The sequence below is a fragment of the Acomys russatus genome, chromosome 7, assembly GCF_903995435.1.
Source record: "Acomys russatus chromosome 7, mAcoRus1.1, whole genome shotgun sequence".
Taxonomy (NCBI): domain Eukaryota; kingdom Metazoa; phylum Chordata; class Mammalia; order Rodentia; family Muridae; genus Acomys; species Acomys russatus.
This window is the reverse complement of record NC_067143.1, coordinates 58,573,516-58,643,515: the sequence shown is the minus strand read 5'-3', so window position 1 is coordinate 58,643,515 and position 70,000 is coordinate 58,573,516. Positions and strand designations below refer to the sequence as shown.

The 70,000-nt window shown below is 49.8% G+C and overlaps 1 protein-coding gene across 4 annotated transcripts; it reads left to right on the top strand.

Moving 5' to 3' along the window:
- Positions 1-12,974: 12,974 nt before the first annotated feature.
- On the top strand, positions 12,975-50,317 carry Lmo1 (LIM domain only 1). Of its 4 annotated transcripts, XM_051149193.1 has the most exons (5): positions 12,999-13,136; positions 17,635-17,894; positions 45,030-45,243; positions 48,022-48,147; positions 49,910-50,317. In XM_051149193.1, exons 2-5 carry the CDS (start codon positions 17,870-17,872, stop codon positions 50,013-50,015), a joined length of 471 nt encoding a protein of 156 aa, XP_051005150.1. In that variant the 5' UTR covers positions 12,999-13,136; positions 17,635-17,869; the 3' UTR covers positions 50,016-50,317. The 4 variants fall into 4 exon arrangements, with proteins under 4 accessions (XP_051005151.1, XP_051005150.1, XP_051005149.1 ...); XM_051149194.1 differs by lacking the exon at positions 17,635-17,894 and having other exon boundaries at positions 12,975-13,136; XM_051149192.1 differs by lacking the exons at positions 12,999-13,136; positions 17,635-17,894 and adding an exon at positions 14,245-14,312.
- The last annotated feature ends 19,683 nt before the right edge of the window (positions 50,318-70,000 follow it).

The following is a 70,000-nucleotide window of genomic DNA, read 5'->3' as shown; positions in this document are numbered from 1 at the left end:
GCGGGGGACAGCGGGTATGTCAGGTTTACCCTTAGCTCCAGGCTGAGGCCAAATTCCTGTAGTCGGCAAACTTAAGGAAGTTTCACAGAACAGAACCTGAAAATTCTGAAATGAGAAGAAAATATCCAGGGGATTTTATTAATGGGATATCGGGATCAGTTTATTTGTTAAGAAAAAAAAAGGCCTTTTGATAGCGAGAGCCAAAACTACAGTAGTAGGGATTGGGGCTTTATTTTTCTCAGTTGTAATAGGTTTAAGTCCACGTTTGGGAGGGTGGTAGAAACAGGAGGATCAGGAGTTTGAGACCAGCGTCAGCATCACAGCAAGTTCCAGGCTACATGAAACTGTCTCAAAAAGAAAGAAAAAAATCCAATAGGGCTACTCCATAAGGTCACTCAAGAGCCCAGCATCCTTCCATCTTCTTTTTCTGCATCTCTTGCTGTTTAAAAAAAAAAAAAAAAAATCCAAATTGATAACGCTACCTTATAAGGTCACTCAAGAGCCCAGCGTCCTTCCATCTTCTTTCTCTGCATTCCTTACAGTGTTGCTCTGGGAGGAGGAGAGGACAGTAAGGCCTGAGTAAGCAATGTCTCATATGCAAGAGAGGTGAGGCTAGCTGATCCATTCTGCTTACACACAAGAGTTACTAACCTACCTCTGCCTTATTGAAAAGGGACTTGGGAAGTGGGGTCTCTAGCTGAGTAGCCATGTGCAGAAGAAAGGGGAAGACAGGTGTGATGTTAGCCACCGACACCAAGATGCATGCATGCCCCTTGGTTGCATTTGCTGGCTCTGACACTGAGTTAGCAGCCTGTGCCCCAGGTGGCTCAATCTGTTCAGTTTGGGCAAGTCTAGTGCAGGCTCTGAGTGATGTCTGATCATGACCTCCAGCCCTGACAGGACTCAGATATCTCGGTGACTCACCACAAGAGGTGGCCCCGATACAGGGACACAAAGCCTGACACGGAGGGGCCCAGACAAGCCCTGGGTAGCACCAACTGCAGAGAAGTGTGGGCTTCTAGAATGGTGGCTCTTTTCCCAAATTCGCATCACTTAGGACTTGGCAGGGCAAGGTAAAGAGAAATCCCTTTGGTCTGTTGGATCACAAGTCACAAATGGGACAGGAAGACCTTAGCAGAAACATAGGAAGGAAGGTATAAGTTGAGAAAGTGTGCTCTGGAGCCTCTGGCTCCACACACCACAGCCCCTGCCTGCAGCATTGGGGAGGACTGCTTCTGAGATGTGTGTGCTGTTGGGACATGTGGCTGTAGCTTGGAGGGGACCACCTGTGTGTGGGTGTGTTCACTCTGGTGAGCCTGTCGGGAAAGTGTCTTGTTCTCTGGGAGTGAGTCACAGCGCTCAGCTCCATGGACCAATCCACGGGAGTCCATGAAGTTTGTGGACCAGCACCAGCCTCGGGAGCATTTGGCAACATCTGGCCTCTCAGACTCCTGGATCGCTGAAGGGCTCCAGTCCTCAACTGGCAGGCGACAGGGGCGGCAAGAACGGGAACAGGTGACCCTTCACTGTGCAAAAGGGAGGTTCAGGGAAGGATTCTAAAGCATCAGGTCATACTGGAGCTCAGATGCTGGGTATTTATAGTCTCAGAGGGGACCGTTGGGGGCTCCAGTGACCTTTGGTGGAGAGCTCTGAAGGATAGAAGCTGCATGAATGAATCCATCCGGAGACTGAAGAGGAGTGCCCCAGCTTTTAAGAAGCCTATTAGCTCCTTCCAGCAACTTAGAGACCTTCGTTATAATCAATTCTCAGAACAAGCTAGTTGGCTAGATATATCAAAGTGCAGCGGGAAATAAGTGGAGGGCAAAGGTGGTACTGCACGGAGGGCAAGGTCGAGTTCAGAATCTCTGACATGGGTTGGACTGCAGAGACCTCACCTGACCTCATCTCTCATCTGACCCATGGCTTGCCCAAGTCAGAGCGTGGGAGAGATGCTGTGCATACCTCCAGCTTAATAGTTTTCCTTTTATCCCTGTCACACAAATAATTATACAAATAACTATGTAATTAACTAGATCATTGTGATAAGCACAGTGGGGGGGGGAGTGGGGAGGGGGGAAGGCTATAACAGGGAGAGCTAGACCAGTCTTGCAGAGACAGGCTATTCTGACATTAAATCCCAGACCTCAGGGGTGAGCAAGAGGTGGTCTGGATGAGGCGAGGAGGAACATTCTAGGTCAGAAACACAGAACTTCTGCAAGGTTGGAGCTGGGCAATGCTTTGGACAACCTGTAATAGGGGCAATACATTGCATCACTGGAGCAAGGAGGAGGTGTCAGGAATCAAGTAGAACCTGCAGAGCCCTGGGGTGGGAGCTGCTTGCTCCAAAGGGCAATGAGAAACCTCTACAAGCTTGAGGGTTGAAAAACTCTCCCTGGCTGTGTACTGAGCTATATAACCACTGCGGCTCGGAGTGGATGTGAGGTGCTAATAAGCAGAGCTTCAGTCATGTGCAAAAAGTCATGCCCTGGACTGGGGCCATAGCAGTGACCAGGAGTAAGAGTGTCACAAAGAACTGAGCACCCAGCTTAGTTGATAGAGTGCACGCGTGAAGGCCCGGCTTCAGTCTTCAGGGATGGGTAAGATGTACATAGTATTTGCAACCCAGGCACTCAGGAGGTGGAGACAGAAGCATCACAAATTTAAGGATATCCTTGTTTACATAATGAGTTTAAGGCCAGCTTGGGCCATGTCTCAAAATACCAAAACTAAACAAAGGACATCTCCTGTCTTCCATTCTTCCCCCTGCTAAGGCCTTCAGTTTTGACAATTGAGATGCGGCCCTGCCTCCCATCTCTTCTGTTTCTTCAATGGGACAGTACCACCTTTGACTCTGCAAGCAACTTCCCACTTGATTACATCCTACATGTGTTTTGTCATTTGGGAGCCACGGCTCACATCCCTGAGGGTTCTGTGGTACAAGGATAGTCTGCAATGCTTTCAGAGTTTTGTGTTTGTTGTGGGGAGTCAGGTTCTTACTTTGTAGCCAAGGCTGCCCGGAACTCCCTTTGTAGCCAAGGACGACCTTGAATTCCTGAACACCCCCCCATCCCCATCCCAAGTGTGGGATTATAGGAAGATTACACCACACCCAGACGCATTTGCTCCAGACTGTAATAGAACTTGCCAGATGCACTGTTCAGTAGCAAAGTTTTAGTAAACATGAATGTTTTACTCTTTTACATTGCTTTCAAAATTGATTAATTTGAATAATGAAAACTTATTTTAACTTGCGTTTTCCCTGTGAGTAATGAGGGTAAGCAGTTGCTGGGCCTTTGAACCCTCCTGCTGTGAGAGGCCCCTTTGTACTCTGTTTAACTTTCTTTGGGGCTTTCCTCCTTTGCAAATTGCATCAAGACTTTGTGTGGACGCCAGTGTTTTCCTTTTATTCCCACAAGTTTAACAAGTATTTTCTCAGAAAACTATGTGTGTTTTTTTCTTTGTTTATGCTGTTGTTTGGCATCCAAATCTTAAAATAACAGGTACCCATTGTGGTGGTACATACCTATAAATCCAGAAATCTGGAGGCTGGGCCACAAGGATTGGGCGTTCAAGGCCAGCCTGAGTTTCGTATCAAAACTGTCCTCAAATTAAGTATCAACCAAAAGTTTGTACAATATTCTCACCACCACCACAACCTCACGCTTTGTTATTCTCAACAAATTATTTGTGTCTTTATTTTTCAAACACATTTTTTCCTCTTAATATTTTTCTAACATTTTTGTGTTTTGTTCTTAAATTATCCATTTCACTTGAAGCATAAGATTTTTATATTTCAGGGAGTAGGAATTCCATATTTCTAAAGGTGAATGGAGCTAGGCACAACAGTGCTCACTTGGGAAAGAATCAGTAGTTTGAAGTTATTCTTGGCTACAGTAGTGAGTTCCAGGCCAGCCCAGGCTGTAAGAACTAAAAAAAAAAAAAAAAAAAAAAAAAAAAAAGAAGAAGAAGAAGACACATAGCCATTTATTAGCGTCATTTCTGAGACATTAATTGAGATGTAATTCACACCCCTCATAGTACACCCTTTTAAAGTACGCAGTTGACATATAGGTGATCATTGGAGTCTGCTTTCAGATATTCTGTGACCTCAAGATGGAACTCCACACCTGTAGCTATCGCCAGTCATTGCTGTCAGTCCCGGGCCGCCACTAACCTGCCCTCCTTCTCCACGCCCTGGAAACCCCTGGTACTTCACAGGAACAGAATTACTTGCGTGGCCCGTGTGACTACCTTTCTTCACACTGTGCTTTCGCAGTCATGCGTCTTATGGCATCCCTTTTTATGGCTAGGTGACATTCCTTTTTAGTAGATAGATATTCTCTTTCCCTCCATCTTTGGCTTTTGTGAATAATGCTGGCATAAACATTAATGAGCAGAGTTTTACCCAGACACACCATGTCAGTCTTGCGTATGTATTGGAATGAAATTGCTGGTCTGATAGTGACTCTCTGCTTCACTTTTTGAGGCACCAGCAGTCCATTCTCCAGAGTGGCTGTAGCATTTGATGTTCCCACTAGCTGTGTGGCAAGGTTGAGCTATTTCTCTGCTATTGCTGTTCTTTCCAACATCTGTTACTGAGGGGTTTTTTTGTAATATTTATTTTTATTTTCTGTGTATGGGAATTTTGCCTGCCTGTACGGTAAGTACATGCAACGCTCACAGAAGCCATAAGAAGGTGTTGGATTGCCTGGGTGGTTGTGAGCCGCTGTGTGGGTGATGGGATCATAACCCAGGTCCTCTGCCAGAGATGCAAGTGCTCTTGCCTCTTGAGCAATCTCTCTAGCTCCTGTCTGACTCTGAATGGAGCTTGAGGTAGAAGGTCCTTGGCTTTTGAGAGCATTTCCCTGATGACCAGTGAGGTTGAGAGTCTTTTTCAGGTGCTTGTTCATTTTTATTATGTATGCCTTCCTTGGAGACATCTTTGCAAATGACAATACCATTGATTGGTTTTTCTCTTCTAATTATTTGAAATAAATGTTTTGTCATATTTTATTATTTTTTTATAATTGGATCCATGCATCGGCTCTCAGTTCTCTGATTCAGTCCACTCTTCTGGCTTACACCTTTAGAGTATGGATGGCATTATAGCAAGTTTGCTACTTGATAAGACAAGCTCCTTACACAGGCCTTCCTTGGGTATGCATCCAGGCCTAACCACAGCTATGTATTATTTTTCGACCACATTGAAAATCAGGGGCTGGTGCAATGGTTTAGTGGGTACAGTGCTTGCTGCACAGATACAAGGACCTGAGTTTGGATCCTGAGAACCCATAGAGAAACATCAAGTGCTCTGCTCATGTCTGTGACCTCAGCTCTGGGGAGGTAAAGACAGCTGGATCTTTGGAGCTTGCTGGCCTGTCAGCCTGCTGTGTGGGCGAGCTTCTGGTTCAGTGAGAGACTCTGTCTCAAAAAATTAGCTGGAGAACTATTGAGAAAGGAAGACACAAGATGTCAATCTTTGCTTTTTACACCTTCTTTCTTTGTTTCTTGTGTCCTTCCTGTTGCGTGACTTTGTATATGTTTAGATATCTTGTCATATGCCTTAATATAATCTTGTCACTTTCTCCAAAGAAGACCTTTACATTTGTCCTGATTGTTCTTGTTTTTAAACAATTCCTGGGTATTTGATCGCTTTGTCACAAGTAATATATTTTAAAATTTTATATTTGTACTTGGGAAAAACTACACTTTCTTTTTACTTACATGTTTAGCTACCTTCTCAATTACTGAATTAATTATGGTAGCTTTTAAGCAAAATTTTTATTAGACCTACTTGATCTACAATGATATAACTTGTAAGTAAACATATTTTGTCTTTTTAAAAAGGCTATTTTCTCTCATTAGTTATTAGAATGAGACTGTTTACTAACATTAGTTATTAGGATGAGAATTATTAGTACTAGAATACTATTTGTTCCCATTAGTTCACTTTCAGTGGTAGAGCACATATTCAGCACATATGAGTCCCTGGGTTTGAACCCAGGCACTGCACAATAAAGTGGGGTTTTTTTTTCTATTTCAGTCGAACATTTCATTAGCAATACATGCTAAATATGGTGACTCTTGGCTTTTATTTTGGCTACTTTGTGACAAGCTGTAACATAGGCCAGGCTAGCCCCACAAACTGTCTACGTAGCTAAGGTGGACCTAGAACTCCTCCTCCTCCTCCCTTCATCTCCCGTCATGTGCCAGCATGCTGGGGCTGATTTTTTTTGACACGGGTTACTTCTGTCTCCTGTCCTTTTAGTCACTGATGTGGGTATTCACGCAGGTTGATTTTCTGGTGCTGACTCAGGTTTGTAGTGTTACAATAAACTTGCCTCTTTTATAGTATGCTTTTTTGTTGGCACTTTCCCCATCTCCAGTTGGTTAATATCTTATTTCAGACTTTATACTCCTATCAAGCTGTTCTGTAATTTTTCTCCTTTCTTTTAAAAATCAATCTTTATAAGGTTAGGGAATTAAGAAATTGCTAGCTCATAAAACAAACCAGGAAGCTCTCCAACTTTTTATATTGCCTGGGATGGCTTAAATAGCATTAAAATTGGGCTTTAAAAATGTGTGAAAATTTCCATAATATAATATAAGCTTTGAGCTTTAAAATGTTTTAATTGTGATAAGATATATATAATATCCACTGTCCCTACAGCCACTAGCTATACAGGTTGGTTGTTCATATTTATATAGTTGTGCAATCATTGTTGGTTTTTGTTTTTTTGTTTTTTTTTTTTGTTTTGTTTTGTTTTGTTTTGTTTGTTTTTTTTTTTTTCAAAAGTCAGAAGCAGTGTGCCTATCAAAGAACTCCACCCTGCTCCCTCCTGCCAGTCCCTGGCAGCAGCCATTCTGCTTTCTGTAAGTCTGAGTACACCAGACACCCCCAAGCTCTACATTCTGTAAAGTCAAACAGCACTTACCGTTTTGTAACTGGTTTGTTTCACCAACCATCACGTCATGTTGTAGCATGTTCCTTTTTTTTAAAGACTGCCTACTATTCCAGTGTATGGATGTGCCACACTTAGTTCACCCACGTGGCTGTTGGTGGTCTCTGGGATTGCTTCCACCTTTTGGCTGTTGTAAATAATGCTGCTGGGGAAAGTTGTTTTCAGTTCTTTGGGGACATATATCCAAAAGTGGGGTTGCTGAAGTGTATGGAGTCTTGCTATGTTTTGATGACAGAGTGCTGATTTCTTTTTAACTCTCTTCCACCTATTGGCTGAATGTGGATTTTGATTTCTATGCTTGGTTGTCATCCGTTGCTTCATGTCATCCATTTTAATTAACTTTTCACGTTGACTCTCACAGGTTTATACATAAGACTATTGCAAGCCTTTAAACCTGCTTGTACTAGTGCTGTTCTGCCCCTGCCTTGCTTTCTTTATTTTTCAGTCAGTTTTCTTTCTATTTTGTTGGTCTTTTTATAAAAGTATACTTGGAAGATGAGGGCTGGGGTGGGTCGGTAGGGGACTCCCCTCTTCTGAGGAATAGGGGAGGGAGAGGGGAGGGAGGGAACTGCAACCAGGATGTAAAGTGAAAAAATTAAATTAATTAATAAAAAGGAAGAAAGAATATTAAACCTCCAAAAAAAAATACTTGGTTCTAATTTTTCTTCTTAACTATTATTTTTGATATATATATATATATTTTTTACTACTTTCTAACTTTAACTTGACTGATTTCCGAGTTTTATCGACTTGTTCGTACTTTTTATTTAAAAAATTTTAATTATATCTGTTATTGGCAGTGGAAGGGCGCATGCCTCAGTTCCTGTGTAGATGTCAGAGGGTACTTGCAGGAGCCAGTTCTCTTTCTACCCAGGGGGTACCAGGGATCGAACTCAGGTCTTTGGGCTTGCAGGCTACCCACCTTGACTAGCTGAACCATCTAGAAGGCCTTTCTCTGTCCTCTTTCTAATTTCTTATATTGTGTATATAGATCTTTTATTTTAAGTTTCTCCCCTTGTTTTCTATTTTCTTTTTGATATTAGAAGCATTTAAGGGTATAGATTTCCCCTCTGACTACAGCTGTGTCTCATAGGTTCTGTATGGTATGCTGTTGTTGTCATTTCCATTATTAGATGATTTCTATTTTAGGTCTGTTCTTATTTTTGATTCAGAAGTAACTCCGGAGTGTATGCCTTCATTTTCAAGCCATTTATACTTCTAGCCTTGAAGTTTGCTTTGCTTGACATTAATATTGCTGTTTCTACTCCCTCTCTGCTTGCATTTGCTTGGTATAGTTTTCGCCCCTTGCTTTATTTTCGGTCTTTTTTGTCACCTTGTTTTGGGAGAATTTCTTGTAAACAGCATTTGGTTGTTGTTGGTTTTTTTTTTTTTTTTTTTTTTTTTTTAAACTTACTCAGACAATCTGTTTTGCAGTAGGGAACTTCACGGTCTTCCCTCCCTCTGTAAATATGAATACATGAGGCTCCATTGCCACCAGGAGCAGTGGGCAATGGCCAGTGAGCAGTGGGCAGTAGGCAGTGGGTAGTGGGCAGTGAGCAGTGGGTAGTGGGCAGTGGGCAGTGAGCAGTGAGCAGTGAGCAGTGGGCAGTGAGCAGTAGGCAGGGGACAGTGGGCAGTGAGCAGTGGGCAGTGAGCAGTGGGCAGTGAGCAGTGGGCAGTTGGCAGTGGGCAGTGGGCAGTGGGCCTGTTCTCTTGTTACTGTTCTGGCCCATTCTTACAGACAGGCCTTTCCCACCATGTCTGTTGCACGTGAAAAGCAGATTGGAACATAAAGACTATACACACGCCAAGTGCCAGGCTTACCCACTTACAGTAATTTACCCCAAATTTTGCTTCTCCAATTCTCCTTTCCAGGACAATCTTCTCCACAATACGCAAGACATTTTATAATGTCCTCTCTGGACGCCACTAGATTTCAAGTTCCAGAGAGCAATTTCCTGACAATCCAAGGGCTGAGAGGTGGCCTGGGTGGGCTGGGTGGGCTGGGAGGATGGGTGCCTCCTCACAGTCAGAGCAGCCAATGCCGCCATGTGGCTGGTCCCTACCTTCTCTTTTCTCTCAGCAAGGTAACACCTTAGCTTCTAGGAACAGCTAGGGATTTACACTAGAGTTCCCAGTGACCCCGGATTCTCATTTTCACCACTGTCTTCTCAGCCTAGCAGCACCTCTGAAGCCATTGCTTTCTCCCAGATAGGCCTTGCAGCCTAGCCCAGTGAATTGCCTTTCCTGCAGTTTGCTTACCCCATGTTATAGAAACCTCAGCACTTATGGCAGGCCTGCTCTTGTGCCAGTCCCTGCTATGAACTTAGCATTCTTCACCTAGATCTGGGGCCCTGTGCAAATGCAGGATGGGGCTGGCTATCTGCTATCATTAACATGCACTTGTAGTGGCATTCTATGGCAGTTAGCGCCCTCTCTCTCTCTCTCTCTCTCTCTCTCTCTCTCTCTCTCTCTCTCTCTCTCTCTCTCTCTCTCTCTCTGTGTGTGTGTGTGTGTGTGTGTGTCTGCTTCTCTGTCTCTCTGTCTTCCCTTTCAGCTGGTTCCTTAAGGTTCGTACAGGCTCTTGGCACAGTTAGGGTAGCTGCAAAGAGGTTAGGGCCTCATTCAAAGTGCCCCATGCTAGCCCATAGAGTACTTTGTCTAAATTATCAAAAGATGCCTTTCCTTCCTGGGGGTAGGTACAGCCTATGCCAGGCACATGGCTTAGATAGTGGAGGGTGGAGTTTCGGAACTAATTGCCCCCTTCACCAGATGTCCAGGTACAATGACTAGCTAGCTCCAACTCCAGACAGTGGCCCTGCCTGGTCACACAGGGAACTAAACAGAGAGAGCCTTAAATATTGGGCCTTTGGAAGAAATATGTTATTGCGCTCTGGTCCCAGGCTGTCTCTTTGACATTCTGGGAAAACTTGGTGTTCTGCCTCTGAGCCTCCATTTTGAAATACACAGCCCCGCCCCCCCAAACAGAATTGAGAGCTGAACTCTGACCTTAGGGTTGATCTCATCCACCACATCTCCACAGACTCATGAAAGCATCATTCAGCACCCTAACCCTTCATGTACACAGCCACTCTGGGGAGCGCAGAGAGCAGTGCCTTTGGATGACTGTGAGAAGCAGGGAGGAGCCTCTGTGGAGCGGGATATTTATGAAGAGTCACCAAGGTAGGAGTACAAGGAGAGAGGACATTATAAGTATTGTCTGAACTGAAGCAAGGGGCATGGTAGTGGCCAGGTGTTCCCCCAGAACACAGAGAGCCTAAACTGATAGACAAGCACTTCCAAGCTTATCTGTTAACTATGAGAGACATCACAGACTGTGTGTGCGGGCCCCAGGGAATAGCTCAATTGGTGAAGTCCTTGCCTCAAAAGCCTGAGGATCGGAGAGACAGAAGAATCCCTGGGGGCTTATTGGTCAGCCAGTCTAGTCTAATTGTTGAGACCTTGTGTCCAAGGAGGTGGACAGTATCTGGGGGACTGTCTTAGTTAGGGTTTTATTGCTGTGAAGAGACGCCATGACCACAGCAGCTCTTACAAAGAAAGGCATGTAATTGGGGCTGGCTTATGCTCCCTCATCATCATGGTGGGAACATGGCAGCACGCAGGCAGACTTGGCGCTGCAGAAGGAGCTGAGAGTTCTACATCTTGATGCACATTGGGCAAAACTCATCCCCACAGTGACACACTTACTCCAACGAGGCCACACCCCCTAACAGCGCCCCTCCCTATGGTCCATGCATTCAAACACATCAGTCCATAGGGGCCATTCCTATTCAAACCACCACATCACCTGAGATTGTCCTCTGGCCTCCAGATGTGTGAGCCCATCGCCATGCATGGAGGCACACAGGCACACATGCACCTGCACACGCACACACGCCTGCGGGTGCACACACAAACACACAGGAACACACACACACACACACATGCATAAGGAAAGATTGCCTCAATTTAAAAATCACATTTATTTAGTTAGTTGGTGGGGCAGAGAACTCATGCCATGGAGCACATATGGAGGTCAAAGGGCCCCCGACAAGAGTTCATTTTCTTCTTCATCCATATGGGTCCCTAGGATCCAACCCCAGTTGCCAGACTTGGCTGCAACTGTCTTTACTTGCTGAGCCAACTCTCTATGCACCCCCCCCCCACACACACACACACTCCAAATTGTCAGAGCAGGAGAGGCACAAGGTAACATTTGGCATCAGGAAGATGATAATTCTGGAACTGAGGCTGGAGAGAAAAAGGAATTGGCAAACCCACTGTGGCATGGGTACACCCAGGGCCTCAGCACTACCGGGCATCTAAGCAGCCAATTTGGAGGCACCCTCTGAGCAGCCTCCTTTTCATCATTAAATTGAACATAATTTGTGCAATAATTTCAGAAACTTTCCCAGACACTTTGAGACCATGTGCAAAGATGGAGGAAGGCAGCAGGATCAGTGTGACCCTCCCCTTCTCCCTGCCCCTCCATCAGAATGTGTTTTGATAAGTGGGGGCTTGAGTAGAGCATAAGGGCTACTAAGCCCCCCCACCAATTAAATTTTTTAAGCCTCCATGGAAGGAGTGAATATTAGTTTCCTGATTTATAAAAGCCAAATGGATTAAGCTCATTCATTGCCCGAGGAAACAAAAAGGAAATCTTCAATACCTCTGTGCACATTGAGAACTCGAACAATACCAGTCTTTGGAAAGCAGAAACCTAATTTGGGGGAATCAATTACCCTCTGTGTCCCTGCCTCTGTGGGCTCTCTCCCTGGCTCCCTCAATAGAGATTTCCTGGGAGGTAAAATGCAGAGTTGCTCTTCCATAAGCACACCCCCTCTCCAGCTTTAAGACTGGAGGAAAACTAAGATGGGGTGGGTGCAGTTGCCCCAGTGTCAAGCTTATGTGTAAGAGGGGGCTTTTATATTACATTGGAGAGTGAGGGTACCATTGGATGGGGAGGGGCAGTGAGAGGGCAAAAGAGTTGGGAGGGGTGGAATGGGGTGAGAACTTGGGGGTGCATGTAGCAAAGCTCAGTCAGGGCAGGAGCAGGTGACTGGGGAGTGGAGTAGATATTGTGGCCTCACCCATTCTGTCCTCGCTGTATCAGCCTAGTTTCTCTTTTGTAGTCTGGGCTTTCCAGGTTTGTAGCTGCAATCGCTGGGCTATCAAGAAAAAGGAGAGGGTAGTTAATATGCCTGGAAGTCACATTCTCAAAGTCAAGCAAAGAAGCACCCCACATTCCTGTGCTGGATCTCCAACCTTGCTCCATAGTCCCAGACCCAGAGCCACACCCAGTTCAACTCACACACGGACACAGACTGATACACATGGAGTTGGATATCCACACTCATACCAGAACGTTCATGGGTTGAAAACTGCACACTTCCACATGCGATGGCACAAATGCCACCCTCCCCACTGGATGTAAGCTCTCCCAGCGGCCCACCACCCTATACATCCCTCACTCAGGCATACAGTCACACAAGCACACACACACACATGCACAGAGTCCCTCACATGCACACACTCTGGCTGTGCTTTTGTGTTTTGTCAGAATTAATGAGAAAAGTTCCCGTGCCCTGCGGGTAATTAGTGTCCTTGGAGTTAAATAAGCTAATGGCGGGCACCTCTGGCCCAAGCAATTATGTTTGTGTATTGAATAATTGATTCAAAGGGGGGGAAGGGCCGCTAATCAGATCTGAGCATAATGAATTGATTTAATTAACAGGGGAATCTGAGGGGCCCTGGGAAATGCAAGCTGCACTCTGCTGAGAACGAGCGCCGCAGACTGTAAGAGGGGACCCTCGCGCGCGGCTGCAGCGGCTGCTCTGGCCCAGGCTCCGGCCCTAGCTCGGGTTCAGGGGTTCCGGCTCGGCTCCGGCCGGGTCCCAGCAGCTCAGCCCACGCGGCTGCGGCCCCGCCCGGCACCCGCCCCCCAGAGCGCCGCGCCCTCTCTGGCTCCTCCCGCGCTCCCTGCCCCCGGCGCTGCGCTCGGGGCGCAGCTCGGTCCGCCCCCGTCGGCGGCCGCGGGGCGCGGGGCCCACGCGCGACCGCGGAAAGCAGCGCAGGCGCCCCGTGGGCAACAGTCCGAGCCGCGAATCCCTCTACATCCTCTGCCAGCGCCTGGCTGGCGCCGCTTGGGGACTATGGTTTTGGACCAAGAGGACGGTAGGTGCCCGGGACACTTGGGAACAGCGCGGGTTCTGCGGAGGCTACCTCCATCCCGGTGGCAGAGGCCCAGGCACAAGTCCTGACTGCTGCTTGGAACCGGTTGGCGGCTTCCCGGAAGCTCAGAAGCTGGACGTGTGCCGTGTGTGTTTGTGTGTGTGTGTGTGTGTGTGTGTGTTTGTGTGTGTGTGTGTGTGTGTGTGTGTGTGTATGTGTGTGTCCGTGTGTCTCCAAGGTGCCAGTCTTTCCGCTCCGTGTTCCTTGCCGGGATGAAGAAGTGTCGTCCCGCGTTACCCCCACCCGACCCCGCTCCCCCAATTCGTGGGGCCTGTTAGCAGGACATGCTCCCGCGCGGGGCAACTTTGTCTTGCTTCCATTGCAGGCACCTGGAGCGCACAGAGACCCACCGGGCGCGGGGCTTGCCGGTTGTTCCCACAGCCAGCCAGTCTCTGTGCCTCCCCTCAGTAGTTTTCAAGTTTTTCCATATTGCTGTGTGAAAGGGATCCCCCAGGGGGTGCTCGGAGAATTTGGCCTGGTGAAGGTGCATTTTAATCGGCTTGGTCCCTTGGCCCTCCCTGCATCGCACCTGGGGTCTGGGACTCCAGGGCCTACTTGGTGGGTGCTGTTGTCTCCGCCCCCTGCAGGGCTGGGAGGTTGCATGCTATCAATTCACCCAGAGTTCTTTAGTGAGTGTCCTGCTGGTTAGGATAGACGGGTGAACTAGCCAGGAGAAGTTTGGGATCTTCGTGGTCTCCTGTTACCGGATCCCTGGTGGCCTATTCGTATTAGGAATCACCTATTCCTCCTATTTTTGGACAGGTGGGTTGGTTGGGCTGGGGGACTGTGGTAGTTGAGATACTGTCTGGTTTTACAGCCTAGGCTGGCCCAAAACTCACTGTGTAACCCAGGCTGGTGTGGATCATATTCTTTTTCTTAAAGATCCCCCCCCCCTTCCCAAAACTGCTGTAAAACTTTGGCCCTCACAAAATCTAAGTCTACCCTTGGATCTAAATAACCACCCCTCCCCTGCTACCTATGCACTGTAGGTATCTCAGGAGGTCGTCTCTGCGTCATCCTCGGGGCTGAGGATGGTTGTACAGTCATGCCTGGAGTATGACATGATAGGACAGGAGGCCCAGAACGTTCTAGTTGGGGGCTGCTGCCACCAGAGAGAAGGTCTGTCTGTGTGGCCTCCTCTTTGGTCTCATTAGTTACTTGTATAATCCTACCATCTCGCCTTTGGTAATGAATTGTCCTGACTTGCCCAGGGCAGTCTGTTTTAGCACAGAAAGTCTTGTAGCATAGGGTACCCCTCCGTCTTAGGGCAGATCTGGGTCCTCCTAAACCCTTAGCCGTCTAAGGGTTCTTGTTACAGTGGTGGTAGGGTGGTGTCCATGGAGGGACAGGGTAGATTTGTGCAGATTTGGCTTAGGACTGTCTAAGGCCTAACAGTTTATGACTGCAGTTTCTGAGAAGGCCTCTCTAGGCTTTCTAGAATCCCAAAGAAGGGGTTTGCAGACTGTGCACTTCTCCACTATAAGCTGGCTGCAAATTCCTGTGCGCTGGCTGCTTTTGTATATGTAGGGGGAAAGGCAGAGGGCATCTGAACTTGGCTAGCTTGCATCCTGATGCCATTGCAAATACTGGCTTACTCTGGTTGTTGTCCACCCCCCCCCCATACCTCTCCGATCACTACCTGTGAGGCCAGTCTGTAACCCCAACTTAGAGATAAGGTCCTTGTGCTGAGAGCAGGGCCTTCAGGCTCAGGCCTGTTGGCCAGCCTCTGAAGAGTTTTGGATTATCTAGGCTGCCTAGGCCCTTGGGTAGCAAATGAAACTGTCCCCCACCCCCAGTGCTGGAACCCTTTTTTTCTGGATGTTTCTGCCAGGCACAAGGGTGAACTGCTGGGACCTGTTCAGAAATATGTGAGGCAGCTGGCAGCCACCCCCACTCTCTGTCAAGCAACCTTGGGCACTGGTGTCCCCTGGCTGTCCCCAGAGGCATTTCGAGAGCATTCTGGAGCACTCTTGGCGGGAAGAAGTGAGAGTGCTGGCATGTATCTAGTGAAAACTGCCTCTTCCAGCCCCAGGGCATCTTGGGATATTCCACTGGAAGGATGCTGCCTGGGACGGGAGGCCAGGAGGGTGGGACCCACCTACAAGTTTCAGATAAGGCCACCCCACAAGTGACACTCACCTCTGGCTCCTTGCTAGGTGTGAGCTTCAAGCTTCTCTAAGCCCCTGAGACTTGCTCGGCACCTCTGCCACTTAGATCTGGTGTTCTCCCTTGAGGGCGAACTGGGAGTGCCATGCTCATAGCTGGGGTGCAGAGGAAGTCACCTGTAGGGACAAGCAGCCTTCACACAGGGCACCTATCCCCTGCTGATGCCCTCCCTGCTGCTTTGTGCCTCAGGCTTGGAAAGCAGCAGTCCTGACTCCTCAAAGGGATGGGTACCTTGGAGGCTGGAGGGGTGAGTTGAGATTTAGACAAGAGAGTGGGGATGTGGTCCCAGCTAATTGAGTCCTGATTTATGGGTCAGGGTCAGGTGCCCCCAAAAGCAAGAAGAAGGCCCCTGAAGATTAGGAATAAGACTACAGACCTTATGTCTCCAGATAGCCCAGAGAGAAATAAATCTTCAAGATGCTGCCCTTGCTGGGCCCTGCACTTGCTACATTGATTGGGCCCTGGTTCACATCAGGGTGGGGGACACATGCTGGGGGTGGGGTGGGGGGGCATCAGCAACAATGAAGCTTCCTCACACGTGGAGAGCACAGCTCCTGTTGCAGTGACAGGAGAGAGATCAAGCCTGCAGTCCCAAGGGACAGTGAGTCTGAGCAAAATGATATATTTAACATCAAATATACTCAAGGACTATTAGGATTAAGTATTCAAGATGAAGGGGAAAGCAAAACCCTCTGAGCTGCGGATGAGGCATCTCATTAGAAACAGCTGCTCTTCAGTTTCCTCAAAGCCTGACTTCCCTGCTTAGGAGTGAGCATAGGCTACAGCGCCGCCCCCCCAGCCCCCACCCCCCCCCACCCCATACTCCTGTAAAGTATGGGGCCCTCCTGCGATGGAAGGGGCGGCAAGCTTTCTTTATGGTCTCCTGTGTACGAGATAGTACCCCAGCCCACACTGCCTGGAGGACCACACGCTTCTCTCCATGGCACCTTTAGAGGCAGAACAGAGGTGACTAGTTCACAAACAGGGAAACTGAGGCAGGAAGAGAAGCCACTTGCCATATCTGCTGTTTGGTAATTGGCAACAAATGGATAGACTCCCATCTCGAGAGCCCCCATCCCCACCCCTACCCCAGGAGATTCAGTTTCTTAGGCCCTGCTAGAGTCACGTCCTCTGCAACTGCCAGAACCAAGCTCCTAACGCTATCCAACTGCAGCTCTTTCTTGGGCTAAAAATCATCAGTTCCATTCCCATTTTGGAGCTCTATAATATCGGGGGGTGGGGGTGGGGATACGACCGTGGTTTAAAAGCAGGTGGTCTTCCTGGAGTAGGCAGCCTGGACAAGGCTTCTTGGGGAAGCGAGATCTAAGAGGAGACATGCTGGGACCTGGCTTCTTTCCTGCTGTGTGAGTTACAGAAATAAGTCAGCTCCACAACAGAATTTTCTCTGCTGTACCCAGGGCCTTAGAATAGTATGTTGCACAAAGTAAGTGCTCAGTAAATATTTGTGGAAGGAGAAACGCCTTTGAACAGCCGTGCTTCCACGGAGAGAAGCTGCAGCAGGATTTCTCCTCTGCACAGAGTCAGGATGCTCATGGGTGGCGGGAATGGGGTAGCAGGACACCACTGTGATCAGGGACAGAAACTGTAGGACGCACACTAGGAAGTTTGTGTACCCTATAGAGGAGTTGACTTTGCCAAACAGCTATAGAATCAACTAGAAACCATAGGCAGAGCTGGTAATGAGGAGTCGTGATTAGAGAAATAGCCTTCCTGTGAGGAAGCAAGAACCAAGGTTGAAGGGGTTGGGACAGGCAAGGGTCCACCAGACTGACTTGGGAGACCAGGAAGAAACCTTGGGACTCAAGCGGAGTCACTCGCAGAGCTGGAGCGGAGAGGCCTCCAGGTGGCGCTGCAGAGCCGGCAGCCGCTCGTTTCCACTCCCCATTAACCCGGCGGGGGAGGGGGGGGGGGCTCGGAAAATGTGTGCATTTATTCAGTAGCAGGAGTGCAAACCTCATACATTGAGGGAGAAAGGCAGCGGGAGTCGGCCGCCGAGATTCCCCCATCTCTTTGAATATAATTTCAGATTGAGATTCAGATTAAATCCGAGGGGAAAACACTTTATGAGGCTGAAAGCTGTGTCGTTGCCAGAGCCAGGGTTATGAGCTATCAAATGCAATTACATTAAGACAGATTATACTGGGCAAATTGAGCCATTTAGAAGGTGAGAATCAAAGAAACGGCTCTGATCCTCTCTTCCCCCTTCTCTCTCCCTCTCCCTCTCTCTCTCTCTCTCTCTCTCTCTAAATTGCAGTTCGTAGTTCCTTGCAATTCTGAGGCACAAAAGTAGGTGAGACCGCTTTTGTATCTGCGAAGTGCTTCACTCCTGAATGTAATTCTAGCTGAGTGCAATCTAGGTTAAGAGCCGGACAAGCGGGTAATTAGAGCCCGCTTGCTGCCGGAGGACCGGCCGCCCAGCCGAAGCGCGCCCGGAGTCGGCGCCCTTTTTCCGGCCGAGCCGAGCAGCGGCTGGACACGGAGCGCCCGAGATGATGGTGCTGGACAAGGAGGACGGTAGGTGGCGGACAGGGGTCCCGATGCCCCCAAAGCCCTCGGCGCGACGCGCGGGATGCCACGGCACCGGGTCCCAAGCACACAGACGCGGGGCCACGCCGGGTTGCGGAGCTAGCCGGCGGCCCGAGGAGGGAGGACTGACCCGGGTGGTGTGGACGAGCTCCTGGCCTCGCGCCCCCTAGGTCTCCTGGTCCGGGGGCTGGTGAGCGGGGTGAGGCGATGCGCCGCGGGGCGGCGTGGAGGCTCAGGCTGCCCTCTAGTCTCTGCGCCCTGGCGCTTGGCGCTGAACGTTTGGTCTCTGCGGCTGCTCTTCTCTCACCGCAGCCATCACCCCCGCGCCCGCCCGCCCGCCGCGTAACACGAGAGGCGCTGAGCGCCCAGCAAATCAGCAGCTTGGGGAGAAACAGACTAGAGAGCTTGGGGGCGAGCGAGAGCTCGGGAGGACCTCGAGAAAGCCGGGATGCCGGGCCAAGAGGGGAAGGCCAGTTGGGCCCTCCGAGGGAAAGCTGCCTGCGAGCAGGACTTGGTGAGAGGAACATCTCTTGTTCTGACCTCTACCTCTTGACCCCTTGAATGTGAAGGCAAGAGTTTGAGCCAGAGGAATTGTCCCGCCATAGCCAGTAGCACTCCAGAGGGAGTGGTTTGAGGGTGGCCTGGATGTGTGGTCAAGAGCCTAGGTGCATTCAAGAGGGCTTTGGAGCTGAAAGGCCACATAGCTGTAGCACTCCACTAGCAGGTGGTCTCATAGACCCCCGAAGTCTTTTTGGGTGGGAGTGCCTTGCAGTAAGTGGCCTAAAGGGTTGCAGAATCCCAGCATGTGTCCTGTGACCTAAGACAGGTCCCAAGGTCCAAGGAGTCCTTGGGCCCCCATAGGTAAGGCTTGTGTGTTTTGTAGGTGCTGTAGCTTGGAGAGGTGGGCAAGATTGTTGGCAAGCCCACTGCGGCTGGCATTTGGGTGGGGACTGGAAAGGCTGGGAGTAATGGGACACCCCCAGGAGTCCTCCATTGGGTCTGTGCCTAATGGCCACTGAAGCGCTGTTGCCATGGTTACTGCCGAACACTGAAAAGTTAAGTGACTTGTTCAAGGTCATACCAGATGCTGTCTCACCCAACTGTCCCAGTCTTAACTATACCTACAGAGCTATCAGCAGGAGAGGGCCTTTACAAATGGGTGGATGTATTCAGGGAAGACACGGGGCCGGTATGTGCCCGAAGCCTGGCTCTTGGCATGAGGGAAGGAAGGAAGAGATAAAAGAGGGGGTCTAGATGTTTCTGGGCTGGCTAGGGCATAGCATCATCTTCAGCACACTCTGCTCTATTCACAGACCCTCCTCTGGAGCTCCAGGAGGCTATCCCGAGTACTGAGCTCTGTTTTACATAGAACGCAAGGAGAAGAGCCAGAGAGGAAGAGAAGAGCCATTGATTCGGCTGCTTGCATCAGTAATTCCTTACCCTGTGTTACTTCAGATCAGGCATGCCCAGCCCCAGAGTTCCCTCTTTAAGAAGGGTGCAGAGGGCCCCTCTTTGGTGTCTTACGGGGACTATCACTATGAGAAGCCTGTAGAAACCAGGGTGCAATCTTTAACCCAAGTTATTCCACATTCTTGGCTCCCCCAGGCCTAAGCCAGGAACCCAGAAAACCTGAGTCTTATGTGAGGGAGCCCTCAGTCCAGGAATATTAGCTGTGTGTTGGCAAGATGGTATTTCCACCTCTGGCCAGGGTCTGTACCTCACACTGGTTTGGGCTCTGGGGTTAATGCTAAAGGCAGCGGATGTCTGGAGACCTTCAGACTGCCGTGTCACTGGATGTCCTGGGCATATGATTCGTGTGGTCACCCACCAAACTACGGAGGGAGAACTCAAGACTTCACACCATCCCCTATCTATACTGACAAGCAATATGGTGCCCGCCACTACTGGTCTCTGGGATCCATGACAATGCAAGGAAAGCAGGTGGCTGGGGTCCCGAAGGTGGCATCTTCATTGGGGAATGAAGAAAAGCTGTGTATGCATACACCCACTGCCTAACTTCATATACAGCCCTGTCCTCCCAGAATGTGGCCACCTGAACTGTGTGGCACATGTGGTGCCCTAGGCCCTAGGGGTGCGCTCCTCAGTGCTCCACGCAGCACCCATTCACCCACTGTCTGGCAGCAGCAGGACCTCAGGGCTCCTATTAGTCTTCCCCAACACCTTTTTTGCACCCGACAGCATCTTATTGAGAGAGGCTGGGCTCCTCTGGTTGAAGTCGGGTCTGCCAGCTGCAGAGGACCAAAGCCCTTGCTCTGCTGGGCTGCGGGGCTTTCATGTTGCACTTCTGAAAGATAATAAAATATCAATCGTTTTGCCCTAGCAACGGGTTTAAGAGACTTTCTGAAGTATTGAATCGTCAGAAAATTTTTTTCTTTTTTGCTTTTAAGCACAGTGCATTATTAATAAAGTAATCCATTAGGTCGAGCAGTGAAGGGTCACCACAGAGACAGAAAGATCTGTTTTGCAAATGGTTAAACTTCGGGTTTTAAGATTAATTGCTTTCATTTGGATGCTTGTTCTTGGCCTAGCCATCTCCACTTTACTGGAACTCAGGGTCCGGGCTTTCTAAATACTGCTGGGTCTCCCTGTCAGCAAAAGGAGAGGCGAGCTCCAATTCTCCTGGAAAAACAGCCCTTCCCCCTGGCACCTGCAGCTTGAGCTAGCACCAGGCTATGGACTTTTGAGTATAGGCAGGGGACACTGAAAGTCCCAGGGGAGAAAAGAAAATCCCTGCTCCAAACCCTACACATCAAATTTGACCTTCACTGGTGGAGAAGAGGGCCCCTGAGTGGGGACACACTGCACAGTAAGAGCTTGAGCTGTGGGGGCCTGGGCAAGAGGGCGATGCTGAGGTTGCCCAGCGGGGAGTGCCGGCATGTTCCCAGATGCCTGCTGGAGCAGGGCTGGTCTGGGTCTAAACTGCCTCTGTAAAAGCCCAGCAGGCTAGCTTGGGTGACCACAGGAAGCACATTGTGGAACTAAACACTAGACATGATTCCCAGAGCATTTTTAATAAGTAAAAAAAAAAAAAAAAAAAAAAAAAAATGCTTAAGGAGGGGTGGAGCTGGGTTGAGGAGGACCAGACAGTGGAGTCTTCAATTGTTAATGACTGCTAGGAACACAGCCTCCTCGGCAGCTGACTTGGTTTGTCTGGGAGGTTGCTGCCAGCAGGGCCTCCTGGTCTGGCCCATCATGCCATAGAGCACAGAGGGGAGTGTGGCCTTGGCCTTCTGGGCTCTGGAAATGGAGATGGGCAGCAGGCCACTGTACTATTCCATAGCAGAGACCCCCAACCCATTGGTGTAAAGGCAGAGCCCAGTGGGCACTTCAGCCTGCTAAGGGCTAGTAAAGGCCTGGCATGGATGGCAAGGCGGGGAACTAGTGCCTGGCAGGAGGAGTTGTCTCCATCCACACCTGCCATGACTAGCCTCAGCAGTGGCACTCTTCCTCTGGGGAGGGAGGCGTCACTGCTCCTTCCTGCAGAAACTCAGCCAGCCAGAGAGTCTGTAATGGTGAGGCTCCCCCACCCCTCCCGAAATGCTGGGCTGAGAGGCAGGTGTTTCACTCAGCTCCCCTGCTCTTCCATTCATTTGCCCACATGGAGGACTAAGGGGGATGGGGGACAGGGAAACAACATAAATTGGTCTGTCGTCCAGAATCCATGTCTCACTAATGTACCCAGATTAACTCAACTGTAAATTGTCTCCTTGGATGGCGGTGTCTTGCTAAAAGTTTCCCATATGATTCATGATTTGGATTGCTTTTAACGGCTATTGGCTAAGCAAGCCGGTGACTGTACAAGGTGATGCAATTGGCATTAGCAAGGGGAGGCACGGGAGCGTGTAATGCAGTCAATACTGCATTAACTACTGATGCCCAATTACAGAGAGCCTTTCAGGAGCATTAAGACCAAGGGAAGCTGAGATCACTAGCCGCTGCTCGCCTAAAAGCTTCACCCTTTGCGTGCCGGGGCTCAGCACTGGCGTGGCCACCTGCTTGGCCTCTGTGGCTGCGGGAGCTGCCTGTCTTCGTTGCTCCCTCCCTCTGAACCTGCCCCACAAAGATTCTTTTGTTTTGTTTTGATTTTTGTTTTTTCGAGACAGGGTTTCTCCGGGTAGCCTTGGTTGGACTCTCTTTGTAGACCAGGCTGGCCTCGAGCTCACAGAGATCCGCCTGCCTCTGCCTCCCAAGTGCTGGGATTAAAGGTGTACGCCACCACGCCCAGCTGGGGTCTGCCTCTCACCTCTTCTGAGACATCATTTCCTCCCCTTCCTCTCCCAAAGGAATCAGGCCCAGTGACAGTCTGGTCCCACAGGCTCTAATTTAAAGAGCCTCTCAGCATTTACAAACAGGACTCAGAAGTGGTCACCTTAGTCTCTCACTCTGAGGACAGAAGGATGGCTGCTGATGAACAGTGGCGGCAGACCCTCTGTGGTCCTGAAAGACACCTGAAATCCAGCCTCACCTGGGCTGCCGGCTCAAGGCATCCTGTGTTGGGAAATGGCTGTGGCTACACAGGCTGCTCCGTCTTTCAGCAGAAGACAGGGCTGTAGTGATATAATTAGAGAGAGTGGAGCCCGTGGATGACTTGGATCATGCTGGAATTCTAAGCAAATGCAGGTTCAGAGATTTGGGACTCCCCCAACCTGAATTGTACCCCACACAGGGCAAACCTATCTCTCTATGTAACAGAAGAGGTCCCAACTTATTGCTTGGATCAATACCCCAGGATCACAGGGCCTCCCAATAGATACTGATCGTGGCATTAGACAGACCGAGAGTTGGTTAGGGAGATGATAGAGACAGGGGCATGGGTATGCCCCCTGCAGTATGCCACGTTGTTAGCCCTGCTGCAACCTCTACCATTCTGCTGAGCTCTGCCAGTGCACTGTGTGTTCTGTATGCCGTGCTCTGCCCAAGGCTGAGGCTGCTTTGCCTCTGTCCCCTCTCGCCTCTACAATGAGAAAAGCCGACATTGTCACCAGAATTAAATGTGGCACTGGCAGTGCTTATACTCCACCCCCAGGAAACCCCATGGCCATGGGAGGCATAGCTGCTCCCTGCTCAGTTTCAGTACAGTCTGAAAATAAGCCCTTGGCCCAGTCTAGTGGTCTGTTCACTAATGAAAACTGGGTCCTCCTCACTGCCCCTCCTGGCTATTGGTCATCACTAGGAAACAAACTACCTTCACTTTTTACTAGTGTCTGGATCTCCAAGGCAAGCAGCATCATGGAAAATGCCTTCCAGGACACTCTTCCCAAGTCCTTTCATTTATATATGGGGTGGGAGGGGCCATAGATTAAAGGGTCAGAGAAAGCAAGAGAGTTGTCCAAGGTCGTGTGGATAGATAAAGCCCAGAATTTCAGTGTCTTTCTGGTTTCCATGTCCAGCTGATGTGGTCTCTGTCCAGGTCCCAAGGCATGATAAATCTGGGTGCAGATCATCAGATGGACTGAGTGTTCCAGTCATGGCCCTATGCAAGTTACTGACATCCCAAAGAACTGTCCTCAGACTTCCTAGAAGGTGCCAGTGGGCACATACCTGTCCTGGGCCTTTTGGACTGAGAAGGCCCACATATGGATATGACACAGAGGCTGTCCTTCCTTTCTGCCTATCAGAGTTGCATGGAGATCAGGTACACCGGGGCATGCAGGAATCTTCCCAATACCAGACTTCCTAGCTCTTCCTAAAATGAGGCCTCCACAGGGACAACTTGGAATGCTTGCAAGAGCGGATTCCTGTGCATCATTTCCACCTCTGAGCTCAGTAACATGACATCAACAGCTTGGAATCAGCCACAGTATGAATAGTTGTACCCAGGAAACTGGCAAACAGCACTCAGGTCCTTTTCCTGGAGAGCTGATGGCGTGGCATTGTTGTTGTTGTTGTTGTTGTTGTTGTTTTGTTGTTTTCGGCATATGCCTAGGTTGCATTTAAGTTGGACTTGGGGCCTTCCCCCTCTTGCTTCAGCCACTATCACCTTCCATCCCATCTACCATCTGTCTCCTGGTACTTATTACAGAGAGAGCTCTAAGGCTGACTGCTGCCCCAACCATCACACGGGACGATATAGACCTAATGCATCCACGTTGGTGTGTGTTCCATGTGGTCCCAGTGTTTGCCTCCATCCCTTTGCTCCTGTTCTCCTTGCCCTCCACACCATTGCCCCTTAGTTGGCCATGCCCAGAGGCAGCATCCACCTAGTAACAAGCTTGTCTCTCATTGGTTGACTTGTGATTATGTTCTAGCCCAGGAGCTTACTGGGACTGATCCAGGTAGAGACAAATAAAAGCAGGTGGTGAGAGGAATGAGCTGGCTAAACCAGGTTCGTGTGTCTTGTGTGAAGGCCTACTAAGCTTCATCACCAGCTCCTTCCTCCTATCCTTTCTCCTATGAATCATTTGGGTTTTTCTAAGGGACCAGATGACTTCAGTGCAATTTGCTAGCATGGTTCAGAAGACCTGAGTTCTGGTCCTAGTTGAGAGCTGTGTGACGTCAGACAACTTACCGGGTATCACTTTTCTTGACTCTACAATATGAGCAGGTACCTAGTGTCTACTGTCCACAGATGCAATAAACCAGGAAGCCCCATGTCTGTGTAAACTGACATTCCTCTCTGCAGTGTAGTTTTCTTGGCTTTTCTTGGTCCTTAGGTACCCTAAACATATAGCAGCTTCCGTTTTGTTTTACTGAACCCTAAACACAAGGCATTGCCCAATGCATACATATCAGTGACTGCTGTAGCACCAACTAAATTTCAGCAGCTTGAAGCAATAATCATGTATTTAGTTTACAAATCTTTGTGGGTGCTGGGCTGGACTGGGGAGGTTTTCTGGTCTCAGCTAGGCTTCCTCAAACCTGGAGGCTGGAGAATGGCTGCTCAGTTAGATGTAACAAGGTTCAGGACCTTAAAAAAAAAAAAAAAGATTTAGGACCCGTATCCTCTAGTTGTGTTATCTGGTTAGTTATCATGGCAGAGATGAGTCTAGAGAGAATGGATACATGCCAGGCTGCCCAGGCCACTGTTTGGCATGGGGATATTGTCACTTATGACACATTCCACTGGCAAAAAAAAAAAAAATGACCACAAAGTCATCCCAGGCTCAAGGGATTGGGGAGCAGGCTCTACTCTTGAAGACGGAAGGTGGCAGCTTATATCATGAAGGCCATGGCTACCAAGAGGTGTGAAGATGAAGTCATTTTGGAGGCAGCTTTCCATCCATCCCCAGCTTCCTGCCTGCCTGATCTCATTCAGGGCCCATATAACAACCTTAGGAAGAAGCCACTCTTCTTACCCTCATTTCACAGATGAGAAAGCGTAGTACAAAGAGCCTGGTGGATTGGTCCTAGACCCCTCAGCCTTCTAGTGCCAGAGCTGGGCTGTGAAAACAGGAGGCCTGATGGTGGAGCCCTGAGCTCGTTCTCTGACTTGCTGGCTCCCTTTCCCATCTGCTGCCCTTGGGGCTGAAGAGAATTTGTGGGGGAGCCTGTTTGAGGATGACCCGGGGTGGGAAGGAGCTCTTAGGTGGGTTCTATGGTGTGTGTGTGTGTGTGTGTGTGTGTGTGTGTGTGTGTGTATGCATGCATGCGTGTGTGTATGTGTATGTGTGCACTCTGGAGCTGTAGGCCCACCCCTCTAAGGGCAAGCTTGGGGGTTGGAATGTTATGAGCTCATCTCCATTCTTTCTTCCTGCCTCCTCTCTCTGTCCTGCAAAGTCACAGGACAGCCTGGAAGGGGGGGGGGGAACTCCATGGTTAGCCTTACATGGAGCATACATGCAGATGCAGGCAGGACACACCAAAGTCATCGGTTGGCCCCTGGCCTCAAAACAGGGCAGTAAGTGGGCTGGTGAGAGGCCTGTGTACATTCATAAACCAGCTGATTGAAAAGCAATATTTCAGATAAATACAAGCCAGCGATCTATCAGTGGTTGTAATAAAACCCAGGCTTCAGGCTGTGATTTTATTTTGAAATAATAAGAATTGCTTGATTCTTTTTACTTGAGTTACCATGGTAATTCCAGCGTGGAGCAGTGTTATATTGATTTAGAAAGTGGACAGTAATATTTCTTTTGTGTTATTCTGTTTCTAGGCCTTGATTTCTAATTTCTACTTGGAGATTACTTTTATAAATTTCTTAAGTCCTTCCACTTTCTTCCCCCCCCCACCTCCTCACCACCACCTCACAGTATAATTTTCCTCTCATGCACCACGATGTTCTGAGCTTATTGGTTTGCTCTTATTTTAAATTAAACTTGCTGGTTTCAAATATTGAAATGACATCTTTGTCTGTGTCTGTACTTTGGTTTAGCAAAATATTACAGTCTGACGTTCTCTGCTTAATAATTTAAGGGAGGCTTTCTGTCGGCCCTCACTGGGTGCTGATAACTTATGACTCAACCAAGGCAGGCCTTAAACTCCTGACATTTTAATATTGTGTGGCGGGAGCAGCCACCCCTCTGCTTTTAGTCTCCGTGGAGAGAAAGCCACATGGTACCCCCAGAAAGGAGTTTTAATAATTCAACCTTGCTGGTTGGCTCTCTGTGACTCCATTGAAAAAGGTGGGGAGGGGGGATGCTTTCCAGAGGAGCCAGGGCAGTGCTAGCCTGGACTACCAGAGAGCTATAGCCAGCACCTTGCTCCAACCTAGCTCCCCTCCTTTCTTGGATATGTAAGTAACTGGTCATCCCCAGTGTCAGATGGGAAGGGTTGCCTGTGAATGCCAGAGTGCTTGGACTCTCTGATCCCCTGTTTTATCTTGGAAGACAAGTGGATCTCACACAGGGTTTGAGTCAGATAGACTAGGTTCAAGTCCAGCCTCTTCACACTTGATAGCCAGGCCTGTCCTCCTGAAGGAAGCTCATAGCTGCCGGCCTGCAGGGTACGGTAAGTCTGCAGGCCCCCCTCAGTAGCCTGAATGGTGGTAGATTAGGTACCAGTGTGTAGCAGACAGCTGGGAACTTGGCACCTTGACACAGTGCACAGCTGTCATCTATTTCTGTGGGGCTAGGAGCTGGGGCAGTTTGATCATCAGAGCCTTGCAGAAGTGATGAAGGATGTCTGTCAGCCAGAGGTGTTGACTCTTCTCAGCTCCCCCTGGGGAAATGATCACTTTTCAGCTCTATTACTTGCCTGTAATGATCCAGCCCACAGGTGGGTCAGACTAGGTAGGCCTCTCTGGCTGCCTCCTACAGGTGACTCTCTGTTCCAGTCTTGTGGGCCTCAGCGGCAGCTCACGGCAATCTCTGCACTCTGGCAGCTTGCTTCTTGAAGGCCACCAGGAGAAAGACTCAGGAGGAAGCGACAATCTGCTTCTGCCACTGCACCTTAGGGGCCCAGGTGCCCAATGGTGACCTGCACTTCCCCTAGTCCTAGGAAGCTCACCTTTTATCTGGAAGCCGCAAAGTCTATAAACCCAGCCAAATAAACAAACAGAGCAAGCCAGGGAGGGTCTCATATAGCCCAGGCTGGCCTTGAACTCCTGATCATCTTTCCTCTACAGCTCCATTTTGCAGAGGAATAGGTCACTCCCAGAGTAGGAAATGGGATATCCTAGAAAGTGGGTGAGGGGCAGGATTAGATGGGGAAATGACTGGCTCTAGTGTTATGACTAGACCTCTCTCTCTCTCTCTCTCTCTCTCTCTCTCTCTCTCTCTCTCTCTCTCTCTCTCTCTAACACACACACACACACACACACACACACACACCATAGACATTCTGTCTGGATGTAGAGATTTCCAGACTTTGGGTTTTTGCTTTGTTTTGTTTTTAAATATGTGGTAAATGTGCTAAGACCACTAAGGAGCCTGCATAGTAGCTTGTCAGTTGCTCAGAGCCTTCTCTCTGTCTCTGTCTCTGTCTCTGTCTCTGTCTCTGTCTCTGTCTCTGTCTCTGTCTCTGTCTCTCTCTCTCTCTCTCTCTCTCTCTCTCTGTCTCTCTCTCTCTCTCTCTCTCTCTCTCTCTCTCTCTCTCTCTCTCTCTCTCTCTCTGTCCACCTTGGAGGAGGTGAGAGTGGTCCCTTTTTGAGCCAGCCCACCTGTAGGTGTTAGCTGAGGACTCCCATCCCTAATGGCTTTGTTAAGTGAGATGAGGACAGACCTGTAAGGCAGCCTCTGCAGAGATGGCTTTACAGTTCCCTGTGAGGGGGCAGGACTCCCAGAGACTGGAGCACTCCCTGTGCCTAGGGAGGACAGAGCTGACAGCTAGAACTCCATCATCCCCACCCTGCCCCACTGCCTAGTAGTATGTCCTTGGGCAGGCCCTGGCCCCATTTGCATTGGCAGGGTGGCTGGACAGTTGGGCTCTTTGCTTGTTGTTGGGAGGCTTTCTCTTCCAAGCAGCTGCATACCCGCCTCCCCTACCCAGAAGCCATTTCCCATCTGTGAGGCCTCTTCTTGGCAGAGGCCAGGACCCTGGGGAGCATCGGGCAGGGGGCAGGGCTCCCTGGAGCACCTGGTTGCAAATTGGCACTCACCCAAGTGCAGAGTGTGGTGTTCTCACCTGCCTGTCTGCCCCAAGGATGCCTTTATGCTGCTCTTTGATCTCAGGCGGCCTTTATCAAATTCATAGCAAAGCTGTCTTACCCACAAAAATAATATCTCATTAGTATTATTGAAAATGCAAAGTTAAAAAAAAAGATTCCATGGAAAAAAATTAAAATCAGTTGAAATAATTAACACAGAGTAAAGCTGGCAACAGTTAAGCCTGCACCTGGTAAAATATGTTATTGACTAAAAATTGACAGAAGAATCAAATCTTCCTGACAAAATTTAGATCTGCAGAAGTTGGCTCTGGAAATATTTTCTGGGAGAAATAATTGTCATAAAAGATGTCTCAACAGTCTCAAAAGAAGTCTTATAAATTAGACAAACACTCTAATTTGTGAGATTGTGTATGAGCTCAAAACCAATCATGGACCAATTTTTAGTAGTCACTAAATTTTTTTTTAATAATTGATTTCTGTGAAGATAATACAAATACAATTAAAATGGAGGGGTGTGGCTTCATAATGTTGAACAGAAAAATTGATCAAGAAATCAAATTGACCTAATGAAGCATATTAAGAATTACTTTCTTAATTAAAACCATCACCTTTGATATAGTTATTATCAAAATACTGGGGGGTCAAGAACCAGGTCCTAATAGCAGGGGCTAAGTGAGTTCATTTGGATGAGCAGTGAGTGAGTTAACAGGTGAAGGGGGTCCAGAATGGTAGGGCAGTGTGAACCATTTGTCCTACAGAGAGGATGAGGAGGTGACCAGGGAGATCAGTCACTAGAGCTCAGAGCATCATTGGTATGACCATAGTGGGATCATTGACAGAACCACACTATTGTGAGCTATGCCTTGCTTAGGAATGAAGATTCCTGGTGAGGCCAATGGCAGTACTCAAGGGCTCTGGGCAGAATCAAGATGCCTTATCAAGATCATCATGGACAGTGGACTGGAACGGATAAAACTAGAAGCAGAGAATGGAGCATTCAGTGGGAGGAAGGGGTCCTCTTTCAGCCTTGCAGACTGTCACTCTCTTCCACTCTCCAGTTCACGTGTCCTTTTACTGTCCTTTAGTTTCCTTGCTGGCTTGCATTCTAGGCCTACAGAGGAGGCAGTGGAGATGGGTCTGGTTTGTTATGAAGGAGGCAGTTAACGTCTACCCGCAGGGGAAAGAACCTCCAAGGACATGGGCTCAGACACTGCAGAAGGAGTCTGTAAGACTTCTTTAAAAGAATTAACGCTCCATGCAGGTCTGACTAATTTCTGCAGAGGTGGGACACTGGCTTAGGAGGTGGCAATCATGTCTCTTGTCTTTCTCCTGCTCTGCTACCCTCTATCTGTGAGATCTCAGGGAACTGTTCTTCTGCCCACTGCGGAGTTAGCCTGGGCAGACCGCCTAACTTCTCTGATCATTGGTTTCCTTATAAGTGAATTATGGCCTACAGCATGCTTAGTGTTCCCTGCACCAAAGAACTGCTGGTGGCTTTGGAAAGCCAGGAGGATCTCTGGCCATAGCATCCTCTAGACATCTCCTCCATCCTAGACTCCCCAGGACCTGAGAAGAGAAATCTGAAAATTTATAGAGCAGTTTTCCTAAGGTGCAGTTTCCTGAGATGGCACCCCATGATGAGACCCATGGGAGCCAGGCTCATGCGTAGAAAATGGGCACATATCTGTTGATATGGAGGCCCAGACATCCCTCTCATAAACCAGAGCCATTTCCACAGGTTAAAGACATGGAAGCTGGCCTGCCTTTGTGGACACACAACCCTCAGCTCAGGCTCTGGGGCAGTTGGCCTTTTCTGGCCACAATGTGTACCCAGTACCCCCTGCTGGCAAGAATGCTTTATCATTTTGGCCTTAGACTAGCCCCTCCAAGGACACCCCTGTTTCCTTCCCTCCTGCCCATGTGCCTGGGATCAGAACTTTTAAACCCTGCCCAAGATGAGGCTCACAGGTCCCAGGAAAGGGCACCATCTCTCCCCAATCTCCACTGTGACCTAGTCATTGTGCACACCCAACTATGTACCTCTGATGACCCATACAGAACATGCCACTCTTCACATAGCAGTTGGCATAGTCACACTGCCCCACATAGAACACGGTCAAGGTTCTGAAAGACGGGCCCTCCCTGATAGGCACGCCCTCTTTGCAGACAGGGCATCGTCCTTGAAAGACATAGAAGCGTCAGCAGAGAGCCCTTCCCTGGTGGTCTAGTGGTTGAGATGTGGCACATCCTTAACCCTGCCCTGGGAAGATAAACTGATAAAATTAGTATGTCATTCCTTTTCATGATCCAGTGATATTCTACTGTGTACACATATTTTTATTTATCCACTTGTCAAATGATAGACATTTGGATTACTTCTACTCCTTGGCTGTTACACATGTTGTTCAGACCAACATTTTTATTTCTCTCGGACATATTCATAGGAGTAGAATTGCTAGGTCATATGAAAACTCTGTGCTTAGAGATATTTGTTGTTGGTGGTGTATGTGTTGTGTGTACATATATGTTTATGAGGGGATGTGCACATACCATGGCACGTGTGTGGTGGTCAGAGGACTACTTGAAGTATTGGTCCTAGCTTTTTACCTTATTTGAGGCAGGGCCTCTTTGTGTGCACACCAGGCTAGATGGACTACAGACTTCTGGGGCTTTTCCTGTCTCTGCCTCCCACCTTCCTGTAGGAGGACAGGGGTTACAGAGTCATGCACCTCCGTGTCCAGCTTTTATGTGGGCCTGGGTGACCAGCACTTTAACCACTCATCCATCTCCTCAGCCTAAGGTATTTGTTCACAAGTGCTTAGGGCCGTTTATAGGAAAAGTTCACTAGCTGTCTGAGCTTCCAGAAGTGCGGTCCCTGCTGGCTTCTGGGATTCCCTGTAACCTGGCTAGCCTCAGTTTTCTGGTCACCTCAAGGGCTTTGAAAAGTAATTACTACTTGTGGGACCTGTGGAAAGTTCCCGAATGGTCTTCTTGTTTTAGCTGGTTGCATTCTTTCACCCTCAAAGTTGGATATGGCTGCTCCTGTTTCGAAGATGCCAAAGCGGAAGCTCTCAGAGAAGCTAAAGAACAGTCTACCTTGTTAGTCAGTGGTAGAGTCCGAACTCAAACCCAGACATTTCAGAATCTTTGAACTCAACTCATCCCTGCCTCAAATGTATCTTGGCCGGCGGGGGGGGGGGGGGGGGGGCGGAGGGGCTCGCTGAGCAGGCGTCAGTTCTCTGCTTGCTCCTGAGCACAGGAGATGAGACAAGAGCCCAGATACAGACAGGTGTAGGCTCCAAGGCAGACCATGTTAGAGAGAAGGAAGTCTTTCTTTTTAGCTGGGAGACTGTGGAGAAGTTTCTGCACCTCTCTGCTCTGCATTCTCCCATCCCAGGAGATGAAGCTCCCATAGCAGATCGTCACCCTGGGAGGGCCACACAGGAAGTGTCTCCCACAGAGGGCATTAGGTAAAGTGCCCTGGGGTGGCTAAAGCCTGAGGAGGAGAGTGTGGGAGCATCGTGGAGAAGTAACTGGCTTCTCTGCTGCCTCTCATCAAGCATGAGGGAAGAGAATCTACTCACACTGGTTGGAAAGGTGAGCCGCTGAAGGTTAGAGGTAGGAAATTCCAGTGTTTGCCAATCTGGAGTTCCCAGAAACCTAGAGGGGTTTGAAGGAGTCCCTGGAGATCTGACCCTGGAGGAGAGATGTGGGCAGGTCCCTCTGGTGCCCCTGATCTTCCCCTCCCCTCCTGCCTGCTGATGCCTGGAGGGGGGGGAGGGGGCGGGGCTTGCCTGACTGCCTCAGTTAGCCCGAGCGGTAATAAAACACTTTAAATTTATTGTGACATTTGGATTTAATTAAAAAGTACATACTTAGAGAAGTAGAACATAATGGGGAGAGAGGCAGGGTGGCTTTCCCCCTCCTTTCTTCCCCAAACTAATTAGCGTTGTATTTTAAATTGTTTATGTGCCGCTAATCATCCTAATAAATCATTTATACTGAAAAAGACACACTCGGCTGTGCCCGCCGCGCGGGTTCCGCTCGCCGGGCTCTATCGCGAACAAATTGATCTAGAAGTGAATTTATTAACCACTGGGGAAGAAATCATTAGTGCTTTCTCTAAACATTCCCCAGGTACGCTTTATCGCCACAGTTTATGCTGTAACTAAAAGGAGCATTACCCAGGCCTTTGCTGCAATTTCCTTGAAAAGCCAGCAGCCTACTCCTAAACAAGGGGGTCCCTGCCTCCCCTCCCCCATGTGATCTAGGAACCCCAGCCTCTGTTCCCAGTGTTCCTTTTTAAATAGTGTGTTCCCTGTGAAGCAGGGACAAGACCCCAATGCTCCTGTGGCTGTTTGTCCCCTGCTGACGTTTCAGGGTTATTGAGGTATAAGTTGTCTTAGGACTACCGTGGCACAAAGAGGGCCTGAGGTCTTGGAGGAGCGGGAGAGGCTGGGTTTACAGAAACATTGGGATCTGAAGCTTGTTAGAAGGTAACTTCACTCCCCAGAGCCTGAGAGGACATCAGCTGTGGGTTGATGTAGGCAAACAGGGACCCAGGGTGGAGCACAGGACCCAGCTGCGCTCCCTGGAGCACACACTAATGATCTGGGCCGCCAAGGCCACCTTCTCACAAGCTCTGAAGCCTTCTCCAAGGTTTGGCTGCAGTAGTCTACTCTGCCCAGGTTCCTGGTGAGGCCTGTTGCCTTGTGTATTGCGGTGACTTCACAGTCCCCCAGACACGGCCTGACGGCTTGACCAACAGTCAGCTCCCAGCTACAGATACCATGTGGCACAGCTAGTTAGCTGCGCTAGCAGCAGTCTATCCTGTTGACTGCCACATAGGTCTCCCCTGCTTCCTGGAGGCTGTGCTCCCAGGCTTCGTGCTTGCCTGGGACTGAGCTCCCTGTCCTCTCCCTCCATTTTGCGGGAAGGGAAGTTTGTTGTGAACAAGGATCTTCCCCTCTGGGGGCTCATGGCTGGTCTAGAATTCATCGTTATCCCACTTTAAAGCCCACCATCTAAACGTTACCCAGAAGGTCGGGCCCCTCCTAGTCCTGCAGAGAAAGGCTGCAGTAGCTCCATCAGCAGGCAGCTCCAGCCCCGTGTTGTTCCAGCTTATACCTAGAAATTTCCTGTCTTTTTGTTTTTGGTCCAGAGGACAAGGTGAAGTCTTCCTCCACCGTCCCTCTCATAGTAGCTAGCAGGTGTTGTGTGCTCTGCTGCTTAAAGAAAGCAGCAGAGTGCAGCAGCTGGGTAGGCTGAGCCGGCCTGGAGGGTTCCCTCTTTGTGCCTGGAGAACACATTTAAAACTTTGAATTCAAAATTGATTTTGAAGGGCCCTAATCTCTGATCCCCCGACGCTCATGGTGTGTCTGCAGCTCCTGCCAGACTCTCGTTTTCTGGTTCAGCGCGCTGATGCTCACGTCCCTGATGCTGTGAAATTGAGACTCATCTGAGAGTCTGGGTCCTCCTCCTCCTCCTCTGTGGAGATTTCAAGCCTCTTGGGAGTCCCATTTCATTAGATGGGTGACACTGGCTTTGCAGGTGAACCATGATGTAGCTGAGTCACTGTCTTGGGAAAGCAGCTGTCAGACACTTCCTCTCTGGTCCCCCATAGATGTGTGGCTCCAGGCAACACATTTCTAAGGAACATGGGGTGGGATTGGGAGATTCCAGACAGAAAAAGGTTTAGACCTGGAGTTCTCTACAAGAAATTCCAGGGGCTCTTTCTTCCCATTGGCTGCTAAAGGCTCAGCATAGGCTACAAGGGGAAAGCGGTCAGTCACACTTATATATACCCAGAAGACTTTCAGATAAGAGCAAGGGAGGCTAGCTCTGTGGGAGGAGCCAAGGGGGTACAGGACAGAGGTGAAGAGGAAGAGGCCTCCTACAGACCCCTGAACCCTGCAGCTCTGCCTTCCATTCCCTAAAGAGGTCAGAGTATGTATGTGTAAAGGAATCTTGGAGCCGAGCCCTGGGATTCACCTCTCAAAAATTCACTTCAAGAGAGCTAGCTCATCAGAGCAAGGTGTGGTGGCGCATGCCTGTAAATCCTAGCACCGGGGGAGGCAAAGGCAAGCAGATCTCTGTGAGTTCGAGGCCAGCCTGGTCTACAGAGGGAGTCTAGGATAGCAAAGGCTACACAGAGAAACCCTGTCTTGTGGGGAGGGGGATGGGGGGGGGGAGAGAGAATATCAGGAAATAGTTTACTGTACAAGCATGAGGACCCATGTTTGGTCCTTGATACCCATTAAAAACACAGACATGTATGCATACATACAAGAGGGGCAAAGTTGCTTATGGCAGACAAGACTACATGCTGCTATAGCTGTCTCTTCTCCTTTCCGTAGGACCACAGAGCTGTAAGTGTCTTGGGCTATGTGGCAGAGGGGCAGCAGTATGCCATCAAGGCCCCCTCTCTGGGGACCTGTCTGCATAAATCTGCCCACTCCAGCCAGAGATACTTGCCAGTAATATCTGGATAGCTGCCATCAAGTCTCTTCATTCATTTACTGAACTGATGCTTAGGACTGCTGTCAGGTTCAGTAGGAGGAGAACAGCTGTAGATAAGGCGGGGCCTCCAGAATTACACCTTCCCAGGGGCTTCTATCCTTGGGAGAGAAGCCAGTCATTTTCCTAGTAAATTCTCTGAAGGAAAACAAAAGCAATGACCAGTTGCTATTGAGAACCCAAGGGGAAATGATAGGAAGGGAATGGGTGGTTTAAATAAGGAAACGGGGGTGGGAAGGTCCTCTCTGTTGATATTTTTTAAGTCCAAGGAACGAATCTTCAAGTGCGAAGATCCTGAGGCAGGAGAGGGATCTGGAGTGTGGTGGAGCTCAGCAAGGGACGGGGAGGCAGGGGCCAGACCACAACATGCAGAGTGGGTGTTCAGTATACCAGAAGCTGTGGGAAGGTTCCAAGCAGGACAGTGACCAGCCTGGTTCCTTTGGAAAGGTTTTTCCTACTGATGAGTGAAAAATGAGTGGTAAAGCACTAGGCCTGTGGGACCTATGCCCAAATATGGTGAAAGATGGCCGTAGTGGGCTGGGGATGTACCACAGTTGGTAGAGTGTTCGATGGGCATGCATACAGCCCCGGGTTTGTTCCCCCAGCATAAACTGGCTATGGTGCTCCATGCCTGTAACCCCATCACTCAGGAGATGGAGGCAGAAGGATCAGAAGTTCAACATCGTCCTTGGCTACAAAGTAAGTTCCAGGCACCCGAGGCTACACGAGACCCTGGCTAAAACAAACAACAGACAAACAAGCAAACAGACACCATGAAAGTTGGTCTGTAAATGGAAAGAAGCAGCTAGGAAGGGGGAGCCGTGTGTGTGTGTGTGTGTGTGTGTGTGTGTGTGTGTGTGTGTGTGTGTGAGAGAGAGAGAGAGAGAGAGAGAGAGAGAGAGAGAGAGAGAGAGAGAGAGAGAGAGAGACAGGTGTTTGATGCTAAGTCCCTCTAAAAACATGGGGATGGGATTGGGGAGATAGTGCGGGTACTATGAAAGGGAGGTGGAGAAAGGGCACAGAGGCCAAGTCTGGGTTGGGTTCGGTTGGCTTTTTTGGAGACAGGCTTAGCCCCAGAAGTCCTGGAACTTTCCTTGTAAACCAGGTTGGCCTAGAACTCAGAGATCCACCTGCCTTTGCCTCCCAAGTGCTGAGATTACAAATGTGCACCACCACTGCCTGGCCTCGATCTGTAGCTTAATTTGAGACTGCAGGGAAACCAAAATACCAACAAAGCAAAACAGGACACCCATTCCTGTCACAGAGAGGGAGAGGCCACACTGGATACCTGTGCCATGCCAGTTAATGAACTTCAGTGAGTGCACACGTCTTTCTGTGTGTTCAGGTCCTAGTTAAGGACCTACAGAAGACCAAGGGAGACTGTGGGAGGTCAGCCTATGAAGCTGCCTCAGTCTTGGAATTTCCTCCTCCTCGCCCTTCTGCAAGTTCTCAGCTGGCTTCTGGAATATGTGTGTCCCTTCCAAATCCCTGAGTTTAATCCCAACTTCCCCAGCAGTGCTGTTAGGAGATGGGGCCCTTGAGGGCAGAACCTCATGGATGGGATTGGTATCCTTATGCACAGGAGCCCAGAGAATGCCCTCATCCCTTCTGCTGTGTGCAGTGGAAGGACAACAGTCCATGGGCCAGGAAGCAGGCCCTCAGCAGACGGCAGATGGGCTGGTGCCTTGGTCTTGACCCTCCCAGGCCCTAGACTGCAAAAACTGGTCTGTTGCTTACAAGCCAACAATCTGATGTTCTGTCAGAAGTGCCCAAGTGGCTGAAGAACGTCTGCAAGGCTGTTGTCCCCCATCCCTAACCTGAGTCTCAGCACGTTCCATCTTTAGACACACCAAAGTCGCGGTGGTTTCAGGGCAGTTGGCCTCCCCCTCAAAACCCATTGCGTAAGTGCCTCCTGCTTCTTACAACTCTACTGGAATTTGCTCTCTAGGAGGCCCCACCCTGCTGAACCTGAGTCTGCACTCAGCCCCCAACCTTAGCTGTCCCTGCAATGTGCTCCAGAGCTTCCTTCCTTAACAGGGTTCGCTGGGGTTTAAGTTCACTTTTCCTCATTGTGGAAAATGACAGTGTGATGACACCCATGGTCCTGGGATAGGGGAGGCTGGGCATGGGTGCCTGTGTCTGTGGCATGCTTGGTTACTCATGACAGGTTGGCCATGAGGCAGATTGCATGAGATTTGTGGCCACGGGCTCACAATGAGTGAGTGAACCTGCAGCACTCAGCAAGGGGTGATGTGGCGTTTTACCATCCAGCTGAGAGCCGTGACACTGGCAGCAGGTGCTAGGGACACTGCCAGGCAGTCCTTTCTGTTGTAGACTGCCAGGGGGAAACGTGGCAGTTGAGAGAAGGCACGCATTGTGTAGGACTACCTTCCAGTGCCTTGTGCCCTGTGCCAGGCCCCCTCCAGAACCTTCTGAGGGGGAGCACCCATTATCTACATACAAGCCCTTTGCTGTGAGTTGAGCCTCCCCCTCCACTTTGGTCACCCTGTATCGGAGCTCAAAGCTCTCACCCCAGCAGCTCTGCCTCTTCTCCAGGACCTAGGGATAGAATTGCTGGACCCATAGCATAGACCTACTTTCTCTTAGCTGTCTGTCTTACGCTATGGATTTAAACTTTGTTGTAAGTCTAAATTAATCTTCAAGATAAATATTTAATGTGCCTTTCCTCATTTTAGTAAATGGGTAAACAGAGGCAAAACTGGAAAATGTCAGAACCAGAATTAACGCTGAGGCTGCATGTCTTCAAATGTCTACTTCCTACCCACCTTCCCTCGGACTTCAGAGGTAAAGGTGTCGGTCCTTCTCCTGAGCCAACCAGCACTTCATTAGTCAAGCCCCACTTCTAAGCCTTCCCTTCCTTTCCCCAGTAGGGAGCTAGAGGCTATGGGAGCCTCCATTGCTCTCCCTTACCTGACCCAGTAAACACCATGCTGCAAATGGACTCGCGGAGAGGTCAACAATGAGTGTGGACCTCGGTGACCGCGGCTCCACGTTCCAACAGTTGTTCTCCTTGGCTTTTGATTCCAAATGAGTAGGAAATGCTATTAGTTCAGGCCTCGCCTGCCATGTGGCAGGGCCCGGGATAGGAGTGCAGTGAGACGAGAAATTGTGGAGATAAAACCGGGTGTGAAATGGAAGCTTTCTCGCAGGCTGTGCGGGGCCTGTGCAGAATAGTTACTTCTGAGGAAACGAGATTGAGAGAGATGCGACAGAAGTAGATTACACTTTCAAATTGCCTTATTCAAGGGGTTTGATGCCTAGGAGGGGCACAGGCAGGCTCTGCTGGGGTGCCTTTCTGCTGCTTCACATTTGGGATGGGCCCAGGAGGACGGTAAGAGCCCATCTACAAAGCTCTAGCTCTCTGAGCCCTCCTCTCAGCAGCTGAGGTGGGAGGGGATGACAGGGCGGAGTGCTGGAGGCTACCATGCTCAGCAGGGACCCACGTGCCTTGTGCCTCCTTCTCTCTCTAAGGTGCCAGGTTTTGTTCAAAGCAGAGTTTGTTTTGGAGTGATGGCTGTGACAACCCGTGCCTGTGTGCACCTGTGCCTCAGTGTATATTTACATCAGCGCACCAACATGTGTGTGGACCCAGCCATGCATATGCACGCTTGCATGCTTGAATGTGCTTTCACGTGCCTTGCTGAACACCTGGCGTGTGTCAGTTCCAAGCTGGACACTGACAGAACTGATGTGGGAGAGCTGGACAGAGACAGCTTCTTCTTGTGTGGCCCCGTAGAGGGGTATTTGTGCACCCTACCCACATGTCCTGTAGCTGAGGGTGTCTTCATACCGCTCAGTGTCTTTCAATCTCCATGGAGTCTCCTGTGTGACTCTCCTTAGTACTCATCACGCAGCCCTGCCTTGGAGCTGAGAAGTCACATACTTGTGCCCCAGAGACACGGTGCCCGGTTCAAATCCCAGCTCTGTCTCTTACATACAGACAAGCCAGAAACTTTCCCCACTGTTAGAATGGAAGTAATGGCAGCATTGAACACAGCAGTGAGTAGAACTCTCAGGGTGCTAGGTCAGACTGCCCAACCCAGGGTCCCCATCTGTCACAGGGTCAGGGGTGCTCATAGTGAGAAAGGGGAGCCCTGGAAGGCACCAGGCATCCATGTTGTCCTGTGAGGTTCTGGGTAGGGCCAGCAACTGAGATGCCTCCTTCTCTGGCCTACTAAGGAGCCAACACAGGGTCCATTGAGAGATTATGACAGACAGCAAGGGTGTTCATGCCTGGGCCCCCCAGAACATTGCTCAGAATCTCTGCGGGACCTTTCTCTGAGCCCCAGAGCTATTTTCTCCCACTCAGCTGGCCACTGGAGCTGCCTTTTGGGCAAACAAATGGGGCTGACTTCCTCGAGCACTTACTCACCCTGGCTGTTGGACTAGACACTGAACTCTGGCCAAGGCCTGTGCGACTCTGACCACAGTGGCAAAGTCATATCCATTTGTTGCTCTGCAAAGGAAGTGTCTGTCCCTACTGTGGGGCCCGAGGTGGGGCTGTGACAGTTGCCACTCATCTAACTTGACAGCCAGGCTCAGCTAGTCCTAAAGCCTCCTTCATAACTAATGGCCACTCTCTGAGAAGACTTCCTTTTCTTTCCCTTCCTTTCTTCTCTTCTTGGCTTTTTTTTTTTTTAACAGTCTACCTCCCAAGTGCTGGGGTTAAAGACATGGAACACCACACCTGGCAAAAGTATTGGTTTTATACCCATTTTACAAAGAGAAAGACTAAGGCCCAGGGTTAACGAAGGCTAAAGGAAACGTATCAGATAAACCCAGATCAGGGATGCTCCAGAAGTAGCCGGCCTTTTGCCTCAGAAGCGCTGAAGTCCTCAGACTCCTAGAAATTCCTCTAGGTTCAAGTCTTAGCTCGAGTTACTATTGCTATGACGAAACAGCATGACCAAAGCAACTTGGGAAGAGAAGGGTTTATTTGGCTTACACTTCCGTGTCACTGTTCATCATCTGAAGAAGTCAGGGCAAGGTGCTCAGGGCAGGAGCTGATGCAGAGGTCCTGGAGGGGTGCTGCTTACTGGCTTGCTCCCTATGGCTTGCTCAACCTGCTTTCAAATAGTACCCAGGACCACCAGCCCAGAGATGGCACCACCCACAATAGGCTGGGCCCTCTCATGTCAATCACTAATTAAGAAAATACCCTACAGCTGATGCCTTGGCACTTGCCTAGAATCTCAGCACTTGGGGAGGCAAAGGCAAGCGAATCTCTGTGAGTTCAAGGCCAGCCTAGTCTACAAAGTGAGTCCAGGATAGCCAAGGCTACACAGAGAAACCCTGTCTCAGAAAACCAAAAAAGAAAGAAAGAAAAGAAAGAAAGAAAGAAAGAAAAATGACCTACAGACTTGCCTACAGCTCAGTTTTATGAATAAAGTTTCTCAATAGAGGCTTTCTCCTCTCTGATGACTCTAGCCTGTGTCAGATTGACAAAACAAAACAACCCCCCAAAACCCACAACTAGCCAGCACAAGGGGGGAAATATAACAGGTGACCCAGGACATCTCTCTCTCTCTCTCTCTCTCTCTCTCTCTCTCTCTCTCTCTCTCTCTCTCTCTCTCTCTCTCTCACACACACACACACACACACACACACACACACACACACACAGGGTTTCTCTGTGTAGCCCTGGAACTTGCTCTGTAGACCAGGCTGGCTTGAGATTCACTTGCCTCTGGGACTAATGACATGCACCACCACTGCCCAATGACATAGTCATAAAAGGCATTGTTGGGAGAGTTGGTGAAATTTGAATAGGATGTGTAGATTGGAGAATAGGACGTCACTGATGATTTCCTGTCAACTGTGACTGTTTTTACCCTTGTTTTTAGCAATTGGTATTTTACACACCAACAGCTTCTAGGGTGTAGAGACTTCCTGTCTGAAACCAACTCTTGAATGATTCATGGGGAAAATATGTTATACATGTGTAAACACAAGAAAAAGGACACAGGAAATGGGCATGTGGGAACTACACCTATATTGCATTTTTTTCTGGGAGTTGGGAAGATTATTTTAAGTTAGAAGGGAAGCTGGGCATGGCAGCATAAGCCTGTCATCCAAGCCCTTGGGAAGCAGAGGCAGGAGTTCGGGAGTTCAAGGTTCTCCTCAGCTGCATATTGTGTTTGAGATCAGCTTGGGCTACACAGAAAACACACAAGTGCCTGGAGTGGTGGCTCAGCAGTTATGAGTGGCTACTGGTTTTGCAGAGAACTTGAGTTCAGTTCCCAGTACCGGTGTAGGGTAGCTCCTAACAGCCTGTAACTCTGGCTCTACGACCCAATGCCCTTCCCTGACCTCCACAGGCATTGCATCCACATGTACATACCCAGACACAGATACCTACATAAATGTATGTCCATGTGAGTACAGTGCCTGTGGAGCTGCCTGGGTGGTTATAAGCACACACTGCTCTTCTAGAGGACCTGAGATCACATCTCTGGTGACTCACAGCTGCTTTTAACTCTGGCTCCAGGGGATCCAAAGCTTCTGGCTTCCACAGACACTACACTCCCTGACACAGACACACACAGACACAGAATTAATCTTAAAAAAAAAATAAAAGCTCAAAATGATAAAAAGTTTAAAAGTAACAAGTACCCAAAGGAATCTCATGCAATGGGGTGTGTGTTGTCCCTCACCCCGTTCCAGCCTCTGGGCTATGGCCTCGGATCCCTAGCTTTATCTTGACCTACCATAGTCTGTGAACAATGAGACCACCTGTCCCCATGTCACAGGTGCAGGTCAGGAAAGATGGGTCTGTTTCAGGTGTCTAGCTTTCCCAAGGCCAGACTCTTAGCCTCCAGCCCACTGTGCCCTTCAGGGGACAGAAAGCCAAGCCTGGATGGTGGCATTTCTCCCAGAGCAGTGGTGAGTACCTTTGGGGCAGAAATTAAGCAAGGTCCCCAGTGGGTTAGAAGGAGAAGGTACCAGGATTCTGGCCGGAAGCAGACAAGACATGCTGGTATGTGCAGTCTCTATCACTGGCAACAATCCAGTCCAGTAGGGGGCACACCTGCAATAACCTGCAGCAGAGTGAAGTAGAGACATTAGGGTAGGACACTGGCCTTGCAGAAGGCAAGGGGGTGGGCAGGGTGCTCTGCTGTCACTCAGGCCGGTCCATAGTGGAGCCCACAGGCTTTGCTATTTGGAGAAGCCCACGTTCCACCGTGGAGGAGGAGCCTACATTGGGCTGTATAGGTAGGAGTTGCTGAGGCTGTGGGTCTGGCTGGCAAGCAGCTTCTTGTGCAGAGAGCATCTCTCCACTGGGGGTGGGGGGCGCAGGGGGGGTAGGACGGATGGCCTCTGCCATCCACCTTGTCACTGGAGTGTCTGACTTTGCCCCACATTACAGAGCTGGTCATAAATGTAAGAGTTGTGCAGAACCCAGGAGTCAGAGTTTGCATGGCCCTGGAGCCTTGAGCAGACAGACTCCTTAGGTAACCCGCTGATGATGGTCGGGGTCTGGAGACCTCACCTGGAAGGCTTCCCCCACGACCCGGCCACCTCCCTCATCAGCCCTGCTGCCTCCCTCCATGAGACAGAGAAAGACAGAGTTCAGCTGCTCTCCCTTCAAATACCATCCATTCCCTCTACTCTGAGATGGAGGGTGGCACATGGTCTAAGTGAACTGACTATTTTAGCAGGTCTAGTATGTATACCAGAGCATGTGCCTGGGCATGTGTGTGGGCACAAGCAGCCTCCATTGTTAAAGGCGGGTGTTTTCATGCGTGAGTAGTAATTATTGAGTAATGCTTTAAAACCTTTCCTGAAGGAGTGCAAAGCTTTTTTTTTTTTTTTTTTCCCTTCCCCTTCTGAAGTTGGGAGTACGTTAAAAGGATTACCATGTAGATTTGATTTTTAGATAACGTTAAAATGGATCCCAAATGGACGTCGGCAGAGGGCTGCTATCTCCCTAATGGAAAGTGCATGGCCCCAGGCTCTGCTCCCAGAGCCAGCAGAGGAGGGGTGGGGAGGGGGGGTCTGCAGGGGGCTGGCTGGCTGGCAGGCTAGAGGGGGCTGGGGAGACAGGAGTGAGAGCCCAAGCCCACTGTATACCAGGTGAAGGAAAAGGGCAGCCGGCATCTTCCTGAGACTATAAGGGCTCTAGCTTGAGATCTGAGTTATGTTTAGATGAACAGCTCTCCTGTCCCGGTGCTCCTCCACAGGCCCTATGCGCAGTCTTCCCATCCTTGGAGCCCTGGGCCTCCCCCTGTTTTCCTATACTTCACCCCTCCCTGTAGGCCAGGCCCTTAGAAGGAACTTCTCTTGAGGTCTGCTTCATGGCCAGAGCTGGGCTGTGTCAGAGGAGGCACAGGCTGACCCTGGGACGGCCATCATCCTGAATACCATCTCTCACTCAGACCAATTAACCTTTAGAGCCGCATTAAGAAAATTGGGCAGTGAACTTCCCAGCTAACAGATGGTCCTACAATGACTGAAGGAGGGAGGGGAAAAAGAGCTGACCTCTGCCTGCCGGGGGCAGCTACGGGGCCTTCTCCTCCATGCCCTCACCTGTCCCTTTAGTCCTGTGCTGTCATAGGTCTGAACTTTCTTCTTGCACAGAGGCCTTCACTGTCCTAGGGGCTGTTCTCTTCTTCAGCAGAAGTCAGAGGGGGTGGCTGAGTTGAGAGAGCACAGGCGAGGAACCTGAAGTCCTAAGCGGGCCCTATCCCTGGGGTACAGTGGTCCCCTCTGACACCTGAACTTCATCCCCACCCCTATCTGTAGATGAAGAGTTTGCCTGGAAAACTGAGGGCCATTCTGACCTGACAGCTGTGAACCTAAGGTCTCTAGGTGGCAGATTCTCCCCCTGAAGCCAGAGGACATATTCCTTCCTGAAGAGGAAAGAGAAATGGAGGGGCATGGATCAGCAGCTGGGCCTGGGGGTGGGCGCAGTGTCAGGGCTGAGGGTGGGAGAGGTACCCAAGGATGGAATTGAATGCTATGCCTAGGAAGAACATAGCTAGGTCTTTGGGGCAGGCTAAGGTCAGGGGAGAGAGAGACTCTAGGCCTGTTGGAGGCTAGCTAATCTAGGAAGGATGGGTTCTGCTGTCTGTGCCTTGGTGGTGGATAAAGACTACCTTCAACCCACCCTCTGCTTTCTTGAGAGGCCGGTTCTCCTGAAGCCCGCCTTGTGCAATCACGGACTTGGCTTCTGTACTGTTTCCCCCCAGCATCTTAATCTTTCTTGCCTCTGGACACTGAGTGCTCCCATTTCCTCCTCTGCTGCCCTTCCCTGTGGTTCTAGGGGAATGGAAGGGACCATGCGTTTGTAACGGTGTGCTCACCCATGCCCACACTTGCCCATCATGCTGTCTACAGAGCGGTGCATGAGGCTGCATATTACCTACCAGCAGCCTCTCCCTTTAGTGACTGCACACTGAGTCTTGCCCAGTACTTGTTGCTCCTGATCTGTTGAGAAGTTTCCTCGGGCTGGGGAGGGAGCTGGTGCAGGGCCATTCCTAAGCTGGGAGGTTGAACCAGGCTTCAGAGGCTCTGGAACCTCCCTCTTTCCCTCAGACCAGGCTACATGGGAGTTTGACTTGGACCAAAACATTCCCAAGGGGTGCGCCACAAGCCTTCCCAGCTGCCGTCCTGAGCCTCATACTTTTCCCCAATACTACCACTCTGTACGTGTGGGTGGACATTGAAATACACAGTGACTGTTGCACTTCAAGAAAGAGTGAAGGGAATGAGAAAGGTCTCGGAATCCTAGTGGACCCCCTTCTTAGACCTATTGTGGCCAGCTCTAGCTACGTTAAGAGGACTTGAGTCTTCCCGAATCAGATTGTACAGGGCATAGTGGCTGGGAAGGAGAAGAAGGGCCTGGCAAGGCCAACAGCCTCTGGAGGGGGTCTTGCCAGGACAAAAGTATAGGCTATAGCATGTTGCCCAAAGGCCAGGCTTGGGGCCTGGGGGACGAAATAGAAGATGCGGGCTCCTGGGAGCCTTTACTTAGAAGAAGCAGTAGAGAGAAAGACACACACCTCGTTCCTTGAAAGGGGTGGGGGGTATGCTCCAGAGCTCCAGATCAGCCCAAGCCCATCTGCCTTACTTTCCCATCCCAGGTGTGCCGATGCTCTCCGTCCAACCTAAAGGGAAGCAGAAGGGCTGCGCAGGCTGCAACCGCAAGATCAAGGACAGGTACCTGCTGAAGGCACTGGACAAGTACTGGCATGAGGACTGCCTCAAGTGTGCCTGCTGCGACTGCCGCCTGGGCGAGGTGGGTTCCACTCTCTACACCAAGGCCAACCTCATCCTGTGCCGGCGTGACTACCTGAGGTGGGTTCTGCTTGCTCTGCCTTTCTCACACAGCCTCCGTCTTTCTAGCCTGGTGCGGCTTGACCTCAGCTCTAAGCAAGGCAGCCTGTGTTACCACAGCCCAGTGACTACACCTTAACCACCTTATGTCAGCCCTGAGGGCCACCCGAGAGCAGGATGATGTCTTTAACTCCTTGCACTTGGCCTACACTACCCAGGCACTCATAGCTGTTGGGTACCAAAGATAGTCTTCCCATGGGTACCAGTCTGGCTTCAGCCTCACCGTTCTCTTATGGGTATCAAAGGGACCTGGAGGAGTAGATGAAGTAGTCCAGACTTGCCTGGGCCTTCCTCCCTAGTGGCATCTCCTGCCCACCTCTCCCCAGAGTCTTCCTTTCCAGGTGTGCTGGGGTTAGGCTCTCATTTGCCTTGGTTGGCAGGGAGCCATACCCTAGGACAAGGACTGCCAATGCCTTTGAAAGATCTGGGCTTGAACCAGCCCTGAGCCTTTAGTTTTTAACTTTTTCTCTGTTTAAATCCCCTGTACCCCACCCTGCATTCTTCAGAGCTCAGTCTCTCCCCCCACAGCCTGAATCTCCTCCCCTGGGGCTGCCTTCCTCCCCTTTCCCCCCCCCCCACCCCCACTTCCCCGATTAACCCTCCCTTAGGTCATTTATGACATCAGCAAGGCTGGAAGGAGGCCACGAAGTAGGGGCCTTGGCTGAGACCCAGCACCTGCATTTGGCTCTGTCACTAGCTGCTACATGGTGGCTGGGCAGCCGTGTGGGGGAAGGAACGCCCATCGCATTAATTAGCAGGACTGGGTGAGAGCTGGTGGGACTTGTGCTCAAGTCAGGACAAGTTGGAGGAGGCAGGGTTATCTGGAAACTCCCACCTTCCTCAGAGGATCTGAGATGTGCTTGTCTGCACCTCTCCTTTCAACTGTTGCCTTTAACTTTAGCAACAGATGCTTTTTTAAAAAGTGATGGTGTCTAGTGCTTCTAGGGTAGAGAGGGAAACTGAGGCAGGGAGGAAGGGTTAAGTAAGGATGCTCTTGGGAAGTCAACCCTTGAGGACATAGAAAGGGGCCTTTAACTCTGGAGGTTTGGGATATTTACCTGAGCAGTTGAGTTGCAGGCCAGGGAGAGGTGACTGACTATCCAACTGATGGCCTGCCACCAGGACTGGGAGAAGGGCCACTAAGGTGCAGTGTGGGCTTGTCAGGAACTTCAAAACAACATTCTGGGTCCTGCCAGCCATATAGGCCTGGAAGGCATTTCCCCCCCTATGCTCTGGTATAGGGTAATGGATGACTTCTGAAGCTAGCTAGACCAGTAGGTTAGGGAGGGGTCATTGCCTAGAGCCAGGCCCTTTGCAACAACTGCTGGTGGCGGAAAAGGCCCCAATGGGCAGGCAGATGCTGTGGCCCAGCCTTTGTCTGCCTTTATCTGAGCCACCAGGCAGCTCAGGCCAATGAATAATGGAGCTGGTCTGCAGGTGCCTGAGCCTGCATCGGACAAATCAGACAAATCGGGGATTAGAGGCTCCCACCCGCCTTTCAACCCCCTTGCATCCTTTAGAGCTTGCTCAGCAGAAAGGAAGCCAGGAGGAGCTTGGTCGGCTCAGACCATTAGAGCACCCAGCCAAGAATTGCCATGAATGGGTGTGGAGTGAACTTCCTGCCCCTAGAGCTTTGCAGCCCCAGCTGAGCGGAGGGATGCCCTCTTAAAGAGCCCATTGTGTCAGGCCCCCTTGGAACTTGTTTTGAGGATCAGTTCTGGATGAGAGGCATCTTTAGGTAGGCTGTGCTGGCCCAGCAGCCTCATTTTACGAGATAAACCGAGGTTCCAAGAAAGAAAGAAAAGGAGACATAAGTGAGTGACACAGTGAGACTATGGCAGAATGCAATTTCATAAAACACTGTAATTTTATCTATTTTTGAGACATCAGCTGGGCTGGCCTCGAACTCCCCATGTAGACGTGAATTACCTGCAATTCCTATTCCTCCAGGCTCTACCTCCTGAGTGCTAGGGTTATGGACATGGACAGCCACATGGGGCCCATGTACTAGGGGTGCAGCCCAGGGCTTCTTGCAGGCTAGGCAAACACTCTAACAGCTGAACTGCAGCCCCAGGAAGCACTGTAATTTTAAAAGCAGGAAGGCCTCATCAGTGGCATAGATCACTCTCCCAGAGGAGCCAGGCATGTGTCCCTGGCGAGTTGTTTATCTCTCTGTGACTCATTCTTTTCTTGAATGGGGATGATACAAATGTTGACCTCACAGGGCTGCATTGGGATCAAATGAGGTGATTTCTGTAAGCTCTTAGCATGTCCCTGAGCCACAGGTTCAGTTAGGGTTAAGGTTGGACGTTGCTAAGTGCATTGTCCAGGGAGTGATGCATTTTGGTCTTTGACACTCGGGATAACTGGAGCCCTGGGAGGCTCCAGGTAACTGCCTGAGGATGTACAGCCCACGATGGGCAGACTGCCTCTGAAATTTAGGCTTCTGTGGATCTGGAGTCTTTGCTTAGGGGCCATCCTGGTGCTTGAGGGACCCTGGTGGAAACCCAAAATGGGTGCAGGATGATGGCGTCTACTAACACCTGACTTTAAGTTATGTAGCCTCCCTGGGGAGTGAGATGCCAGTGTGTTTGATGCTCAGTCTGGCAAGGTCTAGACATGGTAGTTAGTTCTTAACTAGGCCTGCTTGCTATCCTGTGAGCTAGGGAGTGGGCAGGCCCCTGGGTGGAGGCACCTCCTCGGCAGGCCCTTGAGTCCTCTGTGCCCTTCCCCTGGCAGGCTTTTTGGCACCACAGGAAACTGTGCTGCCTGCAGCAAGCTGATCCCAGCTTTCGAGATGGTGATGCGGGCCCGAGACAATGTGTATCACCTTGACTGCTTTGCCTGCCAGCTCTGCAATCAGAGGTGAGTGCCAGACCCTCAGCCAGCTCAACACACTCCCCAGCCCCGTAGCCCGAGGCCTGCTGGTTGGGCCAGGAGCACCGAAGAGCATGCACACAAGTGTGGCTTCTTTTGTCTATGTAGCTGAATATACATGCTGTCTTTACCATACATGTGCATGTGTGTATGTATCTACATCCTGTGGTGAGATGTCTACACTCCGGTACTGGTGGTGGTAAGTTTCTGTATGAAGTAAATGGTGGCATATGCGTGTGTTTCACGCTATGCATCCATATGGTGCATAGTGTGAAAGTATACATACGTTTAGGGGGAGGGTTATTTGTATCAGGGTCTCATATATCCCAGGCTACCCTTAAACTTGCTGTGTAGCCACAGGTGATTTTAAATTCCTGCTTTTATCTACTGAGTGATATTACCGGCGTGCATTACCATGCCTGGTGTATTCATTTCTGGGGATTGAACCCAGGGCTTTGGGTCCATGCTAGGCAAGCACTCTACCAGCTGTATTATTTTTGTTTGGAAACAGGTCTCATGGAGGCCAAGCTAACCTCAAACTGGTGACGTAGTTATGGGTAACGTTGAACTCTCGATCCTCCTGCTCCCACCTCCCAACCTGTGGGAGTGCTGGGATTGTAGGAGTATGCCACCGTGCCCCAGTATGTATGTGCTTGTGTATGTATTTTAAATGTTTGCCTACACACGAATACTAGTAAAGGAGATTGGTATGCAGTTGAGCATGGGACTGTAATTGCTCACATCTGTGTGTAAATGAGGTGAGAATGTTAATGCACATGTTTTAAATGTGTGTTCTGAGTATCCTGTATCAGTGTGCATGTGTTTTTGTGTGCTGTTTAGAGAGAAGGGGTTTCTAGGCCCACAGGCTGAGAGATCTCTTCAGGGTATCTCTCTCCTCTCTCTTTGTCTCTGTCTCTCTGCCTCTGTCTCTGTCTCTGTCTCTGTCTGTCTGTCTGTCTGTCTGTCTGTCTGTGTGTGTCTCTCTCTCTCTCAGGTCATGTAGGAATTCATACAAACATTTCCAGGTTGAGGTGCAGAGGGACTTGCAGGGAACCCTAGGCTGTCTGGGTGCTCTCCCAGACTGCCTACTAGCAGGGCTCTGTGAAGTTCCATCGCCACCTGGTGGTTGGACTGAGATCTGCTGCTGGGGCTGAGTCAGTGACCCCGGGGTGGGGGGGCTTGAAGTCTCAGCCACCAGGGGTCATCTTTGAGGGGAAGCTTGAAATCCCTTAGTACTTCCAGAAGCCCAGGAGGCCCATGTTTGCTCCTCCTGGATTGGAGAATAAACTGTGGACCGGGGTCACACACTCTTTAGAGGAGACAAGCCCTAAGCTGGGAGGGCAGAGGGATGGAAGTAATCATTTCACCTTCTCCCCACTTCATCTCAGCTCTCAGTCTCCATCCCTAGTTCTGGTTCTTTGCCCTCTCCTGCATCCTCTCTGGAGCTGGGATAAGTTATCCGTGTTTCTCCTGCATCTCCTCATGTGACCTGCTGCCAGGAAGGCCTAGGGCTTGACTGTCTGTCTATTCCCCCATCCCCACCCCCACCCCCAGGCTGCAGGGGTCTGCTGAAAGTAATTGACCAGGCTTGCTGTGGCATTTCCTGTATGCCTTCTGGGAAATGTCAAGAGCCAGCTCAGCAGTACCACCACCTCCCCTGATGTCCCACCTCCTGGGCCAGGCTGGGACCTCCTCTCTTTGGGACCTCACCTATAGCCTTTGTTTCCCCCTCTTGCTTTGGTTTTTCTAGATTTTGTGTGGGAGACAAATTCTTCCTGAAGAACAACATGATCTTGTGTCAGATGGACTATGAGGAAGGGCAGCTCAATGGCACCTTCGAATCCCAGGTTCAGTAACACGCAGCATCCGGCCTCCAGGTCCACCTGTCCGTCTGCCTGCTTGACCACCTGCCTGGCAGGCCGGCCAGCCACTCTGCCTGCGCGGGCTGGCCAGCCACTGTCCTACAAGTTACGACTTCATCCTCAAGGAGAAGGTGGCTCTTCTCCATCGCCACTGCCCGCCCATCTCTGTGGGACCCCTCCTGGGGCCAGGCTCGGCCTGTACAGTCTGTCTTCTGTATATAAATGGGAACATTTATTTTATGAGAAATGTAATGCGATTTTATTACTGGCGTGGATTAAACTTATGAATGTTTCCGGGGACATGACTCTGCATTGTTTACATGACTGACACGGAACCGCCCCGCCCCACCTTCTGCCTCTGGTGGGTAGGGCGCAGAGAAGCAGACTCCAGCGTATGCCGTTGCCAAGCTTGGCTTTAGGAATCAGAAGAAGAGAATAGCTCAGAGCTCCCCAGTCACGGGTGAGAACTGGGGTATCCCTCCCTTCCTACAGAGCATACATCCTGACCCTGTGCAGTGCCCTAAGAAGAGGGGCAGCATGACATTTTGTGTTTTTTTTTTAGCCTATTCCTCTCTCACCAGAATCTTTAGCAAAGTAACCAGATGGGGACCCAGTTCTGCCCTCCTGCTTATGAGAGCCCCAAAATCCCAAGCCTCATATCGTGACAGTATCCTCCTATGTTCCTTTCCTTTCACGGTGACAGTGTTTGTTGGGTCTAACCTTGATCTCGGTGTCTTGTTCATCAATCAAGAATGTTCTGTTTCCCTTCAGCTTGTCAGTGCAGGCTGGAGACAGTCAGTCAGTCACTTAGGAAACCTCAGTCTACTCCAAAATCCAGCCTTATGCCTCTATTGGAGCTAACCCCAAGGGAATCCAGGCTTGAGACTGAATCATCGATGAGACACAGCTCCTGCTTTTGAGGAGTCTGCCAGGGACCTGGAAATCTGAAGCCTCAGTAGGAGGAGGGAGAAGAAAGCCAGGAGAACTGGCAGAGCACACCAGGGGAGATAGAGTGCTTCTGGGGAGACCTGAGATGGGCCCATTCCCTGCAGCAGACATGGAGAGTCAGGGACAGAGGCGCCAATGGACAGGTTGTCAGATGGACACATGTGTGGACAGGCAGAAGAGACAGGCAGGCGAGCCAGCAGGCAGTCTGCCCAGGCCAGAAGACAGCTAGCGGGACCTTCAGCAGACAGGCAGACAGACAGTGTGGCATTTCTATCTGCCTGGCTCAGCTGAGCTCACCCAGGGTAGCAGGGATAAAGCCACAGTGCTGGGCACAGTGCCTGGAAGGGAGCAGAGCAGCTTTATGGGCAGCAGAAAGAAGCCTGGCCAGGGAAGACTCTCCACTTGGACCCTTGCGTGTCTTCTTCAGGGTCTGTTTTCCACATGGCCACAGTGCTGAAGGAGCCAGACTATGGCCTCCAGCTATGGCTGCCCCTCCCATATCTATGCACCACACCTGCCCCTCCCTTCTGAAGTGTGGTGACAAGGCTCTCAGGTGCCTCTAAGTCCTGGTTTTGTGGCCAAGGAAAGGAATGGATAGAACCAAGGACCACAGTGTAGGAATTCTCTGTGAAGGAGCTATATCTACATATGTACACGAAAAGAGGCAAAGGGGCAGTGGGCCTGGCTGCAGGGGCTGTCTCTGTGTATGATGCGTGCTAGATACGGCTGAGTTGGAGTGCTGCCTGTGCGATTGACAGCGGAGTGTGAATGAGGCTGGGTACATGCAACAGGAGGGTCGAAGTCTATGATGAGCAGTTTTCTCCCCCCAACTTGAAAATGCAGATTACTTTGCTGAATTGTAGCACAGTCCTCAAGATCAGACCCTCTGTGGGCCCTTTAAGGCCTAGGATGTACGTGCCTGCTCCAAGGGCCTGACTCCCAACTTCGGAGTTTGCTGCCGATAAAGTTGTAACACAAGTTAATTACATGGTTATGGAGAGATAACGGAGCCACTTGAATGCAGTTTCTGGGCAATTACAATTGTTTCCAACAGAGTTACCATATTGCAGCCATGAAATAACATGTCATTCTGCGGTAATTATGTAATTAGCTTGTCTCACCACTCTAGGCTGCACAATTAATTCACTCGAAATAAGATGGACTCAAAATCAGACAGGCAGCAGTTGAAAGCCCCCCAGTGGAGGAGCTGGCCTTCCAGGAATACCGCAGCCCTCTTCTTCTCTCCCTTAGTCTACCCGGGGGTCTTCCTTACCTCCATATTTCCCTGAACACGCCAACCCCAGTGTCATGGACCCAATGTGTTGCTTGCTAACCACCCTGCCCAGGAAGTAAGACTGATCTGGTTCCTAGGGAAACTAAAAGACCCAGCTCCACACTGTCAAGTGCTGTGCTGACTGACTGACATGAGTTGGCATCGCCGTGCTGGCCATTGTGAGGGCCTGAGTAGGATGCGCCCCACCAGGAAGTGTCCTGTCAGTTTAGGGACTCCCTGAAGGCAAACTATGCAGGCCTGGCCTGAACCATGTGAAGCCAGTAGGATGGAAGGGGCAACAAAGACCAAGGGCTCTCTCATGGGGCAACTGAGGCAGGGCTGCAGTGACTTCTGAAGCCTAGGCGTTATGAATCCGGAGGGGGCTTGTGCTGTCTAGGGGTGACTTAGGAAAAGCCTAGCCTCCCCTACCCCAGCCACTGCTCGGGGAAAGTTAAGTGCAAGATATGTTGTGCTAGGTCGGTTCTCCTTGGGGATTGCAGCCCATTGATGATTGAGCGACAGGGACAGACAGAGCTGAGCTTCAGAAGCATTGGGGGGGGGCCTTGAACTATGGGCTGACTTTGGGCTACACACGAAACTTTTGCTTAGCCAGCCCCAGGTGTGCAGGGGGGTTCCATCTCCCCTCCCTGTCTTCCTTGGTGACCTGGTGTCAGAAGTACTATCACAGGACTCCTGGACCCCATGCAAGATAGGACCTGTTCATGTTCCCGGACCCTGATCTGAAGCTATGCCACAGGGCAGTGCTTGGAAAGAACCTTGACTCCTGTGGTGCTGCCGCCGCCTATCACACAGTCTCACGTGGGTCTCATCCCCTGCATCTGGTCATAGTAACCTTCTATGCAGGAAGTACTGACAAAATCCACGTGACAGTACCATCCTGCGAGAGCTCATCTCTATGAAGGGGGTGGGTACTTTTCCCAATTTCTGCCATCAGAGACCATTCGTGACCAGGCTAACTAAGTCTGGCACTAAGTGATCCCCAGAACCACCTACCTGGCATACCAAGTGAGGGCAGGCCCAGAAAAAAAGATCCCTCCTAGCTGCACCGGTTCATCACCCTCGGAGAAAATGCCACAGAGAGAATGGTGTCGGTGAGTCAATATTTAGCTGTCTTTTACCTTTAAAGCTCGAATTTCCTGGAAATGAATGAATATAGATGAGCTGATATGAAGATAGGTGGGTTCAGAAAAATATTTGGTCAAGCCTGGTTTATCATGAAAGAATAATCATATGACACACTCTTCTCTCTCTCTCTCTCTCTGTCTCTCTCTCTGTCTCTCTCTCTCTCTCTCTCTGTGTGTGTATCTCTCTCTGTCTCTCTGTCTCTTTCTCTGTCTGTCTGTCTGCCTGTCTCTCTTTCTGTCTCTCTCTCTCTGTGTATATCTGTCTGTCTGTCTGTCTCTATCTCTGTCTGTCTCTGTGTCTCTGTCTGTCTCTCTGTCTCTGTCTCTCTTTCTGTATCTCTCTCTGTCTCTCTCTGTGTCTGTCTGTCTGTCTCTGTCTCTGTCTGTCTCTCTTTCTCTCTGTGTCTGTCTGTGTCTTTGTCTCTGTGTGTGTGTGTGTCTCTCTGTCTCTGTCTCTCTGTCTCTGTCTCTCTGTGTCTGTGTCTGTGTCTGTGTCTCTCTCTCTCTCTCTCTCTCTCTCTCTCTCTCTCTCTCTCTCTCTCTCTTTCTCTCTTTCTCTCTGTATCTCTCTCTGTCTCTCGGTCTCTTTCTCTGTCTGTCTGTCTGCCTGTCTCTCTTTCTGTCTCTCTCTCTGTGTGTATCTGTCTGTCTGTCTCTATCTCTGTCTGTCTCTGTGTCTCTGTCTGTCTGTCTGTCTCTCTGTCTCTGTCTCTCTTTCTGTATCTCTCTCTGTCTCTCTCTGTGTCTGTCTGTCTGTCTCTGTCTCTGTCTGTCTCTCTTTCTGTTTCTCTTTCTCTCTGTGTCTGTCTCTGTGTTTTTGTCTCTGTGTGTGTGTGTGTCTCTGTCTCTCTGTCTCTGTCTCTCTGTCTCTGTCTCTCTGTGTCTGTCTGTCTGTCTGTCTCTCTCTCTCTCTCTCTCTCTCTCTCTCTCTCTCTCTCTCTCTCTCTCTCTCTCTCTCTCTCTCCCACATAAAACCAGAAAGAATTACTTTAATCAGAAGCCACAGCCACTCTTTATCTTTGCATGAGATCCCTGGGGGCAGGCAGGCATTCGTTTTACTTTAGCCCATCTAGGGTGTCAGTTTCTTGTCCCTGGGGCAGGAAGACAAAGGATGTCCCAGGTCTTCTCATACTGTTGGTACCACCAAAGTAGATGACGTTTGAGCTCTTGACATGATTGTTTTCACCCACCAGGAGCCAGCCCATCTTTCCCATGGTTTTGTCTTCAACTTTGTAGCACTCTTAGCCCCACTACCAGCATCTAGATTCTCTTAAGCCCTTGTGTGTCCAACATGGACTCCTCGCTGCATCGAGAGTTCAAATAGTAAGCTTCACGTCAAACTTCTTCCTAGCCCTTTAGCCATTTGCATCCCTTTCTTGGAGCTTGGGACATCCCTGATGGAGCTCCTTGCACCTGGGTTCCACCTTCTTGACACTCCAGGGTCTGGCTAGACCAGAAAGTAGGCAGCTGCTGTTCACAGCTGTAGAGGAAGGTCTGCTTCCTAGCCTGAGCAGACTCAGGAAGGAGGGGCCAGGCGTGTGGGAAATAAACAGTCTTTAAACCCGATTCCCAATGGGGCTATGCCAAACAGGCTTGCATTAAACTTGGACTCTTAAGGTGGCTTTCGTTCTGGATCCCACTCCTCCCTGAGAGCAGGTGAAAATGCTTGGTGCTGCTGAGCTTTCCTCTCTCATCAGACCCTAGGTTGCACACCTACTCAAGGCTCTCAGTGGATGATGTCCAGGCTCTGATCTGTGAGTTTATGGGGTTTCAACCAGGAAAACACATTCCCAATTATTTTCCCTGAGCCTGGGCTTGGCAGAGAATCCAAGACTTATGGGAGTTTGGGTCCCTATGGCTGGTTGTGGTCACTTGTGATGGGGGTAGCTCTCCTATCCCTTCCACCTTTGGCATACACACAGATTCCAGTGAGGAGGTGGTCCAGAGGGTATCGCCTGAATGTCAGTTATGGAGTCTAGCCTGAGTCTGCTCTGTGATGGGGTTCTGTTGAGGGACTGGAACTGCCAGGGTTTGGACAAGTTCGATCTTGTCTCTCAGAGCTGGAAGATGCTTGAGGGAACTAAGAGAGGCTTTGGGTCATACTTCCTGATGCAGTAGGTCCCCTTGCCACTGCATTTGGGGAATATACAGACTCTTCCTGTGGAGATTTTGAGGGCTCCAAAGAATCTCAAGGCTCCCCAAATTCTGTCTTAACTTCTCCATTCATCTCCCACCCCACATCATAGGTGACATCTGGAGTCAGACACAGCGAGCATAACAAAGAGATATGGCAAAGAATATGAGATGGTGCCTGGCATGGTGGCACACACTTGTCATCCCAGCACTTAGGAAATAGAGGCAGAAAGATCCAAAGTCCATTGTCACCCTTAGCTACATAGTGAGTTCAAGGCCAGCCTGAACTTTTGTGTCTCATAAACACAAAAGACAGGGCCTGGGAAGGGGAAAGGACTATGAGGCGGGGAAGAAAGATCAAGACGAAGAAAACAGGGGGGAGAGGAGGGCACAGAAGGAACTTTATAATAGCAGGGGTGGCCTGATAGAAAGGGCAGTGTGGTGTGGCATTTAAACGCTGGCTCAGAAGCCAGGTGGGTGACATGGTTAGGATTGTCCTGAGATTCAGGAGATGGTCATATGGCCCGCATTCATGGCTGCACCCATGATGGTGAGCCCAGAGAAACGCCAGACCATCACTTGATGTAGGCACGTCACATTCCACAAACTGTGTCATGTCCACTCGTTTGACCTGGGTCCCTCTCCAGAACAGTTCCTGGGATAGGGAGAGGCTCAGTTGGTTAAATGCTCCTTCTTCCAAGAAGAGGACCCACATTTGATTCCCAGAAGCCACATTAAAAAGTGGGCATGAACTACATGCTTGTAAGCCCAGCACTGGGGCTACAGAGGCAGATAGATCTCTTGGGCTGTCTGGCCAGCCAGCTTAGCCTGCTTGATAAATCCCAGGCCACACACACACACACACACATACATATACATATACATATACATATACATATACATATACATATACATACTATTCTTGGGTGAAGATGGGGCCTGGGACATATTTATCCTTCAAAGTGCATGTCTTAGCCAAGCATGTCAGCCCAGCCTGGCCTGCATTGGCTGCTAGATAAGAACCAGGGCAGGCTCCTCATCTACTCCTCAGCTTGAAGCCTATCAGGGAGGCGGGCCCCAATGCAGCATTCTTCAGTTGGGAAGCAAGTCTATTAGTCAATCAACTGACAAGAATCTAGTGCCTGCCACATGCCAGGTTTGCTGGTAAGAGCTGAGGAGTGAGAATTCCAGGAGCAGAGCAATGGTGTAAAGGTTGGGAGAGAAACAGGAAACACCGAGGTTAATAAACTAAACATATCCCAAGCCACGGAGCAGCAGAGAGAAGTGTATTTAGATCAAGAGGCCTCAGAATAAGACAAGGCGGCTCAGCGAATAAAGGCAACTGCCTTTAAGTCTGATGACCTCAGTTTAATCCCTGGCACCTAGATGGAGAGGAATAGCTCCCACATGCTGTCCTCTGACCTCCATAAGCACACTGAAACACACACACACACACACACACACACACACACACACACACATACACACACTGAAACACACACATAAACACAGATAGATGAAAAATAGAAGATAGAGAGTAGATGATAGAGAGATGGATAGATAGATAGATAGATAGATAGATAGATAGATAGATAGATAAAGTGGCCTCTGCTCACTCACCCTTTGAGACTACCTTACCCAAGGGGCTCACTCTGGGGACATTGAGGTTCAAAGACGTGCACATTAGATCCATCTAGCTTGAGGGCCTGGTGCCCTTATCCTGCCCTAGGCCTCTGCCTCCTGGCTGCCATGCCTTGTGCTCCAGCCTAAGCCTCTCCTGGACACAGTGTGTGGAGGACAGGAAGCTCTATGCAGCTCCCCAGCACCTCCTCAGGGCACCTCCCTAAAATACAAAGAAATCGGGTTTGCGTTCTTGGCTGCCATCACCCATATCCCTGTACCATCGTGCTACCAGCTAGGGACACATTGGCTGGATCTATGGTTTCTGGAGATTCTCTTGGGGTCCTGGTGAGATTGTTCTGAACACTTAAAATTACTGCCCTGAGCAGAAGATGCATCTAGAAAACAGGTTTCTCTATACTCTGCATGACTGATTTTCTAGGGGAAAGACAATTTGCTTTAAAAGTGGGAACTGGCAATGCCCAAAGGGCCGCAGGACATCAGGAGCTGGCAGGACTAGCCCCACTGTTCTTTCCCTCTGGCCCTTCTTAATCTGCCGGGCTTGCTGTGAGGGGAGGGGCTATAAGCTAAGACTAAGCCTTGGCACTCATTTTGTACCTTCCTAGCTCCTGGAACAGAAACAACTTGAAGCTGCTGGATTCCCTTTAGCTATGACTCACAGGGTGGGGTGGGGAATAGGGCTGCCCACAGGCTTCTGTCACCTGCTACTGTCAGCACCCCCTAGATGAGGGGTGTTCTGGCTCGCTCCTATGGTCCCCACATCTTGCTTCAGCTGCGGTTTCATCCAGCACTGTGGATTTCCAAACTCCAGTCAGGGGGACAGGAGATTCTTCACTCCTGGTCTGGGGATACCAGATCATCCCCCTTCTCTCTCTCAGTGAAGGAGTGTGGCTGTCTTTGCACAAAGGAGAGTAGGAGTGACCACTGGCTCCTTGGGACTCAGGAGTGCTGAGGACCCCCACCCCCACCCCCGCTCTTGGTTCAGGATGGCTGGCTGTCCCCTGCTCTTGGTTCACGATGGCTGGCTGTCCCCCACTCTTGGTTCACGATGGCTGGCTGTCCCCTGCTTTTGGTCAGGATGGCTGGCTGTTCCCCGCTCTTGGTCAGGATGGCTGGCTGTTCCCCGCTCTTGGTTCATGATGGCTGGCTGTCCCTCTTCCCAGGGCTTGCTTCTCCAGTCACAGCTTCTCCTGCACCTGCCTTCTTACTCAGGGCCTATGTGGGAGCTAATCCTTGTGTTCATTATGTGACCCCCCTCCTCTGCCTCTCTTCTTTCATTAGAGACAAGAGAGCTAATTACCACCCCTCAGAGGCCCAGCTACAGGCCATTTAGAACTGACACAACCCTTGAAATGATTTAAAAATCCCATTTCCTTGCAATGAAACAGGCCACCCTTCCCTCCTCATTAAGGCTAATTACTAAACGTTTCCAATGCAAGGAGGAGCCTTGCTCTCACCCTCTGCCCAACTCCACCTCAGGAACTGGTTCCCCACAGAACCTTCCTGGGCAACAGCGGAGGCTCTTCCCTATCTTGACTGGATTTGGAAAACCTAACACTCCACTCCCCGGCACCGTATCAAAGCCCTGAGAGCTAAGGCAGGACGGAACAGGCAAGATGGAGTCAGACTGGTGGAGTTGGATAGAGTGATGCTGAGGAGAGAGGAGAGATCTGTATGGAGCGGGGGCACCAGCACCTCTGAAGCTTGCTGCAAAGCTGCTGACTCCAGAACAAAACAAGAACATGTTGCACCCAGAGGGAAACTCAGCCAAGGCCTGCATGCTCTGTGGAGCGCTCCGTGGAGCTCTCCGTGGTGCTGGATTTTCCCGGAAAAGTCTTAGTGCGAGAGCGGTGACTCTGGGCCTAAAAGTGGGAAAACTCTGCTATTACTGCTGCTGCTGTGACTATTATTGCTGCTGCTGCTGCTGCTGCTGCTGCTGCTGCTGCTGCTGCTGCTGCTGCTACTACTACTACTACTACTACTACTAATAATAATAATAATAATAATAATAATAATAATAATAACAATAATAATAATAACAATAATAATAATAATAATAATTAGAGTTCTGTGGCTTTTCCTAGGGAGATATGAAAAAAATGTCAATTCACCCTAGATGGGACACACCAAAAAAATTATTTCACCTAAGTCTATATTGGGGGAACCAGTAGATTTATTGGAGCTCTTTACAGGAAAAGGAGTGACTTAAATGGAGCTGCATTGTTGAAAAGCACACCCCATCACGGCTGGTGGCTCACAAAAGCTGCATCCCTGAAGCACCTTGCACAACTGATGGGCAGCTGCAGCAAAGGGTCTCCTCTTCCCGGCAACTGTTTACTGCTTTTATAACCTTGTGAAGCTTGAGACTTTCTTAGCTACCTGGGCTTCCGACTTGTGAGCCTGCCCACCCCCAACTCCCCCAACTCCCTGCTGAATCCAGGAGGAAACCTTTCACGCCAGAGGAAGTAGTTACAAAACAATAAATTAATAAGTAAGACTGCACTCTTTTTTTCTAGGCAGTGTTTGGTGTAGCTTGGGCTGCTTAAACTCATTATGTAGCCAGGGATGACTTTGAACTTCTGTCTCTACCTCCCGAGTACACAGTTTGTGCAGTACTGGGATCAAACCCAGGGCTTTATGAATGCTAGGCAAACACTTTATCAACTCAGGAACATTCCTAGAGCACATTCTTGGTTTTTGTCTGTAGCCTTGGCTGTCCTGGACATGCTTTGTAGACCAGGCTAGCCTCGAACTCACAGCGATCTGCCTGCCCTTGCCTCTCTGAGTGCTGGGATTAGTGTATACCACCGCTCTTGGCTTACACCTCATTCTTAATGTCAGTTTAAATGTGTTTACTTCCTAATGTTTGTTCTTTGAGCCTTGGGTTTCTAACTTAGGCTCTGAACTCTGTCTGGCTCTGCTTTTCTGGATTTATTGAGGACCCAGAGACACAGTCCCTAAGGCTATTCTCTGGACATATATTAGAAGCCTTTTATTTGCTTCCCAAGGGACACGTGGCGTGAACTGCCCCTGCATGCCTTCCTTCCTGTCCTGTCAGTGGGATATGCACGTTACTGTTTAGCTCATAATGAGCTCTGTGTGGAAGGGCAATAAAGTAAGGCAGAGTGATGTCACCTGCTCTGTTGGAGTTTCTGTAGTGAACATATTTCCCAGGGTGCACTTAGGCCAAACAAGAATTAGACTCTACCTCTCGCTGCAGTTGTCCCTGCTGACCTCAGCAGCAGAAGCATTTTAAAGAGTGAGGTACTGTACTTTAAGTCCTTCTCTGGGTACTGTACTGTAAGTCCTTGTCTGGACTCTATCAGTCCCGTCCACATTGAAGCTTTGCCGTCTGGTGCTTGAAAAGCAGATGTATGGGCAACCGGGAAAACCCTATGTGGAGGAAGAAGCACCCATTTCAGAATTGTCAAATGTATATTCCAGGCTCCTGTCTCCATGTGGGTAACATCCAGATCTCCACAACTCCTACCTCCACCCAGTCTAAGCACACCCCACTTCTCGGGTTCCCACCTTTCGTTCCATCCAGTTAAGACTGCGGATGCCCTCATGTCTCCAGCTGCTGTATCCGTCTCCTTTGGTATCTTCTGCCGCAGGAGCCAGCCCTCCTTTAGAACTCTCATGACACTCTTCCCATGCCCCCCACCTCTCACTGTGGTAGTGGTCCACATCTGTATAGCTTACCTTTGTGTCACCATGACGATCACAATGCCTAGCAGAAACAACTGGAAGGAGGGAACGCTTGTTTCAGCTCATGGTTTCAGCCCACCATGGAAACAACTGCAGTATCGCTAAGGGCCACAGGGTCGGGAACTAGAGTCCAGGTATCACCTTCAAGAGTGACTGAAGCAGAAAACAGTGAGGGGGTTTAATTCATCCTCCCTCTACCATCCATCCCTCCATCCTGCCTTCCATCCATCTTTTTTTTTTTTTTTTTAATCTAACCAATGTCTAACAAAGGTTAAAAGATAAATGAAGCCAAGGCCCTTCCCACAAAAACTGTCACAGATAAGAGGAGAGTCAGGAAGAACCAGTCCATAGAAACACTATAGCTCACTGTGTTCAGAGCAGGAGCTGAAGAAGGAAGGAGCAGAAGGGGACCAGCACTCCAGGAGAAGCACAGATGGATGAGCTTATCAGGCAGCAGGTAGAAGCACAGAGGTGGGAGAGACTGAGGCCCATAGATTGGCATGCTTGTGGCCCAGGGGCCCCAGAGGGGATCTGCAAAGCTGATAACAGAGGCTCTCATGCCAGGCCAGGGAGATAGACGTTCATCCACAAGGCAACACGGAAATAGCAAAGCCTCTTTTTTTTTTTTTTTTTTAAACAGAACAAGGAGGATATGATCAGATCTGGACTCTTTGAGATGTCCTTCATAGATGACATCAAGGGCCACTTGGAGGGAGTCTAGGTGGGGGTGAGGGGGGGGAACAGAGTAGATAGCAGCCTTGGAGACAGCACTTCTATCTAGGTAAGGGATGGGTATTGTATAAGTTGCTTTTCATGAACCCCTGATGGACATTTTTTGTGTTTTGTTTTTCAAATAGCATTTGAGGCAAGGGCTCTTCACATAGGCAAGTCCAGAACTTTCTCTATATTCTGGCCTGGCCTTGAAGTTTCAATCCCCCTGCCTCAGTGTCTTGAGTGCTGGGACTACAAGCAATAGCACTCTTTTTTGGAAGGGAGTGAGGATTGAGACAAAATCTCTTGTAGCCCAGACTGGCCTTCAACTAGTTATGTAGCTAAGGATGCCCTTGAACTCCCGACTCTCCTGGATTCTATTAATTCACTCCCATCACCACTTTGGTTTACTTTTATTTGGTCTTATATCCATCAAAAATCTTACTACACCTTCTCTGGGATGTCAGACGGCAGGTGCTCCCATTCAACTAGAGTCCTCCAGGTCTACTTTTCCACTTTTCAGAAAATTACCCACCAGAGATTTCAGACACTCTTCTCTCCTCAGGCACCTCTCACTCCAGAGAATAAAATTAGGAAAGGTTCATACTGGGCAGATGACTTTTATCAAGTGAAATGAGACGAGGTTCTCTTTTCAGTCCCTAGCAAGGCATTTGGGACTCACTGGGAGCTGAGAGTGATGTCGGTACCCCCAAATGGTGAAGATGGATATCCTTTACGAATACAGGATCCAACTGCAACCAAAACAGCATCAGAAATGAGAAAAGTCTGGAGTGATGGAACCTGCCTACCATCCTGTCACTCAAGAGTCTAAGGCCGGAGGATCATATATGCAAGCCAATCCTGGGCTGTGCAGAGAGATTCTATTTAAAGGAAGAAAGGAAGGGAGGGAGGGAGGGAGGGAGGGAGGGAGGGAGGGGAGGAAGGAGGGAGGGACAGACAGACAGAGGAAGGAAGGAGACAAACAGTACAGCCATACCAGGTGGTGTTTATAGGACAATTAGAAGGAGCATGCATCTCTCTTGAGACCTCGTTGCCTGAGGAGAGGAGCCACAGCCATGGTAATGGTAGCTCAGGCTGGAGCCCAGCTGTGGGCCCAATGCAGTCAGCTAATGGGTCAACTCACAGCCAGAAACTGTCTTTCTCTAGAGCCAAGGTATCAGCCAGGGGAGGGCATGAAAAGCAGGTTCTGGAGGTGGTACATGCATACCAACACTCCCTATTCCAAGCAGAGCCTGACCAGGGCTAAAAAAAACCATAACATCTCCTTTTCCACATAATCTGCCTTGAATGAAGCTCCTCTTCCAGAATAGTGTGTGCATTTAAGCACCGAGCCATCTCTCCAGCCCTCACAAGATGTTACGTCTCATTTTCTGTCCTGAAAGTTTGCATATACCCTTGCATTCCAGTTTGTATCATTTCTAAAGTATACCTTTTATTCAAGTATAGTACAAATAAAAGTGCTCCACAGTTATGTGGAGAGCGGGGACTGATTCTGACATGACTCTGGTGCCCCATATTTGACCACCTCCCCTTGGTGGGAAGGCCTGATGGCATTCAAAGAAAAAATAAGCAGGCTACCAAGATGAGACTTGATAGCCTATGACCATATAGTAGGGGAGGAGGTCCCCCTCAGCCATAGACCTAGGGGAGGGGAATAGGGTGAAAGTGGGAGGGAAGGAGGAATGGGAGGATACAAGTGATGGGATAACAATTGAGTTGTAATCTGAATAAATTAGTAAACTTAAAAAAGTGCTCTAATCACCATAGTGCTCAACAGAATTTCCCAGAAAGGGAAACTGCCAGCACCCCAGAAGTTTCCAGTGACCTCTCCAAGGTTCTACCTGTTAAAAGTGACGTATATCCTGCCTGAATCACAATATATGTCCAAAACCTTACGTTCCTTCCCCCCTGAGTTAACTGTTGCCTGGACATACCTGTGCCATTCTGGGCCACTGGCACACCCCAGCAGTGCAAGGTTGCCCCAGAAGGAGTAGCATAAGACCTTCTGCTCAGTTTTCCCGACAGCTTCACTGACTGGGGACTAACATACCACCATCCACACATTACAGTTGTCAAGAAAGTGACTTGTGACTTGCCACACCCCAGCCTCTGTGGGTAAACCGTAGATTTAAGACACCCTAGGGCCTGGTGTTCCCAGAGGAAGGGGCCAGAGATGTGCTTTCTGGAACCTAGGGTGCCCTGTTTAGTGAGAATATTTCTGTAGAAGGATGGGAGAACATTGATTAGGGAACTGGGGAGAGCTTAAATCACACTGATTCCAAGAACCAGGTCAAAGGAATAAGCAGAGGACTACAGGTAGCTGGGCTAGGGTGGCTGCTGGTCAGCTGGTCAGCAGATGTCCTCGCCAAGGAACCAGCTCCTTGGAGGCGATCTGGAGTCCTCTGAACTGAATGTGATCTTTGGCTCCCCAAGTCTAAGATAGGACATTTCTATACGCTGTCCTGGAGGCAGAGACTGGGGCAGCCAGTTCTCTTAGTGTGGCCAGTTGACACTGGGCAGGTAGCTGCCCCACCTCCCCCACCACTCTTGTAAGAAACTAGAAGCAATGTCCTCTAAAGATCCAACATGTGATCCAGCCATAGTGGCTTATGTCTTTAATCCCAGGAGGCAGAGGCAGGTGGGTCTTTGTGAGTTTGAGGCCAGCCTAATCTACAGAGTGAGTTCTAGAACAGCCATGGCTGCTACACAGAGAAACCTCATCTTGAAAAACAAAACAAAGACCCAAGATGTGGTTTGTGACCCCCAAACGAGTCCCCACAGGAGACACTCCACTATGTCACATCAATAGAAAGGCAAAGCAGGCTTCAAAGGTTCCCGAACTGCTTGGCAGGAGACCCCTCCCCATGCTAACTAGAGGATGGCTGTAGTTGCTAGCTGAGAACCATCTCTTATATGCTGCTTAGTGATTGCTGTTCTCAACTTGACACAAGCCAGAGTCATCTAGGAAGAGGGAATCTCAACAGAGAAAATGCCCCCGTCAGATTGGCCTCCAGGCAAGTCTGCAGCACACTTTTTTGATTAATGACAAATTGAGCAAGCCATGGACAGCAAGACGGTTAAGAAATGTTCTTCCACAGTCTTGGCTTCAGTTCCTACCCCTAGGTTCCTGCCTCCAGGTTCCTGCCTGAGTTCCTGCCCTGACTTCGCCTCATGATGGACTGTAAGCGGCAAGACACAGGCTTTTTCCTCTCCAAGCTGCTTTTGATCATAGTGTTTATCACAGCAACTCAAAGCAAACTAATACACTTGGCCATATTCTAAAGCGGTGGGAAAACTGACATCTTTGGCACCTCAGAGGGGGTCAGATCAAGTTATTCAAAAATCCTGAGTTGGCAAAGAGGGGGCTTGGGGGCTCCTTTTCTAAATATCAAGTCTGAATCTTGGGGGCTGTGGGTATTTTAGGGAGAGGATGGACCCCTTACCAAGAACCTTAATGCCAACCTGGAGTGTGGGTGTAAACTGTGGGTGGCCATGGGCTCCCTCTACTCTCCTGCATAGATGACCTCAGGCCTCTGGGAAAGGCCAGGACAGCAGAGGTGCCACGCAAGGTCCATCTACTGTCTCAGAGCTGCAGCTCTGGAATGCAGCCTTAGTCCCCAGTTTTCCACCAAGGAGCAGAGTAGTCTAAAGCACGGACCCCAGCACCTGCAGGCTCTGGAGTGGCTGCTACGGCTTTACATCATCTTCTTCAGGAGAATGTCCCTGCCTCAAAGAGACAGTAGGAGACTGAAAGAGGTGACAGATCAAAAGTGCCTAATGCAATGTGTGCCATATAATAGAGTCAAAGTTAACACTATCCTATGTACTATTACTGTCATTGCTATTATTAGGAGAATGACATCACACAGAGAGGGAGACTGGGAATTAGAGGGAGGAGTGCTCAGACTCTTTATAAGGGTCTTCACACTGTGTGTTAGTGAACTTCTCATTCCTTAAGGTGTTCAAATAGAGACTGAATGACCCTGGTCTCCATCTCTAAGGGCCACCACTCACTCTTAGCCAGCTATTTGATGTCCTTTCTATACCTTTAGGAAGTATAGATTAATGAATAAAAAAACATTTATGCACCATACACAACACAATGTTTTTTTAAGTACACACATATTGTGAAAGGGAGAAATCTAGCTAATTAACAAATGTATTACCTCACCGGGTCCCTTCCAGGACTTTTACACCTGGAGGGAGTGTCCATGACAGTATGATGGTCTATTTGTGATACAGGAAAGGGGAGAGTTAAGTAAGGTAGCCCCACCCAATGTCTGCAGTAGAGGACCCCAGAACTACTCCCTGACTCATATCTCCATGCGAAAAGCCCCCCGAATTCCCCTTTTCTGAGCACAAACAGCAGGAGAGGGACCAAAAACGGGGCCAAAGAAGAGGTGGCTTAATAAAAAATCCCAATAAAGCTTTGCAGCCCCTGGTGGCCAGGGGCAGAGCCTGGGCACAAGCCTTCCATAGACCCTCCCACCAGGGGGCCCTAACTAATATTCCTGGGGTCTCTGCCTGCCCCTGGCTTCATTACCCATTCAGAAGGGGACAAGAGGTCCAATAAGGCTCCCTAATGCTGCCTGACAATATTGCCAAGCTGCCCACGCCAGCCCTACCCCAGCCCTACCCCAGCCCTACCGCAGCGTACATACTCATCCTCCCCCACTCCAGACCCTCTGCAGAGGAATGGGTTTCGTGCAATCAGTCATTTGCCTATGGGACCAACTGGGTCAACTTATTGTGATCACATGCCAGCTCCAGGGAGTCAGGCAACCCTGCTGTGGAATTTGGGGAGAAAAGACTTATTAAAGAGCAACAGAGAGGCTTGAGGTACTTGTCCCCTCCCCCAGAACAGAGAGAACCAAGATTGGTTCCAGTAGTGAAGGTTTGGGTAGGTAAGGGTAGACTCCCAGACTAGAGTCCTTTGCTAACAGAGTGCCTCCTCTGGCAATTCAGCACTGGCCACTGGGGCCGGGTCTCTTGCCTCACTCTTTCTCTCTACCCTCTCATAGAAAACACAATACTTTTAAGGAGTCCAGGCTGAGCAAAGCTAAGACCAGCCAGTTTTGAAGACAGCTAGACAAAGGGCTGGTACAAGATTGCCCGGAGTGCCTTGGCCCTCAGCTGCCTACAAAAGGCTGGAAAAAGGAGTGCAGACTCTGCAGTTGAGCTTAAAAAGCAAACCTGTGAAACAGAGTGGTCCCCTGCTCCCCCTTCTCCAGCAGGAGCAGGAGGGGCCGAAAACATTTGTTCCGGGAGAGGATGGGGGGGGGGGGGGAGTGTTAGAAAACCCTAAGTGCTTCTGCTTCTTCTTCTTCTTCTTTTTTTTTTTTTTTTTTTTTTTTTTTTTTTTTTTTTTTGCCAAATCATGCAGAAGACGCTGGCAGCTGCGAAGATTCAATTATGCACAATGCGAAAAATCATTTACAAAAATAATGGCACTCGAAAAAAAAAATGGCCTCTCCAGAAATGGCGTGGAACAATAAATCCGTTAATTAGCTAATTAATATTCAATTGGGGTCAGTGGGCTTAATAGAACCTTTCTTGGAGACCCAAGAAATTCTAAACTGCCGCGAGGCGTCTGCCCACTGCCATTATCTCGGGCTAGCAGGTCCTTATCGGACTGCCAGCTGTCCCCAAACAATGCAGGCTCTTATCAGCTGGGGCAGCAGCCCTGGCCGCTCACTCGGGCTGCCTCCACCCAGAGGAACATGCAGCCTCTTGGTAATTGATATATGGCTCAGCTTTGTCTAAGGCTGTTTGCTCTGCTGGTATTTAAGGCAGCGGGGACCCCCTGATTGATTGCCATTGGCCAAGTCTCTGCTGTCAATGACAACCTGTCAACGGGGGGACTAGCCAATGACGGTGGCCAACATTCTTCATGTCCCAACCATCTGGGCTAGGCCAGAGGCCTGACATGCAGCTTTGTGGCCTACTGGATTTGGCTTGACTTTTGTTGTCCTCCTAAAGTGAAGTGTGTGTGTGTGTGTGTGTGTGTGTGTGTGTGTGTGTGTGTGTGTGTGTGTGTGTAGAAGGCCAGCATTCCCTGCCTTGCTTTGTCATTCTTTCTTTCAGGAAAGGGAGAGCTTGGGACAGACCATTTCTACTCCAAGTGTAGCTTGAGAGCTTTAGAGAGACTACAGACGTTTGAAATTGGAGCGTATGCAGGAGAAGCTTAAGAGTCTATGTTTATCTAGCTCTCTGAAGAAATTCTCAAGCTGAAGTTTGAGAAGCAGTTGGAAAGATCACAGTTCAAATCCCTGGCTGTGTCTCGGGATCATTTGGGTGTGGGGAGATTACATGCACGCTCTCCTGCTGTCTTGGGGCCTGCCCCTCAGTTCTGAGCACTGAGAGAACAGGGATGGCTGGCAAAGAGGCAGCAATCACTGCCACAGTCATGCCTGTGGGGATCCTGTCCAGTGTGGGATGAGCTTGCATATGACCAAGGCTAGTCCCCAGATGCTTTGAGACCCATAGCAGGCTGAATCCCAGGCCATCTCCTCTATGGGATGGACCATGCAACCAGAAAGAAAGGAGAAGGAAGTAGAGGAAGCCAGGGAAGAGGCAGGGCTTACAAGGATTCAAAGTACAGAGTTGGTGTGTCAGTTATTTTCCTTGTGGCTGTAAGCAAATGTGTGACAGGAAGCAACTCAAGGAAGGAAGGCTTTATTCTGACTCACAGCTGGATGGTGCAGCCCACCATCACAGGGAAGGCACAGCTGCAGCCGTAGGAAGCATTTGGTCACACTGGACCTATGGTCAGAAAATAGGAAGAGATGAAAGCTGTGTTCAGTTGGGCACCCCAGTCCGTGGGCTGGCGCACCTACATTTAGGGTAGACCACCTCATCTGCTTACCCAACTAAAGCTTTCCAGAGGTCGGTCTCCTCCTGGGTTGATTTTTGGTTTTGTCAAGTTGGCAATCAACACCAACCATCCTATTGAGGCGTCAACTCCTTTACTGAGCAGGCAAGTTTCTTCAGAGGGTCACACCCCCACTGCACCCACCTCTCCTTTCATCCAGCTTGCTTATTCTCCACCAATGTCTCTTCCCAGGCCCGCTCTGAGAGGCCTCACAGTCCCACACACCTCTCCCTCTCCTCCTCTGCCTAAAAGCCACAGGTCTGGAGCTGCACATGCAAGGGGGCCAGCTTGTTCCTGCCCTCATATCAATAAGGAGGACTAACCAGTGAGCTGAAGGACTGTAACGGGGGGGGGGGTTCTGGGTTTGAGGTACCCTAAGGTGAGGCAGGTAGAGATAGCTCACTCTGATGGCGCCCCACTTTCTTTCAGCTGCTGGGTGGACTCCAGTCAAGCAACCGAGACAAGAAGGCAGTGAGGTAAGAAGCACACACCAGGCAAAACTAGCCCACCCCGTGCTCCACGTTCCTACTGCAGCTCTGTCCGTGGAGACCTCGGTGAAAGGAAAGCAGAACTGTAATCCTCTTAGAGTCACAGCCAGGCACAAGGGAGTCTGGGTATCAACAGGTGGAAGGACACAGACATAGGAGCCATGGGAAGTTAGTGGGGCAAAGGCAGCCCAGGCAAAGCACAGCTCTCAAATCAATTCAAGCTGTTGGTCCTGGAGCCACGCAGCTAGGACACGAGGTGAACCCAGAACGTGAGGGTTGAGGTACAGAAGTTCTTTTCCATCTCCAGGCACATACCGTATGTGGCTGGCAGTCTGAATGGCAGCTTGTCCAATACGAAGCCACAGCACTTGCTCAGCGAGCTCCTCTAGGGAGGTGTCACACTGCCTCCTGCTCTGTGGGAAACCTAGGAACTTCCAGAGCACCCCAGGGCCTCAGGGAAGGCTTAGCCTCTTGCTCAGATGGGTGTGGGCTGTAAGAATCACCAGCAAAAAAGCTTGGGAGGAATAGCTGATGTTGTGAGGGCACAACCAAAGCCACCCTTGGGGTTCTGAGGTGATGTTTGGTTATAATAAATTCTAATGAGAAGCATAACCATCTGCTAAGTAAGTAAATCATTTATGTAAGAAACCAGGGGTTGGCCGGGCCTGAATTCTGTCAAATGGGCACTTAGCTCTGGAGTTGCTCAGGCCACCCAAACATTCCCTTCTTTCTCCCACACTGGCTCATCCCTGGGACTAGCCTTCTGGACTCCTGGTTCCCTCCTTGAGCAAGTCTACTCCTTTGAACAATTTGGGTTTAACTCATCTCACTGGATGTTGGAACTGGACATCAATAATGTTCCCATCTGGGTTTGAGTCATGATCACATCCTCTTTACAGAGGGAATGGATGATTCTGAACGATGAATTATTGTTTTTAAATTATCTGTAGGGCCTGATAATTGTTTATTATCAGACCTATAACTATTATTACTGCAGTATAACCCACTAGCAATCAATCAAGACACAGACACTTGTTATA

Excerpts from the sequence above, each read along its gene's own strand:
- Lmo1 (XM_051149192.1), top strand. The coding sequence starts at position 14,255 with ATGATAGGACAGGAGGCCCAGAACGTTCTAGTTGGGGGCTGCTGCCAC. Across the intron at positions 45,244-48,021 it reads TGCCGGCGTGACTACCTGAG|GCTTTTTGGCACCACAGGAA; the intron begins GTGGGTTCTGCT and ends TTCCCCTGGCAG. Across the intron at positions 48,148-49,909 it reads TGCCAGCTCTGCAATCAGAG|ATTTTGTGTGGGAGACAAAT; the intron begins GTGAGTGCCAGA and ends TGGTTTTTCTAG.